This window comes from Equus quagga, chromosome 12 (genome assembly GCF_021613505.1).
Source record: "Equus quagga isolate Etosha38 chromosome 12, UCLA_HA_Equagga_1.0, whole genome shotgun sequence".
In the NCBI taxonomy this organism is placed as follows: domain Eukaryota; kingdom Metazoa; phylum Chordata; class Mammalia; order Perissodactyla; family Equidae; genus Equus; species Equus quagga.
The window spans coordinates 90,335,689-90,398,453 of record NC_060278.1 but is presented as its reverse complement, the minus strand read 5'-3'; the positions used below and the strand labels follow the sequence as shown (position 1 = coordinate 90,398,453).

The following is a 62,765-nucleotide window of genomic DNA, read 5'->3' as shown; positions in this document are numbered from 1 at the left end:
TGTATGGAGAGCACTGTGGATGGAGAGCACTGTATGGAGAGCACTGTGGATGGAGAGCACTGTATGGAGAGCACTGTGGATGGAGGGCTCAGCTTGAGCAAAGGCCTGGAGGGGGATAAAATTGCAGGGTGCATTCGGGGGCTAGGAGAGTGCCCGGTGAGACTGGAGGGTACAAATGTGGGAGATTCCACTGCAGGGTGAGTTGGGTCAGACCTGCGGGGCCTCAAATGCCAGGTGGAAGAGCTCAAACTTCCCCCTGGCGCTCTCAGCGGTGGGGCGAGCTCGGAGCGCCTCTCGGAAGGTCCCTCCAGCCCTGGCTCCTCTGCTTTCAGTCCAGTGAGGGCTGGGATGTGAGTTCTGCTTTTACAGAAATGGAAACTGAAGGCACAGAGAGGTGGACCGTGCGCCCACGGCTACACAGCTTCAGGGCCGCAGCTGAGGCCCAGGCCCTCTGCCGGGCAGGGCAGTGGGGACCGGCGTGCTGTGAAGGCGGGGCTGAACACCAGATGACCGGGTCCGTTCTTCCATCTGCAAAATGGACACATTGGGAGGGCCTCCCCCGGGACAGGCCACCCGCCACACTCCCTCTCTAAGGGCCTGAAGGGTCACGCCTGCCCTTTGACATTTTCTCGTCCCCTGTCCTAACACGCCGACCTCGCCCCCTCCCACCTCCAGGGAGTCTGATCTCTGCTCCCGGGGCTTCCACATGCCAGACGCTGCTCATCTGCCATGAGTCACCCGTTGGTAGGAAAGCCCTTCACATGTCCCCTCAGGGTCCCACCCACTACTGCCCTGCCCTCCCTCCCAGCTCAGTCATCCAGGGCCGTCTCTGGTGTGGCGGTCCCTTGTCCCTGGGAAATGGCTGAGCCCAGCCAGGGCCTTGGAGCCCAGTTGTGACCTCAGGCGGCTTCCCCAACTTCTCTGAACCTTAGTCCTTCCCTTTTCTTCCTTTCCTTCCTTCCTTCTCTCCTTCCTTCAACTCTCTCTGACTCATCCCTCCCTCTCTCATGCTGCAAACATTTATTGACCATCTACTGTATACCAGACACCATGGGTCAGAAGCACACACCACCTGCCCATCTCTTGCTAAGGGCTATAGGACTGGACATGACACAGGCCCCTGAGGCCTCACCCCTGCGGGGCAGGGAGTGAATAGGACTGACCTCTGAACTGTGTTAAGCCAGCACAGGTCTTTGAACCAACCCCACGTTCCATGTCCCCACTTCCTGACTGGGTGACCCCAGGCAAGTCGCTTCACCTCTCTGAGCCCCAGTTTCTGATGTAACAAATGACAGGAATCCTACTGTGAGACTGAAATGGGGCACCTGGCTGGTAACGGGCTATTCAAAAGTTCTGAAAATTCACCTTTGTCTCCACCCTGAGGCCCGGAAGTCCTTACAGAAGTCAGGGACTGGTCTCCCTAATGGTGGGGTTCAGGCCACAGTCTGTGACCTTGGGTACAAGGCTTATCTGGGAGGTGGGCCTCCTTCTGAGCACTCCCCCCAAATATTCTAGGTTGTCGGCAGCCTGCTTCACCTACACACAGGAACCTCCCTTTGAGGAGGAAAGGGGGTCCTGACTCTTGATGACATCAACAGAAAACGTTTTAGGAGACATTTATTGAGCGCTTACTGTGTGCCCAGCACTGAACAGACATTATCTCTAATTCCCAGAGGTGGTGACTCTTATACCCATTTTATAGAGAAGGAAAAAGGCTCAGAGAGGTTTAGTAACTTGCCCAGTGTCACACAGCCAAGAGTGACTGCAGATGCACCCTGATCTAACCATTGCATGGCACTTCCCCTGCATGGGATAATGAAAGACCCCTGCCTACACTGTCTGGGGATGTCAAATCCATAACCACTCTCTCTAGGCATCAGTTTCCCCCTCAGTAAATGGAGTTTGGAATCCTTAGTTGCCCAATGAGGTGAGACAAAGCAGGGTTTCCCAGCCCCTCTGAAGAGATGGGAAAACTGAGGCCCAGACTGGGGCAAGGGCTTCTTCCTGGTCACCGGGCTGGGAGTCCAGGTCTCTGGGCCCAGCCTGGGCTCTGGCCTCTGCCTGCCACTTCTCGAGCTGGGCCTGTCAGGGATTGCTCAAGGACTGTCACTCAGGTGGCCACAGTTCTCTGGAACAGGGGGAGGAAGGACGAGGAGGCAGCTGACGGTGAGGGGAGGCCCGGGGCTGGGCCGAGCCTCACGCGGGGCACCAGGAACATCTTGATCGTGTCCTAAAAATACTCTGGGTGGATTCCTGCCCCCTGGGGAGCCCCAGGCAGGGGCCAATGAGGGGAGAAGAGTGCGGCGCTTTCACGTGGGAAAGGGTAGACAAAGGCCAGAGGCAGCCTTCCGTTCCGGGCAGGGCTGACTCTCACAGGAACACGCCGCCTGCAGCCTTCCTGCCGCACAGCCTGACTGTCCCCGGGCCTCCTGTTTCCCTTTGAGGTCCCCGTCTCTCGGGCCAGGTTCTGGGACACTGGCACGTTTATTCCAAAGCTCAGGGACCCTAGTTACCCACTGCTCCCTGCATACCGGGAACTTGACCTGAGTCATTTGGGTTGAGTCTTACTCCATGCCTGTGAGGGAGGAATTCTTGCCCCCATTTGATAGAGGGGGAAACTGAGGCCTGGAGAGCCAAAATACCTGTCCACGGCCAGGACCCGATGGCTGGTCCAGGTCAGAGTGGGAACTCCACCCCTGGCTTCTCCAGCCACGTTCACTCACCCTGCTCCTTCCCCTGGGCTCTCGCCAGCCGCCGGGAGCAGTTTCTGCAGAATAACTGCAAAATGGGGCACTTACAGGCTCACCCACGGGGCTACCTGGCAGGTCAGTGGGGTCCAAGACCACGACATGAGTTCGTTCCCTAAGACCCCAGGCGGGGCCCGCTGACCCAGGGACAAACGTCCATTCCCTGTGCTGTATCACACAGGAATGGAAACAGGGCCAGTCTTGCAGCTCAACTCCGTCAATAGACGTGGAATTTATTTTGGAAAAAGGGCTGGGGGGGGCCCACGGGCACCTGTCTCTCCAGGGACCTGCCCTACTTGGGCCTCATGGTGGGTAAGAAGCATAGGAGGCCGGGAGACCAGAGGGACCAGGATGGCAGTGGGCCCCCCAGGGTGCTGGGTTTGAGGGGCCAGAGGCTGAGTCCCTGGAAGGTTGGCTTTGTTCCCTTCTGGCACACAGTGGGCCTGCAAGGATCATCAGGGAAGGGGGCGGGTGGTCCGTGGATAGATGGATGGGTAGGTGTGTGGGGTGGTGAGTGGACGGATGGACGGACGGATGGACGGACGGATGATTCGATGGACGGAGGGACAGAAGCGATAGGCAGATTATCTTGGTTTTGCTATAGGAAGAGGTCTTGCTGTGTCTTTGGAGGTATGTCTGTATGTCTGTACCTGGGTCATATCTGTGTGTGTGCCCATCTCAGAGAAGCTGCAGTTTCGTGTGTCCATAGGTGCCCCAGTCTGATTTTGTGTCCACGTCCGATGACGTGTTGGTGTCTGCGAGGTCCTTCTGTGTGTGTCTGTGATCTGGGTACATCTGGACACCCGCTTATTTGTATGTGGTTCTTGGGGGGTACCTGTCTGTGTGTGTCTGGCTGTGTCTCTGTCCTGGAATGTCTCTGTGATTTAATCTGATTTTGTGTCCACGTCACTGTGCCTGTGCATCCCAGTTTATCTGCTGTATCTGTCAGAGTGCATCTGTGTCTCTGTGTGTCCACATTCCTGTCTCTGATTGTGTGTCTGTGTCTGCTCTGTGTGTAGCTGTATCTGAGTGTGTATGCGTCTTCTTGACCCCGGGTCTGACCTGACTATGGGTCCGTGTCTTTGTATCCAGGTGTGCTGTGTGTCCTGGTGCACCTGTGTGTCTGTCTCTGCGTGTGTGTATTTCTGTGTCCAGGTTTCTCTGTTCCCCAAGGTCTGATCTGTGTGTCCAGGTGTGTCTGTGTGTCCTGTTCTAATTGTGTGTCCCAGTCCTGCGCTCTGCCCATTCCCCCAGGGGGCGCCCTCGCCCGGCTGCGGCTCCCTCCCTCCCCCGGGCTCCTGCCCCCGGGTGCGCCCCAGTGGGCTGGCTGAGCGCTAACGCGTGGGCCCGACTGGGCAGTGGTGGCCTCACCAGGTCCCCGCCTCCCCGCACGGCCCCGCCCCCGCCCTCCCAAAGCGGGCTATAAGTTCACACTGCTCTCGGCCTCCGCAGTGCCTGCCGCTGGGGGTCTGCACTTGGAGGGTCCTGCCAACAGTCAGAGGAGCCACTGCCACCTCCCACCATGGCCGAGGGTAAGTCTCAGGATGGGCACAGCCGCCACTCAGGGCCCCACACCTGGCCATCCCTCCCTGGTCTCAGTGGTCCCACGGGTGCAATGGAGGGTCAGGACCCCACTGGGGCTCAGTCCCCAAGTCCCGGATTTCGAGAGCAACAGGAGGGCTGGGCTGGATGAGAGGGGCCTGGCCCCGGGTCCTGGCTCAGCCTGGGGCCTCAGTTTCCCCATGCCCAGGGCATAGTATTAACCCTTGCCTCCCTGGACCAGATGAGGCAATGGAAGGAGTGCTGTAAATTACGGTGCCAGTGGGCCATTGTCACCTGCCCTCAGCTAGCGGGGGCTGGGTCCCTGCTGTGTGCCAGGTGGCACGAGGCTGTGCAGAGGGCGCTGGCCCAGCCTCAGAACACTCCGCTTTAGTTATTCCCTGCCAGCCGGGAGGAGGTGTGCGTGCTGTCCCTGGTCGTGGGCCAGCCAAGCCTGGCTGACTCGTTGCCCCGGGGGCCAGAGAGGAAGTTCCAGCATCCTCTGGGGAAGCGGGCTGAGAGCAGGCGTGTTCTCGCAGGTCCTTTCCAGCCCTCGACTTCTGCAACCCTAGTCCTTGGCCACCTGCTGAGTCTCAGTTTCCTTTCCTGTAAAACATGGACAATAATGCCAGCCCCTGGTATAGCTGTGAGGGCTGCGAGGAGTGGCGAAGGGGCTCAATTAATTGCCTACCTGTCCTCCTAGATACACGGACACACAGACACACACACACCGACACACACACAGAGGCAGCGCTCCTGTCCCAGGGGAGGGAGTCCTCCAATGGAGCAGGTCCTGCACTAATGCTGCTGGACCCAGTGTCCTTGCCGACTCCCAGGTCGAGTCCATCTGGAGATGGCCTCTGCACCACTGCACCCCCAGGAAGGAGACGTGGGGCCAGGGATGTGGGGCAGGACACGGGACAAGTGGAGCAGGGACAAGCAGGGGGACCAGAACCCGCCTGACCTGCTGTGTGATCTCGGGCCACCTTTGTCCCTCTCTGGGACCCAGCTCCCCACACATGGGATCGAAAACCAGCTCAGGACTGGCTGTGATGGTCACCTTGGTGGCCACTTGTCCCCAGTGCAGTTTCCCACTCCTGTCCCCATGAGTGGGGTTCAGTGGGGCTGGGGGACCCTGGAGATGCCAGTTATGATGAGCCCCCTGCCCCAGTGTCATGGCGACCACTTCCTCCAGGGGTCCTGCTGGCCTGGAAGGCCCCCGGCCGTTTCTCAGTGCAGGGAAATCCCATGAGTCTAGACCCCAAGTTCCTGCACCTTTGGAGTCGGGCGTGGTTTCTGGAAGTGCTTCTTCAGACAACAGCCTGAGAAAGTGCCCCACCTGCCCCAGACCAGGCACTGACCGTCTCTCAAAGGTCTCCCAGCGGTCAGGGGTGGCCTCTGTCCTGCTTAAACATGCTGGAGTAGAAGTTTCCAAAAGCAATATTTTTTCACCCCAACAGGAAGTTCTTCCTCGTGGCCAGCGGAGGTCTCTCCTGCTGTGCTTGCAGCGGTCACCTCCCCCCTCTCTCCTCCCAGGCTGAGAACAACATGGACATGGGAGGGAGGGGGTGGGGGAGGATGGGGGAGGGGTGGAGATCAAACCCTGAGGGCCTGCCAGGCGGGTACCAGTATCTACAGCCCTGGGTCACATCCCAGGGCCGCACAGTGTCTCCTCTACAAAACGGAGACAGCGACAGTGCTCCATGAGTGGAGACGATCCACGCAGAAGCCTCTGCGGTCAGTGGGCATTTGCACCTCACTTTTGGGGTATTCCGTGGCGGGAGGCAGGAGACCTGGGGCCATGTCCCAGAGGAAGGGTCGACTTGCTGGGCGACTTTGGGCAAATCCCCCTCCCCGGGCCTCAGTTGGACCACATCCTCTCCAAGGGCCCCACAACCCTGAGTCTGTCTTGCCCCCTCCCCACACCCTACCATCTTCCTAACCTGGAGCTTGAGCTCGCCAAGGTTTGTGAGGTTTGTGCTTCCTTCAGACCCCCACCCGCCCATCACCCCACCCCTTCCCTGGTCTTCGGCTCCCTCTGAAGCTATGAGTAGAACTGTCACATATCAAGCTTTTGCCCTGGGCTAGGCCCTAGGGACAGGGTGTCCCCATAGCCTCTCCTAGACCTCACAGCAGCCCTGAGGCTTCAGAGAAGGAGGCACAGAGAGGGAGAGACACTAGTCCAGAATCACACAGCAGCACAGCAGAACTGAAAAGCAGGTCCAGAAGACTCCCAAACCCCTGTCATTTTTAGAACCTTTTATTATAGAGAATTTTGAACCTACGTAAAAATAGAGAGACCAGAATAATAAACGCCTATGTTCTCATCACTCGGTCCCAACGACCTCCAGGCTATAGATACTCCTGCCTCCTGTACACCCTGTCTCCCCCTCCCATTATTTGGAAGCAAATTCCAGACATCACATCGTTATTTCATCTGTAAATATTTCAATACATATCTCGAAAGGATAAGGACTCTTTTTTAGACATAAACAAATTAGCAAAAATCCCCTAATATCACCATTATTCCATCAGTGTTCAAATTTCCAGTTGTCTTATATGTGTAATAAATATTTTTAAATAGTTTTTTAAAATCGAGATCCAAATAAGGCCCACACAACACGATGGCTCGGAACATCTCTTCAGTTCCTCTTAATCTATGCATTCTCCCTCCAACTTTTTTTTTTTCGTTTTTTTCTTGTAACTTATTTGTTAGAGAAACCAGAGCCTTTGCTTATAGTTTCCCAGAGCATGAATTTTGCTGATTGCATCCTGATTCCGCCTTTAAGATGTTCTTCAGTCCTGTGTATTTCCTGTAAATTGAAAAGTGAACCCGAAAGGCAAAGCCTGTGTCACTAACCCATGCCGAATCCCGCCCCTGCTTTTGCCGAAAGATGTCTCCAGTAGCGATAGAAGATCTCGTGTTCTTGTCGTTGGTGCCATGGAGTTCACTGCGACTCCTGGGGCCCCGCGGACAGCAGAGCGGGGCCCCACCCGGGCTTTGTGGGCCGCCCTCTCACCTTCTGGTGCTCTATCAGATAACGCTCCGCTGCTGGTCTCAGGGTTTTCATGGCCAGTCTTTTCAGAAGTGGGTGCCAGGTCCTCCTTCTTAGTCTGGAAGCTCCGCTGAGACCTGTCCACCATGTGTGACCCTGCTGGTATTTGATATAGCGGTGGCAGAGCTTTCCGCATCACAGCAACACGCAGCCGCCACAGTGTGACAACCCACAGACGGGTGGTGTGGTTCCCTGACCAGAAACGAACCCGGGCTGTGGTGGTGAGAGCGCCGGATATTAACCTTAGGCCACCAGGGCTGGATAGCTTGTGTTTAGTAAGAATTTGTTACGCGCCGGGCACCATGCTAAGTGGCTCACAACAGCCCTGTGAGATGGGTCCTGCTGTCCCCAGCTGTGGGCAGATGGGGAAACTGAGGCCGGGGACAGCTGAGTTGCCTGAGGTCACACAGCTGGGAGGTGACAGAGGCTTCTCCCAACAAGCCACAGTGGGCACAACTTTCTGATTAAGAGTTAGGGAGATTCGGCCCCAGCCCACCTCTGGGGGATGGGGTGGGTGGGGGGTTGGGAGGGGACGGGCTGACAGCCATTGTCTAGAGAGGGCTGGCTCCCTGGAAGGGCCTGAGGGCCCCCACGTCCCGGGAGCGCAGGTGTGTGTCCGGGGGTCACAGCTGGCTGAGGGCCCCACGTCCCGGGAGCGCAGGTGTGTGTCCGGGGGTCACAGCTGGCTGAGGGCCCCACGTCCCGGGAGCGCAGGTGTGTGTCCGGGGGTCACAGCTGGCCGAGGGCCCCCACGTCCCGGGAGCGCAGGTGTGTGTCCGGGGGTCACAGCTGGCTGAGGAATGCCGCCACGTCCCGGGAGCGCAGGTGTGTGTCCGGGGGTCACGGCTGGCCGAGGAATGCCGCCACGGCTCATGCCCTCCTGTTCTCTCTGTAGATCTGATGCTGGGGAGATGTGACCTGGAGCTGGAGGCCAATGGCCGTGACCACTACACGGCCGACCTGTGCCGGGAGAGGCTGGTGGTGCGGCGCGGCCAGCCCTTCCGGGTGACGTTGCACTTCGAGGGCCGAAACTACGAGGCCAGTGTGGACAGCCTCACCTTCAGTGTTGTGACAGGTGAGTACCTCCCCCCGTCCACCCTGACCTGCCCTGTCCTGTGGTATCACTGTCTCCTGACGGACAACGGGACAGGCGACTCCGTTCCTCTTTGCTCCCTGTGAAATTCCCAGCAGTCACTAACCAAATTTTACAGATGAGGAAACTGAGGCCCCAGGTCATGCAGCCTTTAATCAAGTCTGTGCTCCTGGACGCCAGGGTTCCTGAAAACCTGCAATCACCAGGGTTGGGGGTCAGCGGGTCCATCAAGACCTCGCTTGCTGTTTCCCATATCAAAACAACTGTCCAACTCTTATCGACAGCCACTTCCCCAAATCCACACAATGTGACCAGGCCTCTGGGATCAGGCCCAAATCGTGTCTGGCGGTGGAGAGAACCCAGCTGGCTCCAGCCCTCTGGGTGGGCAGTTTTGTGTTCTGTTTGTTTCTTCTCCAAGCCTCGGGAGGCTATCTCAGGCTCAAGGGCTGGACAGACAGACCCGGATTCTGGTGCCGACTGGGTGGCTTACCTGCTGTGTGACCCGGTGCATGTTGCTTAGCCTTTCTGAGTCTGAGCTTCATCATGTGGAAAGCACTCACGGAGTGAAAAGGACTCTGGGAGGTTGTTAAATGAGAGGGGCCTGACATGGAGGAGTCCCCTGTAGACGTTAGCGACTGTTGCTGGTCTCTCTCCATGGGTGAAGGGATGTTGAGACCCCAGTCACCCACCCCCGGATGCCCAGCACCCAATCTTCTTTCTACACCATTCCTGGAAAAGTGGCCTTGAATGTCAAACTGGTTGGTTTGGCTTCTGGTGGGACCCAAGCCCTGGAGGTCGCCAGCAAGGAGCCGCCTGACTGGGACTGTGGCCCAGGGGTGGGAAAGGCCAGCTCTGTCTGAGATCTCCGGGGGCACAGAGAGTAGCAAGCGGGCTGCGGCCTGCATTTACCTGGGAGGCCGTTTGATAAGGCTTATCACAGCGCCTGCAGGCTGACCCAGACACCCCTCCATGCCTTTCTTCTCCTACCCTCCCCTTCTGGGACACCCACTGCCCAGAGACACCCACACACGTACCCAGCACCCTTGGGGCCCTTCCTAACAGACCAGAGTGGCCTCCAGCAAGTCTCTGATCTTTCTAGCCTCAGTTTCCCCCCTGTAAAGTGGAAGCTTGGGGTACATGACTGGTAAGGGCTGCGTATGGCGCCCTGAGAAGAGTCAGGCTTGGGGTGATGAAAATCTCAACACTTTGGAGCACCGACTGGATGCATGCTCATCCTCAGTCCTCCCATCTCGGAAGCATTGTGAACCCCCACTTGACGGATGGGAACACTGAGGCTCAGAAAGGGCAAGTTACTTGCCCAAGTCACACAGTGAGTTAGGGACAAAGCAAGGTTTAAACCATGACCCCAGAGTTGAGGCTTTTCGTTGCTGTGACCCCGCAGCAGACACATTTTGCTCTTCCCCGCAAGAGCCGGCCCAGCCTCACGTGATCCTCTGTGGCGTGGAGTGGTAGTGACCTACCCGCTCCGGCAGCCTGCGATTTCCCACCATCATGTTTGTCCTCCCGCTCTTTAGGTGTTTCCTTTCTCTCCTTCTCCATTTGTGGACGCAGCCTGTCGTTGGGTAATTAAGGGCCCCAAGTTCAGGGTTGGTGGGGCAACTGACCTTCCCACCCCAGCAGCTAATCTGTGTTTTCCAGTCTCCCACCGACTTATCTCAAACCAGCCCCGCCCTGCCCTCGTCACTTCCACTGCCCCCGGGCAGCCACAGAGGGCACTGTATCTCTGGGTGCACACGGCTTCCTCGGTGGAGCAGCCGAGACCCTCCCGGGGGCTAAGGAAGCCTGAGGGACAATACCAGGAAGCTCGGCCCCCACCTCAAGGCCAGCAGCCAGCCCCGGGCCTGGCCTGGGGACCGTGCTCTTGTGTCGGAACATTCTGGCTTGTGGTCAGCCTGTCCGACCTCTTCAGGGCAACTGATGTCGGGAGAGAGGAGGGGGCTGGCCGGGGTGGCGCAGTGAATGGAGTGCGTGGCCTGACCCCACGCGTGCCCAGATGCTGTGTCCTTCACCCAGACTGTGCGGGACCCGACGGCTAGGTCACGGGCATAGAGCACAGTAGACAAACACTGTCTTATTTCTGGGGATGAAGCTCTGCCTCCCTCCAAGGGGGGGTCCAGGGCTTGGAGGGTGAGGGGGTGGATGTGAAGTCAGCCTGAAGGAGTGAAAGGGACCCTTATGAAGCTAAGAGAAGGGTTTCCTCTGCCAGGCTCCCCTTATGCATCCTGCCCTGGCCCCTGCCACCGTGGTCTGGGGTAGTGGCCAGGCCCCCTCGGGTCTCCAGGGTCATTTAGGCCCAGAGGGGTCCCTGTGGTGTCTTTGGCCCCTCAAAGATTACTGTCTGGAACCATAGCCAAGGAAGTTTCAAAGCTTCCACAGCAGCAGTGGGGCCGGGGCAGCCCGTCTACCTCCCACCCGACAGAGCCCCTCACAAGAAAGGGGGGGCGTGCACGTGTGTGTGCGTGTGTGTCTGCACCGTTGCCCTGGGACAGAGAGAAAGGGAAACAGTGTTCCCTGTCCTGTCCCCAGGGTGGTATTTCAACAGTGACAGCAGCTACGGGACCTGGCCCAGGCCGTTACCATGGTGACCAGATCATTGATCGTCCAAAAAGGGACATTTCTGAGAATGAAAGGGGTGCCATTAAGAACTACGCTGGGACCACAGTTATAGCCTGGGACTGTCCCAGGCGAACAGGGACATGTGGACACCCCAACTTCACCCCCTCCACCTCAGTTCCCATACCTGAGAAGTGATTCAACTGAACTAGACAATCTCCACATTCCATTCCAGTCTTCAAAGTCTGTTATTTGGCCTGAGAATTCTGACTTGTAATGGTCCGTTTTGATGACAGGACGGCTCACATTGACTCCATAATTACTATGTGCTGGTCACCGTTTTCAGTGCTTTCTACGAACTCTCTTACTGACGCCTCTAACGGCCTCAGGAGCGGGTGGGGACACTGATAAACAATACTTACTGTTTACTAAGCATCTATTATGTGCCAGGCACCTTGCAACGTGCTTGATGCGCCCCATCTTCTTTAAGCCTCACAATGACCTCATGAGAAGGTACTGCAATTGGCCCCGTTTTACAGATGAGGAAACTGAGGCACAGAGAAGCTAAATAACCTGTCTAAGGTCACAGAGCCAGTTTGAGACCTTGAATCAGACCTTCTCAGGCATATGGTCTAAGCCTATTTTTTTCTTTGATGAGAAAATTGCAGATCAGAGAGGCCTGGTGACTTAGCCCAGGTCACACAGTGCTTGGGGTCTGAGCAGGGGACGCAGACCCAGGCTGGCTCTCGGGCCCCCGCACTGCCCGACCCCTCCCCCAGATGCCAAGTGTGGAAGACAGGGGTTGTTTAAAGGCTTACAGCTGGCTCCTGGCACCCAGACAGGGCCCGGAGGCCTGTGTCATGCCTGTTAGTTCATGGTTATATTTGGGCCTGGGTGTGGGTGGGGCCGGCCAGGGGAAGCAAGGGGCTGGGTGCTGGGAGGGAGCCCCTTGGTGAGCAGGCCCCCACACTGTCAGCAGGAGGTGGGCAGAGCTGCAGGGAGGGAGATGGAAGAATAAAAATAAACCCTCCTGGGCAGCTGCCCAAGCAGGCAAGGAAGGTTCTGTTTCTTCTCTCCGACACCCAAGTCCAGAAAGGGTGGCCAGCCCCCCGGTCCTCCCTGTGACTCAGCCCTGCCTGCCTGGGCCGGGCCCTCCCCTCCCCTCCCCTCCCCCTGCAAAAGCAGTCAGTCAAGGCGGGCCATCTGCCTCGCCGAGCCTGGAGACCCCTCCTCTCTGAGCCTCAGTTCTCCCTCCTGTACCAGGGGTCTCAGGGGAAGCGGGAAGTGACAGGCACTTCACCACATTGGGAGGTGATGGATGGTTATGACCAGCTCTTCGGAGCTGCGCGTGGAGACACAGAGGCCGAGATGTGGAGGGGGCCCTGGGGAGACAAACACGTAGAACTGTATCGGCCAGCACCCTCTGCTCTCAGACAGGCCCCTGAAGGGACATCAGAGGACCAAGGTCACATCCTACTCAGAGTCAAGCCTTCTTTTCCTGAAAGGGAAAGCAGGACGCTAGCAGGTAAAGGATCTAGTAGGTAAAAGACATTCCCTTGGGCAGCATCTTGCCTAATTCCTATCCATGCTACAGATGGGCAAACTGAGTCCAGAGAAAGGGATGGTCTTGTCCAAAGTCATGCCAGCCCAGAGCAGTGTAACGGAGACCCTGCCCCAGGCTGCACTGTCCCCTCTCCCAGGAGGAATCTCCCAGGAGGTTGAGGACCTGATGTGTGCCCGCAGCTTTTCGTGCATTCCCCAAAACTACCCTGCAGGGCTGGGGTCAGACCCCGCTTTACAGATGAGGAAACCAAGGCTCAGGGAGATGACACCTCTTGCTAGAGTTCCCTCAATGGTTTGTGGCAGAACTGGGCCTTGAACCTAGGTCCATGGGACCCTAGGCGTGTGCTCCGCCCTCCCACGCCCGTCACCACCCGTGGCTCATGGCCCTGCTTTCTCCCCCCGCAGGCCCAGCCCCCAGTGAGGAGGCAGGGACCAAGGCCCGCTTCCCGCTGTCCGACGCTGTGGACGAGGGTGCCTGGACGGCCTTGGTGGTGGACCAGCAGGACAGCGCCCTCTCGCTGCAGCTCAGCACCCCAGCCAACGCCCCCATCGGCCTGTACCGCCTCAGCCTGGAGGCCTCCACTGGCTATGAGGGCTCCAGCTTCGTGCTGGGCCATTTCACCCTGCTCTTCAACCCCTGGTGCCCAGGTGAGCCACACTCTGTCCATGGGCAGAGCAGGGAGATGGGCAGGGCTATAGACACATCATGGGGGCCACTGAGGGTGGGGAAGGGGGCAGAAGAGACGTCAAAGCGGATTGAGTGAGGCCCACTCCGTGCTCCAGCCTCCCAAAACCCTTGTGGTGTGAGCGTTCTTATTATTCTCATTTACAGCTGAGGAGACAGGCTCACCAGAGCAAAACGACCTGCCCAAGTGCACACAGCTGCCAAGGGCTCCCGCCCATGTCTGAGGCCCTGTGTTCCCGTGGCACTGTGGCTGGGCACAGCGGTGGCCCAGGTTCAGAAGCCCTGTTCAGGAACAGGATGCCAAGTGGATGCCCAGGGCCGCGGCTCCGTACCCGGCTCTGTTTCGTGGGGCTCTGTTTAAATCTCACCAGACTGACTTGGGAAGGGGAAACTGAGGGAGGTGAAGGCGGGGGCAGCCAGGAGAGGTAGGCAGGTGCAGTTTGGTGACTTAAGTGCCTCCTTACACGCTCTCTTTTATTCCTCTCAACAATCCCAAGGGGAGATGTCAGCATCCTTATTCACAGACAGGAAACTGAGGCTCAGAGAGCTTGAGTGTCTTTTAGCAGCTCCTTCAGTAAGTAAGTGGACAACCTGGACAAAACCGGAGTCAGAGAAGGAGCTGAGGCTGTCTAGAGCAGGAGGGAGGAGGCAGGGGCCTCAGTTTCCCCATCTGACTGTTTCCTTCCTGCTCCTACACAGCAAGGCAGAGAGAGAGGCCTCATGGGTGGGCCCCAGCCAGCGACTGGGCTGTCCCTCCTCAGAGCCTGGGCCCGGGGCAGAAATTCTGGCCTCTCCAGCGTCAGATGACCAGCTTCTTACTGGACCACTGCTTTATTTTTTCTTTTCCATTTTGGGGCATTTTATAACAAATTTGAGCAGAAAGATTTTTTATTTTCTGTTTTGCATACTTTGGTTTTTATTTCTAATTATAACAGTAAGACATGAGAACATCCTCTTTATAAAAGCTTCAGGCGCTACAGAGAAACAGCTCCCCTTGACTGCCCTCCTTGGGGAATGCCATTATCAGCCGTCTTGGGGGCTCGACCCCTTAGATTTGAGGGTATGTGCTGGAGACATCGCTGTATTAATGGGTCTCTCTGTCTCTTGAACACAAAAGGACCCCATAGTATAATACATCAGCCTACGACTTGGTTTTCTTTTTCCCTCTACGCTGAGTCTTGCGGATCTTTCCACCCCGGTCTGCATACATCTGCTCGTTCTTTTGAAGAGCTGGGAGTGCCCCATATCTTGCCCATGTGAATGATCCGTTTATCTGCCCCCTCCCCCCGCCCCCCCCTCCCCCCCGCCCACGGACCTGAGGTCGTCCCAGGGGCTCATCACAGGATGGGTGTCGCAATGAACACCCTTGATCACGTGCCCTGTGGCCACATGGAATCGTTTCTCGGGACAGAAGTGGCCTCGCTGGACCCCACTGGAAGGTCCTTTTGGTTTTCACAGAGCTACCAGCTAGTGGGCAGCACTGCCGGTGGAGCGGGATCACGCCAGTGTCCCCACCCCCACCAACACCGCGGGGGCCAAAGGCCAGGGAACAGGGAGCGAGGTTCTGGGGGAAGTCCCCCTTCCTCTGGCCCTGCCCCCGCCTAGCCCTGCGGGTTGAGGGGAAGTCAGCCAAGCAGCAGACTGACTACAGTGACCCACACCCCAGGCAGGGAGCTGGCTCAGTGGGGGTGGGGGCGCTGGCGAGAAACAAAACCACCGTCTGCCTGGGAAACGACCCTTCCTGCCCCTGAACTCCAGCATGGACGGGATCCAGCCCCCACCTTTACCAGACTGAGACCTGAGCTGGGAACATCACAGTCCTGGCTTCTCCGGCTGGGGTGGGGACAATTCCTCCACCTGTGCTGGCACTCTCATTCCGATGGCGAAACACCGTGGGTTCTCCTTTCTCTTTCACTTTCTCCACCTGCCAGATGGTTTCCAGGCACCCGGTTCGTTTCTCTTCAGGCTATTTTTATTGCTCCGTCTCCCGAGCCAAAGCGCAGGACACATCAGACACTCGGCCACTTCCCCATTTACTTTCCTCCTGGGATGGTAAAGGCCAGCCTGACCTTTGACCTCCTGCCATCTGGCCCCAACCGCCTCAGCCCATTTTCCGTTTTCCGTGGTCACTAGCCACAGGGAGCTAAATGCCCTGCACGTTCCTGCAGCCGCACCTTTGCTCTCTCTGCCACCCGCTCCAGGCAGCCCTCTCTGACCCCCAAGCTGGACTGGTCCCCCTGCCCTGAGCCACAGCGACCCTCTCTTTCTCTCCACCCTGATTCGTGCTCCCGCCTCCCACTGGCTCGTGCTTCAGCTTGCTCAGCGCCTTTCAGATCTGCCATTGCATCTGACTCCCGGGGAACACGGTGAGGCCGGTGGAGGAGCGACCTGGCCAGGGTCACACAGCAGGGGAGGATCGGAGCTCGGGGCTTGCTGACTGCTGATCCAGAGCCCTCTGTCTCCTGTTTTGGCATCAGTTTCCCCATCTTGAGCCTCAGTTTCCCCATCTGTAAAATGGGGCTTTCAAGGACCCCCTCCTCACAGGGCTCTTATGGAGATTAAATGAGTCAATACATGTCACACGCTTATCGCAGGTGGCGAGTGTTGGATAAATAGTGGCCGTTGTCACTAGCTGATAACGCCTTATCTTGTTGATATGGGGTTGTTAAATAATGAGTAGTTTTTCTGATTAAAAGATAGAAGGGCCTCGGGGGAATCGGCGTGGCCCTGGGAGTAGGCACCCTGGCTGCCATGTCTCCTGGGCCCCTGGGCCCCGCCAGACCGGGAGCTGAGCCCTTTCCTTCCTGCCCGCAGCCGACGCTGTATACCTGGACTCGGAGCAGGAGCGAGAGGAGTACGTCCTCACCCAGCAGGGCTTCATCTACCAGGGCTCGGCCAAGTTCATCAAGGGCATACCCTGGAACTTCGGGCAGGTAGGGCCACGGCCCGCCCCTCCCAACCCTCTCAGGCCCACGGTGTGCCAGGTCCTGGGTCTGAGGCAGCAAAGCTACAAAGGCGAGAGCAGGTCTCAGAGTCACCTACCCGAGGCTGTCAGGGATTCAAGGGCTCTGAAATGGCCGGAGGATCAGAGAGGGCCCAGGCCAGACCTGAGGTCACACAGCAAAGGGTTGCCCCGCCCAGCGTGGGAGCAGCAGCCCCAGATTCAAGACAGGAGGGAATTAGGAGAGCCTTTGGGCGCTGTGGGGCTGGCAGGTGCTCTGGGAGGGAGACGGGGAGCGTGCAAGGCCGTGTGTGAGAGTAACCGGCAGCACGGGGAGAACGCTGACTGTGTGCTGGCCATGAGCTGAGAGGGGTTTTAAACCATCATCTGGATCAGTGGTTCCCAAACCTGAAGATTCATCAGCATCACGGAAAAGTGTGTGAAAACACGGATCGCCGGCTCCCAGCCCTAGTTGCTGATTCAGTAGGTCAGTAGGCTGTGGGCTGAGAGTTGGCATTTTTAACAAGTTCCCAGGTGATACTGATGCTGCTGAACCAACGTCCACACTTAGAGCCACTGGTCTGGCCGCATCGGCTAGCTACTGCGAATAACGAGCAAGCCCCCAATTTACAGGCTTCAGACAACAACCATCCTGTGTTTCTCAGAATCGATGGGTTGCCAGGGCGTGGCTGGTCTCAGCCGGATGGCTCCCCTCGGTCCTCTGAGGGTCCTCGTCCTCCAGTAGGCCAGCCTGGACTGGTTCTCCACACCAGCGCTCTGCTGCGTCCGCCATCCAGCCTCCCATGCGCATTCTTGAGATGCTGCTGACAAAACTCGTGAAGCAAGAACCATCACCCCCTGGCCCCTCAACGTCCTGGCGTGTTAGGGGGGCTGGCCTCCTGGGGTAGGGGTCACCTTGAGACTTCTCCCAGCAGCCCCTGCGTCCGGGTCGGTGTTCAGCTCTAGAGAGTCTGGCCCTGGGATCACAGGAAAGTCCTCCCCACGGGAGTTGGGGCTCTAACCTCGGTTTTCTCATCTGGATATTGGGGATAATAATTGCAAAAATACCTGCCTGGGAACCCGGTAGCCTGCTGTGGGAGGTAAATGGAATGATGGTGTGACTCTGGTGCATAAAATACATCAGAAAACGAATGGCTCTATTTCCCAGGGCTCTGTATTCTCCCCTGAGAAACAGACCAAGCCCAGTCCTCACTTTCGTTTCCTGAGTTCCTGATCTGTGTCCAGGCCGTGGGACACGGCCCTCGCAAAGCTTGCGGAAGTCATCACGATCCCGGACAATAAGACCAAAAGGAAGGAAGGGGTGACTGCCCAGGAGGGTCAGGGCAGGTCCTGAAATAGCAGCATTTCAGCTGGGCTTTGAAGGAGGTCACGACAGGCAAAGGGACCTGGTGGACGACAGCTCGGAGTGGGAAGCTCACGTTGTGCCGGAGAGGAATTCTGTCGCTGGGGGAGCACATTCTGTGGGAAGGAGCCCCAAGAGATGCAGTGGGAGGAGTCAGCATGTCTGAGTTGTACACAGCTCTGAATGTCAGGCTGATGGCAATAGGGAGCCACAGAAGGGTTCAAGCCGTGGAGGGAGGCCTGTGACGAGAGAGGGAGGCCTTGGGACAAAACCACGGAGATGAGGAGCAGGGGCAGACGGGAGAGCCTTTGAACATGACAGATGGGTGGTCCAATGGAAGGTGACAAGGAGGGGTCCTACTTTTGAAAAAGATAACAGTTGAGTTGCAGGGATGAGAGGATGTGAGCCAAACAGAGGGCCGCAAGAAGAACATTCCAGGTAAAGGAAATAGCAAGTGCAAAGGCCCTGAGGCAGTGAGCCTGGGGCAGAGTGAGTGTGGGTGAGATTGGTGAGAGACGAGGCCAAAGAGGGGTGGGGCACAGGTCAGGAAGGGCCTCACAGGCCACAGGGAAAAGTCGCGATGTTCCTCCGGGTGCAGTGGAAACAGGAGGGATGAGGTTAGATTTCTGTCTTTATAATCTACCTCGGTTCCAATCAGAGTGTGTTGGGGTGGGGCGGGAGGCAGGGATGCTCATCAGCTCTGGGAGGTGAGCCAGGCTTTAGCGGAAGTGGGACATTTGGCTGAGTAGAGAGGGGAAAGGGCCAGTGGCAGTGCCCGAGGTGACTGAGGGGAGGGAAGCCCCGGCAACACAGGGCTCCCTCCTCTGGTCTCTACTCCAAATTGCCAGGACCCCCCCAGCCAGGCCCTGGACACAGACACACTCCCTCTCCTTTCATTGTCCCACCCCAGCCCCTCCTGGATCAGGTGAAGCTGGCGCCACAGAGATGTGGCAGATCCAACCCCAGCCTCCTGGGGTATGAGGCAGAGCAGAGAGGTCCTGCAGCTGCTGGGCTTCAAGGTGGGCTTCCCGGAGGAGGTGACTTCTCATCTTCCTCATCCTCCCCTTGTTTCCTCTGACACAGTTTGAAGATGGGATCCTGGACATCTGCCTGATGCTCCTGGACATCAACCCCAAGTTCCTGAGGGACGCCAGCCGCGACTGCTCGCGCCGCAGCAGCCCCGTCTACGTGGGCCGGGTGGTGAGCGGCATGGTGAGTGAGAGGCAGGGCTCATCTCGGGGTCGGGGCTATGATGGGCCCCAGTTGGCTCCTCTCTTCCTGTGATGATGGAGGCCAGGCCTGTGCTGGGCACAGCAGGGGGGACCCAGAAGGTGGGTAAGTCTCAGCCAAGAGAGCTTGTGTTTGGAAAAACAAGATTTACACACTTAAGGGTAATGTCATGTGGTTCCTCAAAGCAATTCATTTATTCATTCCTTCACTCATTCAGCAAATAGTTATCAAGTGCTGCCTACATCCTAGACACTGGGGAAAAAGCCAGGGATCAGACACAGATGGTCTCCAGCTTCACAGAGCTGACATTCTAGCGGGTGGGTGGGGAGAGACAGGCGTTAACTGAAATACCACGTGGACAAGCACTCAGTCATAAATTACGATGCACGTGCTGGACGGACCCAGCTGTGTGAGTGTCGACCACAGGGCCCATCCCTACATGAGGATCCTGAGCTGACATAGTCACTAGGAGGAGAAGAGAGTTCCAGGCGGAGGGTAGAGCTTGTGCAAAGGCCCTGAGCGGGGACTGACTTTGGCAGGTGTGAGGAGCGGAAAAGAGGCTGGAGTGGAGGGAGGAAGGGGGAGCTGCGTGCAAGCCAGGCTGCAGAGGTGGCAGATTTTTTCTCCAAGTAAGGGGGGTTTGAGGGGAATGACAATCTGAGCAGGGGCCAGAGCCAGTCTCTGTAAAACTCCGTGTCACTCCCCTGTCACCTGTGGACAAATTCGCATCTCCAGCATCACCTTCATGACCTTGACCCCACTCCACCTCCACCCTTCCCCTTCTCCGTCCTGCACCCTGGGCTCCAGCCCAACCATCTCCGACACACCTGTCTGTCACAGCTTGGGACCTGTGCACCTGCTGTTCCCTCATCCTGAACTCCCTTCCCTGCCTCTCTCCGTGTGCTGAACTCGCGCTCACCCTGGTGCAGCCACCACCTGCTCCCCGGGCTCAGTCCCCCTGATGCCCTGCTGGTTTCAGGTCAATTGCAACGATGACCAGGGCGTGCTGCTGGGACGCTGGGACAACAACTACGGGGACGGCATCAGCCCCATGTTCTGGATCGGCAGTGTGGACATCCTGCGGCGCTGGAAGAGCTGCGGCTGCCAGCGTGTCAAGTATGGCCAGTGCTGGGTCTTCGCAGCTGTGGCCTGCACAGGTGAGCTGCATGCTGGCCTGTGGGGAGGGCCTGGAGCCCGTCCTCAGCCTCCGGGAGCCCTGGGAGGGGGCAGAGAGAGCACTAGGGTGGGAATCAGGAGACGCCAGTTCTGGTCCGCCCTCTGCTTCTACTGCCACCAGTACACTGTGTGGTGTGGAGTCGGTGGCTGCCCCTCTCTGGTCCTTTTTCCAGCTACCCCTCAGGTGGTTGTTAGGATTAAGGGGTGTCATTTGGGAGGTGGCATGAGCTCAGAGTCGAGAAGATGGGCTTTGGAGCCAAGCACAAGTGAGTTAAAAGTCCCCAGTTACACTCATTTGCTGTGTGACTTTGACAAATGACTTCTTCCTCAACCTCAGTTTCCTCACCTGTAAAAGGGGGGCAGCAGGACCTGCCTCCCAGCGTGGGTGGACATAAGGCTGCTCAGCACAGAACTTGGCCCAGAGAAGCTCTCAGTAAATGTGAGCTATTAATAACTTGATAATAAGAGTAATAGCAATATCAAGAAAGAGCACTTTCTAAAATGCAGAAGAGGAAAGATGAAGCAATTTAGAACCAAAAAGGTAAAATAAATCTTTTTAAAAATCTTGAAAATTTGAGCCCAGAAAATGTTGAAGATTGTTCCCAGGTTGATGACGGTGCTTACGAGAATGGCACCTGATGCCAGTTAAGAATGCAGACTCTGGAGTCAAGGGTTGAATTCAAATCCCAGCTCTGCTTCTTACCAGCTGTGCGTCCTTGGGTAAATCACTTAACTCCTCTGAGCCTCAGTTCCATTATATGTAATTTACATATAATTTCCGTTATATGTAAAATGGGCATAATAGTAGTGACTTTGCCCTGGGATGGTAGTGAGGATTAAACGAGTTAATGTGTGTGAAGTGCTTAAAATGATTTCAGGTGCATAACAGCAAATATTTATGCAGTGCTGCTGCTTATTATTGTTGCTATTATTACCATTTCTATTATTATTATTATTATGGGGATCAGGAAACCTAAGAGGCTGATCTCAGGTTCCCAGCTTCGCTGACTCTGAGACCAGTGTTCAGGCCCAGAGAAGGGCCCCCAGGATCCCCACACTGTCCTCCACACTAGCAGGCTGGGTGGGGGCAGCCTGGCTGGAGCCCCAGCTAGGCTGACTCTGCTCCCCCTCCCCCGCTGCCTCTCCACCCATGACCGCCTGCCCCCTGTGACCCCGGAGTTCCCCCTCCTGTGGAAATTCCGCCATCCCAGACCCTTCCCTCGGAGGGGCCTGGAACACGCCTTCTCAGAGGACCCCGGGGGTTTCCTGGAGAAGCCCCGCCCTCCGAGGCCTGGTCCCCGAGCCCACCGGCGGTGCCTTTCTCACCCCAGGCTGTGACCGCCTGATGGCCTGATGGTTTACTTGCAGATCTTGCCCTCGCTGTCCTCTCCCCAAGGCCAGGGCTGAGCCGGGGGCCCTGCAGCCTCCTCCCGGAACTGGGTAATGCAGCCGGGGAAAAACTTACTCAGACGAGGCGCCGTCTGAGCCCCTTGGCCCCCCCAGGAGCCATATGGTGGACCAGCCCACGGGCTCTGGAGCCGCACCGCCTGGTTTGAATGCCAGCTCTGCCTCCAACCCCTGGGTGGTCTTGAGCAAAAGAATTGATGTCTCTAAGCCTCAGTTTCCCCACCCGTAAAATGGAGACAATGGTGACTGACCTAATGCATAGGGAACTCTTAGGACCCAGGAGATGCCACATAGAACAGTCTCTGGTTCTAGTTGCATTTATGTTTGGGGGTTTCCGAAGGAAGCTGGGATTCCTCAGCAGGACCCTAGAGCCTGTTCTCAGTGTCCGAGAGCCGACCAACACTGACTGGACAGGCGTTTGCAGTGACAGGCACCATGACACTCTCTGCTGTTCCACCCGGGCAGCGGACAGACAGGGCTTCCCATGCCCACCTCCTCTGAGTCATCACTACATCCCGACAAGCTGCTATTCTTAGCTCCTCTTAGAGGAGGAAGCGGAGGCTCAGAGAGGGGAGTGGCTTGCCCAAGGTCACACAGCTGGCAAGCAATACAGCTGGGCTTGGAACCAGGTGTGCCCAGTTCTGGGGCAGCCTCCGGGGGTGGTGACGGGGCCTCCCGGACACCATCCCTGGGGCGCCTTGTTCCTTGGGCAGAGGGGACAGGCCTCGTGGCGGGGTCTGGGGATGGCACCAGCCTTTGCCGAGGGCAGCAGCCAGTCTGACCCCTGCCCAGGCTCAGGGCACGGGAACCAGGCGAGAGGCGGAGGGTCATTGCCGCTCCCCACGCTGTGCCTGCTCGCCTCCCAGCCAGACTCCAGGGCCCTCTGGGAAGCTCTTGTCCTGCGATGGCGGTGCCCTGCGGATGGCGGGCACAGGGCAAAGGTCACACCCCTGCCCCTCCCCTACCCCAGAGACTCCATGGAAACTAAGAATGAAACGGAGTCCCACCAGTTCCATTTAGTAGGCTTTTTGTTTCGTTTCTCTTTTTAGATCCTTACTTTCTTTATCGCACTCTGCGAATATGTCAGTGTTACAATATACCTAAAAAGCACTTTGAAAAGTGAGGGGGTGAGAGTGCCTGTAAATGCCTCCGTCCAGAGCACCCAGCACCACCGGCCACTGGGGGGATTTAGTCCGGACGGTCCTCCCCCTCCGCGGGCTGCAGCTGCCGCAGCCGCCACTCAACGTCCTGCCTCTTTGGTGCAGGGCCCTCTGTCAGACACCGCAGCCCCTCTGAAAACCGCGCTTTGGCATGAATGCAGGGCCCTCTTCGTCACGATGGTGTCCCAACACATCTGAGGCCCTTGCCCCCGTCCCATGACTCTGTTTTACAGAGGAGGAAACAAGGCCCAGAGAGGTGAAGGGCCTGGCCCCAGGTCACACAGCCCCAAGCAACTGGGCCTTGAATGGAGGCCTCCTGATCTCTGCTCCCTCTTCCGCCTGCTCCTCGCTCTGAATCTCTAGCGTTCCTTCACTCCTTCTCTTCCTCCCTTCCTCCTCCTTCTCTCTCTACGTCACCTGCTCCTTCACGCCCCTTGACGAAATAGTCTGTGCTCGGCCGGTGCCAGGCTCTGGGGATAGAAAATAAGACACAGGTCCCTTACCACCCTCAGAGGACTAATGAAAGAGTCCCTCACATGCCCATACATTGAGAATGGTGAGGAATCCCCAGTCTTGCTGTGAATGTAAATGATGGGTGATCTAAACCTGGTGGGCCTTTGTGGAGGAGGGAACAGCATATGCCAATGCCCTGTGGCTGGTAGCGTGTGGAGTGCTGGAGGGACTGTGAGGAGGCCAGTGTGGCTGGAGCAGATGCAGGAGGTGGTCAGGGGCCAGATTCTGCAAGGCCAAGTGCCACAGCCAGGGTCTGGCCTTGACCTCAAGGGCCATGGGGAGGCATTGAAGGTTTAACAGAGCAGTGTTAACGTCAGATTTGTATTTTAGAGTCTTCTTTTGTTAGCTGTGATGTGAGGGGGACAGAGTGGACGTGGGGTGACCAGCAAGGTCCCTTACTGTCCGGGTAAGGGAATGGCGCACACCCTCACCACCTGGACAATGGGTACAGTGCTCCCTGGGCGACAGATGGGCATGCCGAGGCCCAGAGCGGGGCGGGTGTCTCCAGGGCCTCAGCCCATCCTCTGAGCCCTCTCCATCACGTCCCCCGCCCCCCCCCCAGTGCTGCGCTGCCTCGGCATCCCCACCCGCGTCGTGACCAACTATAACTCTGCCCACGACCAGAACAGCAACCTGCTCATCGAGTACTTCCGCAACGAGTTTGGGGAGATCCAGAAGGACAAGAGCGAGATGATCTGGTGAGATGGGGCCCAGGGTCGGGGACAGGCCCGTGGGGAGGGTCCCCTGAAGAGGATTTCTCAGAGGAGGTCACATTTGAATTGGGTGTAAAAGTGAACAGTATCTGGACAGGAGGAAACGGGGGGACGGCCCCGCAGGTAGGGGAACAGCAGGAGCGGAGGCTCAGAGGAGGAGAGTCGATGCGCAGGGTGCGGACGGGCCTCAGGGAGAATGGGTCACCGGGATCTGGATGCCAGGCGAGGGGTCTGGGCTTGATCCCAATGGCAACGAGTTGTCACTAAAGGCATCCTACTGGGAGAGGGACATGCTGACAACCCCGGAGCAGGAGGTCTCAGAGGAGAGACTGGGAGCGGGGGCCGGGGTGTGGTCCAGGCAGGTGGCGATAAAGCCTGAACCAGGGCAGAGCGTGTGGCCCCGAAAGGAAGGGACAGCCGAGAAATTAGGTCACCTCAGTGGACTCACGGGGCCGCTGAAGGGGAGGGGGTGGGGAGAGGCATTGGGAAGGTCTCCTGGGTGGGAGTGACACCTGGCTGGGGCCCACAGGAAGAAGAGCAAAGAGGAGTCCAGGGACACACAGCGCTCAGTTTAGGACAAGGGGAGGGCGGACTGCCCGTGAGGGGGACAGGGGAAGTCTGCGTCCTGGCCGACGTGTGGCTTTGTGTCCCACAGGAACTTCCACTGCTGGGTGGAGTCCTGGATGACCAGGCCGGACCTGCAGCCAGGGTACGAGGGGTGGCAGGCCCTCGACCCCACGCCCCAGGAGAAGAGCGAAGGTGGGTCGGCGTGGCCCCATTGCCAAGATGGGGAAGCGGAGGCTCGAGAGGGCTCTCCCAGAGCCCCCCGGCTGGAGAGTGGCAGGGCTGGCTGCCTCCAGAGGCCATTCACTAATTCCACTGAAATATAGTCATCAAAACTTTTTTTTTTTTTTAAAGATTTTATTTTTTCCTTTTTCTCCCCAAAGCCCCCCGGTACATAGTTGTATATTATTCGTTGTGTGTCCATCTAGTTGTGGCATGTGGGACGCTGCCTCAGCGTGGTTTGACGAGCAGTGTCATGTCCACGCCCAGGATTCGAACCAACGAAACACTGGGCCGCCTGCAGCGGAGCGCACGAACTTAACCGCTCAGCCACGGGGCCAGCCCCTAGTCATCAAAACTTTTAAAAATAAACTTGTGCTATGATAACATATGCTTTATGTGACAAGACCTAGTGGCAGAGTTAGTAAGTTCCATCACTTAGCGGGAGAGACGAGCATAAAAGCTGTTTCCGGTTATCTTTGACAACTGTAAAGGGATGTGGAAATCTCTGTGGTTGTCATGAGTGACAGGTCATAAGTGCACCTCACTGCGGTTTGTTGTCTGCTTTCACAACCAAAGGCAGCGCTGCCAGAGTATAGCGAAAATAGAGAGGTGACGTTCTCCCATCCAAGTTCCCGGACCCCTGACTGTATCTGCTGCACCGTCGGGGTCCTGAACCCCGGGGTTAAGAACTCTGGCCGCACGTGGCCCTTTATCCTCGTCTGTCACTTCTCCATGCATCATTGGCATTTCCCTATCTGATAATGTTCCGCGATTTGAGTTTGAATTTAACATTGCTGTGTTCCTTCAAATGGACGCGCTCTAAGACAGCTGCCCAGCCTCTAGTCCTCAACACGCGAATTTGTGACCAGTTTGAGGCAGCCGTAAACCACGCCGAGATAAATACCCGACACTCACGTTCATTCAGTCGACACACGCTCCCTGAGTATGTGTCAGGCACTGACGTACTCAGTATGGGTGGGAAACAAGACAGACGCTGCCTTCTACAGTACTGCCTGCTGCCCGGCTCCTTCATTCCTTAGGGTGCCTTGGGTACATTTTAATTTTATTTATCAAACACACAGCATTTAGCATATGGGCATCCTCACTGGGTAGGCACAAATATCCCCACGTGAAACTGAAGCTTAGAGAGGTTAAGTGACTTACCCAAAGCCACACAGCGAATAAGAGGCTGAACTGAGATTTGAACTTGGCTGGGCTTAGATCTCCCTTCTTGATTTGTACCCTCTGCTGCCTGCCCAGAAATGGAGTCCCTGAGTCAAAGCACTGTGTGGTCCCGAGACTTTTTGCTACATGGGGTTAAATTGTGCGAGGGTTTGGGGGGGGTGCCGCCTCCCCTCAGCCCAGACCCATCTCTCCTTCCTCCTTCCCCCGACCAGGGACATACTGCTGCGGCCCAGTTCCGGTCCGTGCCATCAAGGAGGGCGACCTGAGCACCAAGTACGACGCCCCTTTTGTCTTCGCTGAGGTCAATGCCGACGTGGTGGACTGGATCCGGCAGGAGGATGGGTCCCTGCACAAGTCCGTCAACCGCTCGCTGGTGGTGGGGCTGAAGATCAGCACGAAGAGCGTGGGCCGCGACGAGCGGGAAGACATCACCCACAACTACAAATACCCCGAGGGTAGGCGCCCGGCTCCGCGGAGCCTTAACCCCGCCTCGCAGAAAAGCAGCCCGTTGTACCAGCCCAGCGGGCCTGTGTGTGGGGGGTGTGTGTGTGTGTTTTATTTGGCAGCCTGCATACAGCAATGATCTGCAGAGTACTTTCCATTTTAAGAAATTCCTTAGAAACGAGCACAAACTCAGCAAACATTGAGAGGCCGTGGTAGAGGACTATTCATTTAGGAAAAAAATTCTAAAGTCTACAAAAGGATTCCATTTGGTTTTTAAGCCTCACTTTTTTGGTTGGTCTGACTCTTAATAAAACTGAAGGGGGGGCTGGCCCGGTGGCACAGCAGTGAAGTTCGCCTGTTCCACTTCGGTGGCCGGGGGTTCGCGGGTTCGGATCCCAGGTGCGGACATGGCACCGCCTGGCAAAAGCCATGCTGTGGCATGCGTCCCACATATAAAGTGGAGGAAGATGGGCACGGATGTTAGCTCAGGGCCAGTCTTCCTCAGCAAAAACAGGAGGATTGGCAGCAGATGTTAGCTCAGGGCTAATCTTCCTCAAAAAAAAAAAAAAACTGAAGGGGATGACAGTCATATAGGAGAGGCATGCGTCTTAACAGAAAAATGAATGCTGTCCGTGTTGTTTATTAACAGCATTTATCAGTAGTGGGACCTACAACTGTAGATGGGCAATTCCACTCCTGTTTTATTGCAACGTATTTGTGCTAGAGAGGAAGGAAAGTCCAGAGGGGCCCCAGAGGAGAGGTTCCTGGAGCTCTGTACGGTTTATTTTTGCAATATTTCACATACCGCTGGAGAAGGGAGCATGAGGGTGGATGGGGAACGGTTAAATTAAAGAGAAATGGGCCAAGAGAAACTTAATAAGATGGGACCGATCAGACACAAAGACGAAGCTTCTTTCTGTTGCTAACATTAAATCGGTAGGGGGAAAAAAGGACGAGGTTTATTTTAAAAGTTGGGCTGAGCACCTCCGACAGCCAATTCAATACGACAGATAATTTCTAAGCACTTACTGTGTGCCAAGCACCTCGGGGCTCCCAGAGGTGGCTGAGAACCCATAGCCCGTGCCCTCCTCTGACCCCCACTGACTCTCCAGGGCTGTCTGGGGGTTGGGTTAAGTCCCTGCTGTGGCTGGAAGGGATAAAACAGAAGGCAAAGGTGCTTTCCCTGGCCTCTGAAAGGTTGAGAGCCCACGGTTGCATAGAAGAAATGAGAGCTCGGAGGGTCGGGGAGAGAGGGAAAGGATTTGGGGTAGGAGTAACCCCTGTGCACATGCTTGGAGGTGAGAAAGTTTGCCTTGCAGTAGTGCCTACTGTGTGCCAAGCATACAGACAAGTACGATACAGTCCTTGTCCCTGAAAGGCTCAAGAGCATAGGCACATGAACAGAAAACGACCTGGTGGGCTAAAAACCCATGGTGGGCAATAGGCAGCTTTGAAACTCCAGAAGACATCATGACTCATTCATCCCGGGAAGGAGTAGTCAGAGAAGGCTTCCCGGAGGAGGGGTCATTTGGGGCTGGGTCTTGAGGGATGTATAGGGGTTCACTTGTGGAAAGTAAGTAAGATACTTTTTCCTCCCGGCACAGAAATGTACACATGAGAAGGGGCTCCTTCAGGGCCGCTCAGAGTCCCCGGGGCTCTGAGAGGCCGGCTTGCCCTCCCCAGCGTGCTGTGCACTGATTGCTGTTCCGGTGGCCAGGAAGCTCTCTTCCCCATCCCCACAGGGTCCCCGGAGGAGAGGGAAGCCTTCACGAGGGCCAACCATCTGAACAAGCTGGCTGACAAAGAGGAGACCGGCATCGCCATGCGCATCCGCGTGAGCCAGAGCATGAGCATGGGCAATGACTTCGACGTCTTTGCCTACATCACCAACAACACGGCCGAAGACCACGCCTGCCGCCTCCTGCTCTGCGCCCGCACCGTCAGCTACAACGGGGTCCTGGGGCCCGAGTGTGGCGCCAAGGACCTCCTCAACCTTTCCCTGGAGCCCTTCTCTGGTAAGGCCCCGCGCTCCCAGAGCGGTTATTGACCACCGGCTGACGAGGTGTGTGCAGGGTAGCGCCCTGAGCACCTGGTGTGTGCAGTTTACCTCTCAAACACTTACGTGGACTTACTCTGGGTCAGGCCCTGCCCTAAGCACTGTATAGATAGCAACCCACTGAATTCTTATAACAAAAGTAGGAGATGGATTCTTTCACGGCCCCCATTTTCCAGATGAGAAGACTGAGCACAGAGAGGTTAAGTAACTTTCCCAAGGCCACACAGTTAGGAAGCGACAGGACTGAGCCCTGAACCTGTACTTCGCAACTATTTTGCTCCATCTCGTCTTCACCTGACCCCCGACTGCTTTCCAGACTCTCTACTGCCCTCTCCCAGCTAAGTCCTTTCCTCCGTCTCCAGCCACTCTCACACCGCAGAAGCCTCTGCCGCGGCCCCTGCGAGAACCTCTCCCCCTCCTCCAGGGGTCCTCAGCCTCAGAGAGAAGAGGTTCTAGACCGGCGCCGCCCACAGAACTTTCTGCGATGACGGGCATGGTCTGTAGGTGCGCTGTCCAGTGCAGTGGCCGCTAGCACTGAAACGTGGCCGGTGCAACGGCAGAGCTGAAGTCCAACAACCGCGTGTGGCGGAAGCTGCCGTGCTGGACAGCGTAGCTCCAAGAGTGGTGGAGGACGTCCAGCCCTCTGTGGGGAGAGGCGTGGGCCTCCCAGCCCCGATCTTCTCCTCTCCACAGCTCCAGCGCCTGGCAGGGCCTCCCTGGGAGGCACATCCCCTTCCCTTCGCTCCTTGGCTCTGAGTCTCCCGTTTTGGGGTAAAATAATGTCCATGGGTGACCGAGCCCTCAGCCCTGGACAGGGCCTCTGTTGTTTTGTCTCTTTGGTCCCTTTCACTGCCCAGCTTTGTTACTACACCTCGTTATCTTCCTAAAAATAAGCTTCAGGCTCTGAGAGGGGTCACGGCCACTGAGGTCACTTTGTGAGGCAGCACAGAGGCGGGTCTCCCGCCCTCAGCAGCCAATCTGTTTCTGCGTTTGGAGCCGGCAGACATGAGGAAGGCAGAGGGGTCTTGGAGCCGGGGGAAGACGGGGAGCGGTGGAGGGACACCCTGGCCGTCCCCCGCCCGAGGGGTGGCGTGGTCCAGCAGAGCGTCGATCGTCCCTGGGGCCTCAGAGAGGAGGGTTCCGCTCACTGTGCCACCTGGGCAGACGGCCACCTCCCTGAACTTTGGGGTCCCAGTCAGGCACGTGGGAGTCAGACCAACAGTGTAGGACGGTCCTAGGCATTCAGTCCCCAGCAGCCTGTGTACTGAGGCCCGGAGCTGGTGAGGAGCCCACGGTGGGAGGGCTCCGTTTGACCTCTCTGTCCCCCTCCTCTTGCCTGTCAAACCATTTTCCTCTCCTTTATTTCCTCTGCCTCCCCTTTTGACCCCCATGGCCTGGCGTGTGGGGCACAGCCTTCTAGGTCCTAAGAAAGCCTGTCTGTATTTTGGGCCGTGAGTCTGCAGTGTAGACAGTGCCACCTCCTGGCTTTTCTACCTCGGGCCCACCCTGGGCCGTCCTGGAGCCGCATGCCCAGAGCTGACCCTCTGTCAGGCCCTCTAAGCAGGGGCCCAGCCCTCGGGGGCCGAACCGTGTGGCACCAGGGCTGGGGGCCCACACTCACGCTGTTGAAAAGTGAGTTCTGAGGCCAGTGGGCCTGGCCTTGAATCCGGCCTCCACCACCAGTCCCCAGTCACTCTCATGCATGAAGTAGGGCCTTGGCACGCCCCTAGAGGGGCCACTGAGAGGACTGAAGGAGAAGGTTTGTGCTCAGGGAAGATCTGGAAAGCCTGACACGGTGCCTGGACCTGATGTGGTCCTTCACTCCTCACCCAGCAGAAGTGCAGACAGGTGTGGGGCAGCCGAGAAGGCCCCGGCCCGCCCTGAGCGACCCCTGTGCCAGACGATGGTCTCAGCACTGGGCTGGGAGGTACCTGGGTCCCTGCCAACCTTGGTGGCAGGCGAAGGACCCAGCTCTCGCTTCTGCGTCCAGGCTCCGAGTGTCGGGGCAGGGTCCGTCCCTACAGGGGCATGGGGTTGTCAGGACGCCCAGGTTGTAGTGGCTGCAGCTGTGCCGCTGGGCTGCGGGCTCCTGAGCATCTCCCGTCTCCATCCTAGACCTCGGAGTCTCTATCCATGCAAAGGCTGGCTCACCTTCGAAGGGCCCTCCCAGCCCCCTTGTGCGAATGCACACGTTGTCCGTTCCTTCTTGCGCTCAGAACCGCTTCAAAGGGAGGGAGTGTCTTTCCTGGAATGTGTGGCATGAGGTGAACTCCAGCCTGGCCAGCGATGCCAGAATGACTTCCTCCTGGGCCTCCTGGACACCGGCAGGCTCCTCCGGGCATTGTTGTGCTGAGCTTCAGCGCGTCGCTGTTTCTCATCATCCTGGGGATATGTTCACAGTAGAGAGCTCCTTCCTGCCACAGAGCCCCACGAGAGGCCAGCCTTCGGGAGAGGGCAGAGGAGGGCAGACGTCCTGTGGCCGCCCTCAGGCTGCAGGGCGGGGCCCATCCGGGATGCCCTCCTGGGGCCTACAACGCCAAGCTCAACCCGAGATAGATTGTCCCACCCCGGAGGCCCCCAGTTTGCCTAGGATGCTTGCTATTCTTTGATGATAAGACCTGGGGGATTTCCATGTGCTATTGGACGGGAAGCCAGGCCTTGGACAGCAGAACAGAATCCAGTGCCCCCAGCCCTGCCTCCTTGCTCCGCTGCCTCTCTCCCTTCCCCTTCCTGCCCCCGCCCTTTCTCGCTCTCTCCTCCATCCCTCCAGGTGGGTCACTGGGAATGCAGCCAATGTGGTGAGCACGCCCAAGGCACCTTCCAGAATGGGGCAAATCATCTAAGCCCTGAGACCCATCCCACGCGCTTCCTCCTCTCAGTCAGCGTCTGGCCCCTGACCAAGGTCGTGATCCCTGGCCTGTGGACAGCAGTCCTCAAAGGTCCAGCCCCACCCTGGCCTCAGCCTCCTGGAAAAGTCAACAGCTGGGGCCTCGTGCTCCAAGCTCCTGGAGGATGGTGTTTTCCTTCTTTCCTGTGGAGCTGGTCCGAGTTTCCAGTCTGTTCCACCAGGTCCTGCCCCAGGAATTGTCACTCCTTCTTGTCCCTTTTGGAAGAAGGTTTGGTTTTCTTCCTCCCGTGTCATCTGGCCAGAGGTTAGGGCAGATCCAGCCTTGGAGTGAGTGGCTAGAGGGTTGGGCGCGCCTGAGTGCCACATTTTCCAGAGAGTGGACGTGAGCAACGTGTGCATGGCCAGGCATGGACCTTGACTCACTCAGTGAGAAAATTACTGTCCCTCGGGTCTCCAGCGTCCTCCAGATGACCTCAGGGGGCATGTCTCAGCAGGTGCAATCTGCTCAGCCTCCCTAACCTCTGCTCATCTCTCTCTTTACCCGTAAGGTCAGGTCGCAAACCCAGAGCCTTCAGCAGACAAGAATACCTAGCCGGAGTTGCACATGCGTGACTCAGTTTGCTTGTGTTTATTTTTACCAGTTACCTCCTATTTGTGGTAAATGAGACTGGTTTGCTGCAAATAATGACAAAACGTTTCCCTAGGCAAAAAAGGTTTAAAAGCCCAAAGTGAGTGGACTGAAAGGAAAATAATGAGGATATACTCCGACGTATGAAAAATCATGTGCATGGGTGGAGATAGGAAACCCTGCTCTAGTGGGAGGAGGGGACAGGACAGAAAAAGAAGCAAGAGCATCTCCGGTGATGGCACTGGGACGTGGTCCTGGGAGGACGAGGGGAGGTTGGCTGGGCTCCAGGGAGCCCTGAGACCGTCCTCCTGGCACTCCTCTCTGACGGGGCAGGCCGGAGGAGCAGAACGGTTTGCACAAGGCTCTCCGTGACCGACTGGACAAGCAGGGCCTGACACGGGCCTGTGGATTCTCAGGCCCATGGTCTCTTCACTGCTTCTTCTGGCCTTTAACAGACAGACCCTGGTGGCTTCAGACCTCAGTGTTCTTGCCAGAAAAATGGAGCTAAAACCACACTTCGTTCCTCTGCAGTGGGTGGGGCGGCCCTGCCAGCTTCTTTCTCACCACCTCATCTCGATGTGGCTTTTGCCCCGAAATGACCTCTGGTCTTATCTCTGCCCAGCAGGTGCTGGATGTCTGGGGGAACAGAGGAGAAACAGAGAGGGGAGGTCATCTTCCCAGGCTCACACAGCCAGTCAGTGGCCAAAGCCAGGCCAGGTCTCCAGATCTGAGCACTTACTGGCAGACGTGTTTCTTCATCTGTAAAATGGGTACCATCCCTCGTGGGGGAAAATGAGCTCACGTCCAGTGAGTGCAGGTTACCTGGGTTGTCAGTTCAAATGCCTGCGGCACGTCACAGGCGTGACCTGGGGCAATGTTGTTTCACCGGCTCCAGCCTCAGTTTCCTCATCTGTAAATTGGGCTGTAATAAAAGTACAACCCTTCCAGGTTGTTGTGAAGGTGAAGTAGGAAGCCTGGTGCTGGCACAGCAGCGGACGTCAGCTCCATCCCCCAACAATGTGGCAGCAGCTGACATGCCCATGCCCGGGGCACTGAGTGTGTGCCAGGCACCGCGCCGCACGCCCTGACCCCCACTCCTCCCGTAGCCGTATGGGTGCCCTTACTATACAGACCCTAGAATTGAGGTCCTGAGAGGTGGCGTGGCTTGCCCAGCATCTCCAGTTGGCAAAGGGCTGAGGCAGGATTAGACCCCGGGCCTGTCGGAGCTCCAGCGCTTCCCCTACCAGGTATCTGCCCTCTGCTCCCCGGCTCCTTCCCGGGAACCCTGGAGCCGGGGCAGGTGACCTAAAGGCCTGGATCTGCCCAGCCTTTCACCAGCTGTGTGCCCTTGAGCGCATTCGTTTCCCTCTCTGTGCTTCGGGCGTTGCAGGAGGAGGGGCGGGGCGATGACTCAGCTCTCCTGGTGCCCCTCTTCCCTCCCGCAGAGAAGAGCATCCCTCTTCGAATCCTCTATGAGAAATACTGCGACTGCCTGACCGAATCGAACCTCATCAAGGTGCGCGGCCTCCTCATCGAGCCGGCTGCCAACAACTACCTTCTGGCCGAGAGGGACATCTATTTGGAGAACCCAGAAATCAAGATCCGGGTAAGGGGCAGGCGGAGCAGGGCGGGGGCAGGGGCGGGGGCCCCGGGACAGGCCCCCACGCATGCGCACACCTGCCTCCCTGCCACCTCAACGTCTGCTGCCTCAGGGATCCTCAAATCAAAGAAAAGCACCGAGAAGCCAATAGAATTTGGGACTCGGGGCCTCTGGGAACAAATCTCAGCATCGGAGGAGGGAGGGTCATGGAACTGAGGGATATTGGAATCAAAGCTAAACTCCTAAGGCTGGATCCCCAGGCCTTGGTGGCCCTGGTGGGGCAGCAGGGGCGGAAGAATGAAGGGCACAGAGTCTGGAGTCTGACTCCTGGGTTTGTGCCTGGATGGCCTTGAGCATGTTTCTTGGCCCCTGTGCCTCAGTTTATTGAACTGCGAGATGGGTTAACGCTAGCGCCTGGGGAGGTGCAAGGATTGAGTGGGCACCCACGGGAAGTGCATTATAAGGGCTCAGTAAAGGCGGACTGTTCTTGTCACCGTCACCCTCATCTTCATCCCCATTCACCTGGAGGGGCCACAACCCCCAAACTCCAAAGGCAGCAGCCACCAGCAAATGGGAAAGAGCAGGGCGGGAGGGGCCTTGGGCGCCAGACTCCACTGGGAGCTTGCACACTAGTTCAGTCAATCCTCAGGAGCACCCTGTGATCAGGAGTGTCTCTCCCATGAAGAAACCAAGGCCCAGAGAGGGGAGTAACTTCCCCAGGGCCACACAGTGAGGAAGGGGCCGAGATTGGTCTGCCCCAAAGCCTGTGATCGTTCCACTCCAGACCCTAGAACAAGGGAGGCACTTACACACGCCCCGGGGCACGTGGCACCTCAGCGCAGCTCCACGAAGGAGACCTAAGCAGCTATCATCATCCTCTTTTCCAGATGGGGAAACTGAGGCACAGGGATGAGGAGTGATAGTGGCAGAGGTGGGCAAACAGTGGGCTCAACTGCAGCCAATACAGAGGTGGCCCAGCGGGACCCTGCCTGCTCTCGAGGGGCACTGGGCCCTGTCCCTCAGTGCCACCCTGACATCTGCCCCATGCCCTCTCCCAGATCCTGGGGGAGCCCAAGCAGAACCGCAAGCTGGTGGCTGAGGTGTCCCTGCGGAACCCGCTGGCTGTGCCCCTGTCGGGCTGCACCTTCACCGTGGAGGGGGCGGGCCTGACCGAGGAGCAGAAGACCATGGAGATGTAAGTTCTGGTCCCTCCAGCTTGGGGGCCCGGGAGTGGGGGCAGGTGCTCACGGGGCAGGGGGCAGCCCTCAGGCACCGAACCCTGGCGCAGAACCCCTCCTCTCCACTCCCACATGCCTGCCTCGTACACCCCGCGTCCACTTGCACACACCCGCCTCATATACCCCTGTGTCCACTCCCACGCACCCTTGGGGCAGAGTTCCCACCCTTGAATCCTCTCCACATGCACACCTGGTTAGCTGCATTCCATGCACGCGTCCTCACAAACCTCAACAGTTACACGTTGGGCCACTGAGCATCCATCTCTGGACACGCAGGTGCTCACGTAAACACGGGTGTCAGCATCCTGAATGTCCCCACGCGTGCGTGGGGGGCGTATCCTCACAGATACATGCTTACATACATACATACATACATACGAGCATTCACACTTCTTATTTACATTTTTATTGTAATGTGACACATACAGTAGAGAATATAAATCATGCATGTACAGCTCAATGCATTTTCATGCATGTAGCCACCTGAGCGTACCCACACCATCCACTTCCATGCACGCACACACACACATACTGGCCTCTCTATACGTAGGAGGGCAGATGGCCCAGGCCCTCAGAGAGCGGGGAGCGGGGCCCGTGTTGTTCTTGTCGGCATTGGGCGTACATCCGGGGAGACTCTGTGCTGAGTTCTCTGTAGTCACACCTCGTCCTCCGGGCTTGGCTCCATCATGGGTGAGCAGGCCTGGGCCCCTCTCCTCACCCCGCTCCTCTCTCTCTCCTCAGCCCGGACCCAGTGGAGGCCGGGCAGGAAGTGAAGGTGAGGGTGGACCTGCTGCCGCTGCACGTGGGCCGCCACAAGCTGGTGGTGAACTTCGAGAGCGACAAGCTGAAGGCTGTGAAGGGTTTCAGGAACGTCATCATCGGCCCCTCTTAAGGGGTCCTCAGCCCCACGTCAGCCGACCGAGAGCCCCCGACTTGACCCCAACTTTTATCCTAAGCTAATGAGCAAAATTTGCCCCTTCCTGGGCCCCAGAGTAGGAGTGGGCTGCCTGTGTGGGGGCTCTCTGGGATGGCATGTACTTCTGACCCGTCTTGTCCCCCTGAACCTGGTTCCGCACCCCCTTTCCTGCGAGCAACGTTCTGTGCCTCCACAGTGGGGGTCCTGACCTTGGCTGACTGGGCCTGTGGGGGGAGGAGGGATCCACACCTCCCTTTCCAGCCCAGTTGCCACTTGGAAAGCCACTGACCACCCACCATATCTGATCTGCTCCAGAGCCCCTTGGAGCAGGCAAAAAAGAGGCAATGTACCCATTGGCTGGATGGAGGGACCTGGCCCCCTAGAATGTCCTGTATCCCTTCCCCAGACTGTGCCCCGGGGCCCCAGGCACCCTTGGGAGAGCCAGAGCAGATGGGGACAAGGAGGGTCCCAGGAATAGGCCAGGCCCAAGCTCCCCCCACATCCCAGCAGCCCTAGCCCAACCGCCCCCCACCCACCTCACCATTATGGGGCACTGCCAGGTGCCAGGTGCTTCCTGTACTCGCTGGTGCTCATGTGGCCACCAGCCCAGTGAATGGCCACAGGAAGCTGAAGAGTGGGAACTGCTTTCTCTGCGAGGAGACTGAAGCTTGGTGATGGGAGGCGGCCCCCTCTGCACCAGCAGGCTGGCGGCTATTTGCAAGGCTGGGTAACGTGAAGGTGCAGGAACAGAGCCTGGACCGACCTTCTGAGTCCGAGTCCAGTGCTCTGCTCGTGACACCAGCCCTGACCTGAGAATGTCAGAGAGGCCATTTGGGACCTGATCCAAAAGGACCAGTTGGGGCAAAAAGGTAGGGAGGAGACTGGAGAGATCAGAGCCCTGGGTTCAAGCCCCAAGTCCGGCTGGCCACTGCCTTCCCCTGTCTGGGCCCAGTGTCCCCACTGGTCAAAGGAGTGGTTGAACCAGCTCATCTCCAAGGCGCCCCCATTTTGAACTTCTGATGCATTGTGTGACCCAGTCTTGCAAATGACAGCGAGTCTGGCTCCCTGGCTGCACAGAGCCTTAGCCTACAGGCCTAGGATGTTTCTGAGCGTGCAGCCATGACGACGACCACTCTCCTGCCCCCGGCCATGTCCAGGTCCCCTACCTGTGCCCAGGCACCTTCCTTCAGACCCCAGTTGTGTAGTAAACGAGCCCCGGAGGCCCCCGTCCTACCCGTGAGCCTGCCCGCCACAACACCTCGACTTCACCAGGGCCTTAGCTGCTGTGCTGGTCACTAACCAACAAGGTCGGCACCTCAGCACCCACTCTTTGCAGGGCCCGGGCCCTGGACCCGGGCCCTGGAACACAGCCGGCCTTTGCCCGTGACTAAGCCTGGGGAGCCCACGAGATGTCATCTCTGACTTAACCCCCGCCCCCTCCACGTGGCTGGGCCTCCCTCACGCCAGCAGAGGGAAGGAGGGGAAATTCTCTACCTGGGGTGAGGTCGCAGCCTCCAGGGCCCCCAAATCCCAGAGAGGGAAGTGGGGAAGCCACGCCGATGCACTTAGAGCTTTCTGCTTCGCAGGGGAAAGAATCACAAAGTGAGCCAACGTGGATACGTTCTGTATAAATACAGCTCTATTTCTCTGGTTTCATAAACGCTTTTGGGTTCCAAGTAGGCAGTAGGTGTGCCTTTGAGCCACAAGGAGCGAGCACTGAAATAAAAAAATTTATTTTTCACATTCAAACAAGGTCTGGTCTTCTTCATGCTTTTGAGGAGGGTGAGTAGGCAAGCTCATTCACCTTGGGACCAGCCACCTCCTGCCTGAGAGCCTTTCCCCAGCCTCAGCCCCTCCCCCACATCTAAATTTTACTGGCATTCAGGGCTCTACACAGTCCAGCTCCATCCTTAGCGTCTTCCTCAAACAAATCATGTTCGGACCACAATGAACTTCCTGTTTCCCTCTAAACACGCTGTGCGCTTGTCAACCTCCCGGCTTTTGCATGTGTAGTTCCCTGAGCCTAGAGTGCCCTTACCCATCTTGCAAACTCCTACTCATCCTATAATGCTTAACACCAAAGTCATCTCTTCTGAGAAGCCTTCCAGATTTCTTCTCAGGCCCCCAGGGCCCTGGAACATAGACCAACTCAAACACTTACCACAGCAAACTTTAACTCCATGTTGGTATGTCTGTCCTCCTCCCCATCCTATCTGCAGTCCTCAAAGGAAGGGATAAGAATGCTAATAAGTGCTGAACTGGTAAATCAATGTGTTTCCACTCAGCTCCCAGAAGACCGGTGCTGTCCAGTAGAAATATAATGTGACTCACAAATGCAAGCCACATATGTAATTTAAATTTTTCTAGCTGCCACGTTAAAAAGTGTAAAAAGAACCAGGTGAAATATATTTTAATAATGTATTTTATTTAACCTAATGTGTCTGAAATATTGTTATTTCAACACAAAATCAATCTAAAAATTGTTAGTGAGATATTTTACATTCTTATTTTCACACTCGGCCTCTGAATTGCGGTGTCTGTTTTGTAGCGACAACCCGTCTCGATTCGGACTAGCTGCATTTCAGGGGGCTGCTGGCTATGGTACCGGATGGCGCCAGGTCTGGACTATGATCCCAGGAGTGTGGGGACTTCGTCATTCATCTCATTCCCCACCAATGAGGCACTAATAAACGTTTGTTGATTGAATAGGTGATGGAGGACCTCAGTCTAAACCCTCAGGGAACTCATGGTGGAAGACATGACATGAGCCTAAAAAATAAATAAAAATGAAAACACTGGATCACATTTTCTGAGTGTGGAATCCTTCTGTTCCTTGAAAAACATACCTGGTTCTGAGCTAGACGGCCTGAACATCTTGTCAGTTAGTGACCAGCTGGAAAACAGAAACCGCATGGCTTTTTCAGGCGGAGAGGGAGTGCATTAGGGAACTCGATCCCAAAGGCATGTGACGTGCAGGAGAGCAGGAGGGAGAGGGGCATTACCCAGAATCCAGGGAGCAGCTGCGCCCTGGACGGGCTGTCAGGAGCCCACGAGCCAGGCCCGTGCTCACCGCCCAGCTGCTGGAGCCCTGGACCCAACATTGTTGCCGGAATCTGCGAAGCCTGCCGGGGTTGGCCGTACCAGGAACCAGGGGCAGGCTGGCATCTCTCGTCCTCTTGCCTTCTCCCCGCTGGCAGATCCTAACCAGAAACCAGCTGGCAGGGTGTTCTGGAAAACACCATTTTCAGGCTTCCAGCCCCGTGAAAACAGAGCTGGTAGGAAGGGTCAGAGGGAACGAAGTGCAGTACTATATCTATTGCTGTTCCCTCTGCTAAGAACTGCCTCCCATCATCTCCACCTGAGGAACTCTTTCTCAGCTTTCAAAACCCTGCTCCAAGGAGGCCTCCTCTGTGAAGCCTTCCTGGACTGCAGCCAACTGCTTCACCCTCTGGTTCCCCTCAGCATGTCATGGAGAGCCTGGATTAGGAACAGCTGTTTGTGTGACTGCCCCAAGCCCTGAGCGCCCCAAGAGCAGGGTCAGGGCACACCCACCCCCCCCAAGGGGGCCACCAAGCGGACTCAGGACTGCCAACCCTGGCTCCCGAGCCTGACTGCCTCCACCGAAGAGCAGGGGTGGAGCTGCCCCAGCCAGCTCTGCCAAGGCTCAACAGACTCAGAGGCCCCTCCTGAGCAGCCGCCAAGCCTGTCCCACCCCGGGAGCCCACCAGCTAGGAGCCCAGGAAGGAGAAAGGCCCTGCTGGTCACAGAGGCCCATTTTACAGACAGACAGTGAGCCTGAGGGCCTGCTCCCCACTCCAGAGGTGAGGGCTGAGTCTGGGTCCCGCAGTACAGAGCCAGGCACTGCCCCGTGGCAGCTTGGAGCTCTGGTGTCAGGCACCCAGATTCTGGAGTCGAAGAGATCCAGGATCAAAGCCTGGCTCTGCCCCAGATTTGCAGTGTGGCTTCAGGCACGCTCTCAACCTCTCTGTGCCTCCACTTCCTTATCTGTCTAATGGGGATGATGCGGTGTCTACTTTCATGACCAGTGTGTAGGTGCAAGAAAATGATGCATGTGAAACACTTCGCTGGCCACTGGCATCTTAGGATCCTAGTAGCCCACTTTACTCCAGGTCGGGAACCTTTACATGCATTGAGTTATTTACTCCTCAAAACACCCTATCAGGTTGTTCCCCCTCATTTCATAGATTTTAGAGTCACACAGCTGGTAAGTTGCTGAGCTGGGACTCACACCCAGGCAGCCTGCCCTCCCTGGTGCACGGCCAGCCAGAGGAGGCCCCAATTTCTACGGAAACTTCCCTTCCCACCGTGTTCCAGGGCTCCTGGGGCAGAGGCCTCCACACAGGCCCTGACAGCCCTCGTGGAGTGGGGGTCTGATCTTCCCACCCTGAAAGCCCCTCTCCTCTCCAGCTGCTCTTGTTTACCTAGGAGGCCTGCCAGCTCGCCCCTGGCCTCAAGCCAAGCCCAGCATAACAGAATGTTGAGCAAGTCCGGGGTGGGGGAGCACGGGCTAGGGTGCAGGGCCAGGCTGGGGCCCCCTAGAAGCACGTGTGCCTTGGGGCCAGGACCAGGTCAGCACATACAGTCTCCCAGCCTCCCCGCCTCCCTCACCGCCGGGCCTGGGCAGATACATAGAGACATGCGCCCGGGAGACCGGGAAGCTCTGTGTTCTGTTTCAACAGGCAAAGCCCAAAGGGACTCATTAAAAGCAGAAGCAGTGAAAAGAATGATGGTGCACACAGCCTCGAAAACGCAGGATCTATAACGACCACAACACAGTGAGCCCTGCAGACCTAAAGTTGAGCGCAAGAAGCAGACACAAAAGACCGTGGACTCCACGGTTCCGCTTGTTTCAAGTGCATGGCCAGGTAGAACTAGCCTGCGGTGTAGAAGCCGGGATGGTGTTTTCCCCGGCTGGGGAGAGAGAGCAGCACGAGGGCGCTTCCGGGACCTGGCATGGTTTTGATTTTATTCACAGGGGTGCTGGGGAAACAGGTAAGTTCAGCCTGTGAAAATGTGTCAGCTCTACACGTAGGATGCTGCTCTTTTTGTATGTAGGGTTTACTTCAAGAAAAGTTAAAAAAATACACTACTCGAAGGTTCTAGAATTAAGTCCAAAGGGGGAGGGAGGAAAGGGACTCAGTTCCAGGGTTCTCTCCATTTCTTCTTCCCGGAGATGGGGTACCGGCAGGGGATACCGCCCAGGGACATTGTGAGGCTTAACCAGGAAGCTCGGTATGTGAGGCATCTGTAAAGGCTGGGATTTTGTGTGTCTCGTTTGTGTGAACATCGCCTGGCACACTGGCCACAGATGTTGAAGGAATGAGTATAAACCTATGTTTTTATGGTCTCAGCAAATCCTCAGAACAGGCCACAGAGATGATCATGCCATTTCTCAGATGGGGAAACTAAGGTTCAGAGACGTGAAACAGCTCACTGAAGTCACCCAGCAAGTTGATGGCAGAGCAGGAGTTAGAATCCAGGTGGCTTTCCCACGGCATTCTGGAAGGTGGACGGGGGACTTGACCCCAGGACCCTGAACACTGGAAGCAGCAAATCTGCCCCCATCAGCACCCCCAGGGTCTGAGAAAGCCAGAGCTAGAAGGCTGGGCTCACAAACATAGTTAGCCTGGGGCCCAGCAACTCTACTCCTAGATTGATACCCAAGAGAAATGAGAACATACAACCACACAAAAAGTCACACACAGCAGTGTTATTCATGGTGGTCAAAAAGTGGAAACAACCCAAATGTCCATCAACTCACGAATGGATAAATAAAATGTGGTATATCCATATAATGGAATATTATTCAGCAATGAAAAGGAATGAAGTACTGACACATGCCATAACGTGGATGAAACCTGAAAACATTATGCTAAGAAGCCAGACACAAAAGACCACATACTGTATGATTTCATTTCTAAGAAATATCCAGATGGGCAAATATATGGAGACAGAAAGTAGATTTGTGTTGGGGCCGGCCCAGTGGTGCAGTGGTTAAGTTCGCATGTTCCACTTCGGCAGCCCAGGGTTCGCTGGTTTGGCTCCCAGGTGCGGACATGGCACCGCTTGGCACGCCATGCTGTGGTAGGCGTCCCACATATAAAATGGAGGAAGACGGACATGGATGTTAGCTCAGGGCCAGTCTTCCTCAGCAAAAAGAGGAGGATTGGCAGCAGTTAGCTCAGGGCTAATCTTCCTCAAAAAAAAAAAAGAAAAGAAAAGAAAGTAGACTTGTGGTTGCCGAGGGCTGCGGGGAGGGAGGGATTTCTCCGTGGAGGGGTTTGACAGCTAAAGGGTACGGAGTTTCTTTTGGGAGTAAGACAAATGTTCTAAAATTGATCGTGGTGATGATGCACAACTCTGTACTAAAAACCATTGAATTGTACTAAAAATTATTTAAAAGAGTGGATTGCAAGGTATGTGAATTATACCTTAATAAAGGTGTTTTAAAAAATATTTAATAATGAGCAAGGGGAAAAAAGAAGGCTCAGCCACCGAATCTAGACTTGATTCCAATTCAGGAGGCCTGCTTGGGTGTGCTGGTGACCTTGGGTAACTCTCTTGCCTTCTCTGGGCCTGTTGTGCCTGCTGTCAAATGGAAGAGGAGAGAGCTGGAGCGGAGAAGCTCAGCAGCACCCCTGCCTTGGGCACGTTGTCGCACTTTTCCCAACAGTCATGCGTGATCACGTCTGCTCCTTGTCCGCCCTGTGAAGTCAGGGGGCCTCCGGGGGTTAATAAACCCCGAATTGTTCATCGAGATCTTTGCAGTTACCTCCCGCTCACCAGTCGCAGGCCACGTTTCATCAACATCCTTTAAAACTGGCGGAAGAGGTGCTTCTCCAAAGCTTGCTCTTAGCCACTGCTCCATGTCAAGGATGACAGAGAAACAGGTGGAACCCCGGTCTGTCTCCTCGCCCTTAGTCTGTTCCCAACTCCACGTCAGCTCATTCCACGGTCATCTGGAATAGACAGACAGACAGACAGAGAGGCCGAGGAGAAATGTCCACCAGGCCAGGTGAGACAGGGATCTGCCTTCACTTGGTAAGTTAACCTCCTTTAAAGATGGGGAAACTGAGGCACTGGTGGGTCAGGGACACACCCAGGGTCCCAGAGCCAGGGACTGACCCCAAGGACTGTCCTCTTCCCATCGTCTTGAACAAGCCTAAGTGCCTACCGTGCTCAGCCTTTGGTGCTCACTGGAAGGGGTGAGAGAGGCCCCGGGACCAAGGGTGGGCAGCCCATCCTGGGGAGTCCTGACTTGTGTCCCATCTCCCCACTCTCTCTTGCTGTGTGACTTTGAGGAAGTCACTCTCCCTCTCCAGGCCGCTGTCACACTGGAAGTCCCACTGCTGCCTGTTACCCAACCCAGGGATGTGATTATGGAAGGGAACCGAACTTGTAAACTGTAAAGTGCTGTGCACATGGAGGCCAAAAGGAACTCTGGCCACAAGTCCAAGAAAGGCGAGATCAGGGTGGGCGGCTGAGGCTCATCCATTTAGTCAGCGCCTGCTACAGGGTGAGTGGGGAGGGGGCTTCTGCCCGCAGGGAGGGAATGGTCCAGGGTGGCCTCGCTCAGGGTGTGGCTGTGGCTTGGAGATGCCTGGCCGGATGTGAGATATACAGATGAGATTTATTCATTCATCCTTTTCTGTCTCTAATATGGGCCAGGTGGTGCCTTAGGCCCCAAGGCTACAGCGGTCAGCACGGCAGGCCTGTGCTGCGGAGCGTTCAAGCAGCGGGCCAGTGAGAAGGGAGATGTGCCAGAGGAGAGACTAAGGCTGTGGATGACAGGGCCTCATGTCAATCCTAAGAGCGAGGGTGCCAAGCACCCTTTCTAGTGCATTACACACATTAACTTGCTGGGTCCTTATAACACCCTATAAGGCAGGAGCTAGCATGACTTTCCCCACACTACAGGTGAAGAAACTGAGGCCCTGAGAGGTTACACTGAGTCTCTAAGGTCACATGGCTAGAAAATGCTGGAGCCGGGACACCAACCAGGCGGGCTGGGTCCACAGCAATTGCTCCTAACCTCCTGCTCTGTTGCCATCTGTCTCATGATGTGGACTTACAAAATGAGGTCAGAGCAGGCCTCCCTGAGAAGCTAATGGGAGAGACGAGACCCTAAGGAGGAGGAGGAGTCAGGCCAGGGAAGGTTTGGGGTGAGCAGGGGTGCTGAGGGCCGGGCAGAGGCCACTTCCCAGGAAGCCGACGATGCCTGAGCTCTGGGACCCTCACTCGCATGGGGCCTTGTTCACACAGGGATGGGCGGCAGCTGTGGAGTGTTCAGGGCGGGGAGGGAGCCAGGTTGCTATCAAGAAGCATTTCAATGTAAGCATTTCTGGGAAAGCCTCAAAAACTCTCGGAAGAAAGGAATCTGAAGCCTGAAATTCCCCAGCAATTTGTCGTGATTTCTTTTCACATTCTTAACAAATATTCTCTTTTGTGCCCAACTTTATATTCCTAGTTTTCTTTTATATTCTTTTTCTTAAAGATGGTCCCCTCAAATTAAAATTAAAACCATGATGGGATAACACAGCTTACTCACCAGAACGGCTAAAACGAAACAGCCTATATCTATAAATATGCGCACAGAGGGTCAGTAAGGAAGTGGAATGATGGCAACTTTCCGAGCAGCTGAGCGAGGACTCTAAAGCGGGACAACCACTTTGGAAAACTCTTCGCAGGATCTTCCAAAGCTGAACGTTCATTTACCCTTATAAGGCAGCAGTTCCTCTCATGGGGGTTTACCCAACAGAAAGGAGTCCATATGTCCTCCAAAGGACACGTGCAAGGACGTTTCTAGGAGCTTTGTTTTGTAATATCCCGAAGCTGGAAACAACCTAAAAGCCCAATGCTAGTCAAATGGCTATGTGAAGGGTGGTACGGGTGTCAGAGGAATAGTGGAGGAACGAGACGGAACGCACTGCAGCTGCGCGATCAGCTTACTGGACCCTCACAAACGCGGTGAGCAGAAGATGCCAGACCCGAGGCGCACACTGAGCGATCTCATTCAGACGAAGTTCAGCATCGGGCAGAAGTCATCTACGGTATTAGAAGTCATGATGGCGGCCACTTTGAGGGCATGTGTAGTAACTGGAAGGGGCACGAGGGGGCATCTGGGATGCCGGTAAGGGTCTGATTCTTGAGCTGGGTGCCGGTTTACACGGGTGTGTTCGGTCTGGGGGATTCGTCGAGCTGCACACTTACGATGTGTGCTTTCTCTGTAAGCATGTTACACTTTAATGAAAACCCCTCCAAGGCCCTCAAAACCTCGACCTGACCTTGAGACCAGAGAAGGATCTGGATTTCATGCAGCAGTCCCCATTAGAGGGTTGTGAGCAGTGGGTGAGGTGATCTCCTTGATTCTTTAGGAAGCTCCCTCCAGCCCCCCCAGGGAGGGCGTGATAGGGTCGGGGTGGAAGTGGGGAGACTTGAGAGGGGCTGTGGAGTGGCCCAGTGAGGGGCGAAAGGCAGAGGCGTCTTCCTCGATGGGACTTCAAGGGCCAGACTGACATGGAAGAGGTGGAGGTCGATGGAGAGGATTGTTTGGGTGAAGACGGGAAGACTGGAATAGAATGGGGCAACCAGTGCAGGGGGCTGTGGGGTACAAGGAGGTCTGGTCTCTGATTATCCCACAAGGAGCCAGGCGCTTTGGCACCACCAGGCCCTGCTCCAACTGGAAACCAACTTTCTTTCAGCCAACTCCCCCCTCATTCCCTCCCAGGCCTGGCCAGCCCTGCTCATGGAGACTCTGAGGGGCCCACAGCCAGCTCTTGGCAGCCACCCAGACCTTCACGGCACTGACTCTCTTCACTCATGACTCTGGTTTTCTTTTTCCTCATTCCTGTTTTATTGACCCAAGCCTTCATCAGGGCCTCCTGGGACCAGACTTCAAGCTTGACAATGTTGTATCTGGTGTCATTGAGGCCCCTGGTGGTCCTAGCGAAGTGGCTGATACTAACCCATTTTACAGATGAGGAAAGTGAGGCTTAATGAGGGGCCAAGATCCCCCACCCAATAAGGAGCAGAGCTAGATTTTAACAATAAGAACAATGGCCGCTATCATGCATCAGCGATAATGGTGCCAGCTGCTGGCTAAGCGCTGTGTGTGCATTCACCCGCTCAGCCCTCACAGAGACCCAGCGGAGGAAGCTGCGATTATCAGCACCTCCTTAAAAACCTGTTTATCTAAGTCTTACATACATGTGCAGAAAAATGCACAAATCAGAACAGCCTGATGAGTTTCCACGAGCTGAACCAGGAGACCAGCACCAGGGTTAAAAAACAGAACAACTGATACAACACCGAAAGCACCGCGATGAAAGAGAAGATTGATAGACTAGACTTCACAAACATTTAAAACTTTTGTGTTTCAAAGGGCACCAGCAAGAACGTGAAAAGACAACCCAGAGGATGGGGAAAATATTTAAAATCATATCTCTGATGAGTCTAGCATCCAGAATATATAAAAAACCTCTTACAACTCAACAATAAAAAGGCAAATAACCCAACTTAAAGATAGGCAAAGGATTTGAATGGACATTTCTCCAAAAAAGATATACAAATAGCTAATAAACACATGAAAAGATGCTCAACATCATTAGTCATTGGGAAATAAAAACAAAAACCACAAAGAGATGCCACTTCACACCAACCAGATGGCTATGATCACTAAGACAGGTAATAACAAGTGTGGGTGAGGATGTGGAGAAATTGGAATCTTCATACTCTGCTGCTAGAAACATAAAATGGTACAGTTGCTTTGGGAAACAGTTTGGCTCTTCCTCAAAAGGTTAAACATAGAGTTACCATTTGACTCATCAATTCTACTCCTAGTGGAATTATAGAATAAAACCATGCCCATACAAAAAGTTGAACACAAATGTTCATAGCACCATTATTCATGGTAGCTAAAAGTAGGAACAACTTAAATATCCATCAGCTCATGAATGGATAAATAAAATGTGGTATATCCATACAGTGGAATATTATTCAGCAGTGAAAAGGAATAAAGTAACTGATCCATACTACAACAGGGATGAAACCTGAAAACATCACACTAAATGGAAGAAGCCAGTCACAAAAGACCACATATTGTATGATTCCACTTAAGTAATGCCCAGAATAGACAGATAGACAGAAAGTAGATTAGTGGTTGCCCAGAGTCGAGAGGATAGGGAATGACTGCTAAGGAGTGCTTTCCTTTTGCTGTGATACAAGTGTTCTAAAATCATGTTATGGTGACGTCGCACAACTCTTAAATATGCTTAAAACCATTGATCCGCACACTTTAAATGGATGAACTTTATGGTATGTAAATTATATCTCAGTAAAGTTGTTTAAAAAGAAAAAGATACCCCATGCCTTTTTTCATGCTGTTGCCATATCTGGATTTCCCCTTACCCTCTCCAATTTCTCAGAATGTCCAAAAAACAACTGCTTTCTAAGGCCCAACTCAAATGCCACTACAAAGATTTCCTTGATCCGTTCCCATCAGAAGTAATTTCCCTCTCTCCTCTGAACTCCCACAGACATTCACCTCATGCACTCAGAGATGATTTATAAGGCACCTATCATGTGTCTGGCACTTAGCTGGTTTCACACAGTTATTCGAGTACCCACCTCCCTCTGCTACTACACTGGAAACTGTTGGAGATTGTATCTTACTCCCTTCTGTGCACTCAGAACCCGACAACGTGACTAGCACACAGAAAGCATTCAAGGAGGTATCTGTAATTCGTTCTAAACTTCCTTTTTCTCATATCAGCCCCCTCCTAGGAAATAGCTCTTCAATGGCAGGTTCCAGGCCCAGTTCATCGTTGTATCCCCCATAGAAACAGCCTAGCACTTAGTGGGTTTCTTTGTTGAGTAAACACAAAATGAGTAAATGATGAGGATGGCTTGAGTTTCCACCATAACTGTCCAGTCAGAGTTTTGAAAGGAGGTGTGACTTACCTCCAGGTTTGGAGGATGGAGAAGGGAGAAGCAAGGACTTGCAATCCAGATGGGGAACAGCAGAATGGAAGAAGTGTGATCTGCACATATCTGCAGGAAACCATAAAAGGTACCTAGAAAAATTCTAGAAATGAAAAATACAATAACTGGAACTTAAAACTCAATTATTGAGGTGACGGCAGATTAGACAGAGCTGGAAAGAGAATTAATGAAACAGAAGATACATGATACAGAGCACAGCGCAGAGAAATAGATAGATGTAAAACAGAAATGAGAAGCTGGGAGGCATGGAAGACAGGGTGAGGAAGTCTAAAATTCTTTTATTAGGATTTTCAGAGGGATACAAGAGAAAAAAAGGCAATAATGGAAGAGATAATGGCTGAGAACTTTTCAAATGTGATGAGAGCTAATAATCTACAAATTCAAGAATCCCCACAAACTCCAAGCAAAATAATAAAAATAAATCTACATCTAGACACATAACAGTAAAGCTGAAGAACATCAAAGGTAAAGAGAAAAATCTAACAAGCACCCAAAGAATAAGAGAAATCACCTTCAGAAGAATGGCAGGGTGACAGTGACTTCTAAACAGCAGCAATGGAAGCCAGGTGACATAAAACAATATCTTTATTGTGCTGAAAGGAAATAACCATCCAACTAAGACTCTACACCCACCAAAATGTACTTCAAAAATAAGGGTTAAATAAAGACATTTCAGACAGAAACAGAGCTTTCTGCTAGTGGAACCTCATTAAAGAAAATTTAAAGGATATACTTCATGTAGACGGACTATGAATCCTGATGGAAGGCTTGAGATGAAAGAAATGAAGAGCAAAGAAACTGATAAATATATCTGAAGTCTACTTGAACATTGGCTATACAAATAATAATATTAACGTCTTGTAGAGTTTCTCTCTTTTTTTCATTTCATAGCATTATAATACTATTACAAAAACTACGGCATATGTGTCAAAGTATAATTGCAGTGTTCTAAAGCCTGGGGAAAAGATCAAAGGTACTGCGTATGTTTAGACTTTGGCAAGTTAAATATTCATGTTGTAATTTCAAAGATAACACTAAACATACACAAACATACATAAAACAATGAATAATGTCTAAATGAGTGGAGAGGGAAATAGAATTTAAAAAATGATCCATCTATAACAGCTCAAAAAAGAAAAATAACATAGAAAGTGTGAGATAAAGAGAAAGCACAAAATAAGCTAGTGGGTTTACACTCATATTTATTTATATTAAAGGTCAAAAGCCTAAATGCTCCAGTTGAAAGATGAAGATTGACAGCTTGGATTTGAAAAATCCAGCTATATTTGGTTTATAAGAGGCATACAGGAAACACAAGGATATATTTTATTCCATCCTCTTACTCTCAATCTTTTTATATCCTTGTGTTTCCTGTAACAAAAAAACCCGAAGTCTTGGTGGCTTAACACAACGAAGGTTTATTTCTCACTCACATAAAGTCCAGCGGAGTCAGGCAGTTCTCAGGGCCATTCTCCTCCACGCAGCGACTCAGGGACACAGCCTTCTCTCATCACATGCCTCTGCCATCTTCATGTGTGGTTTCCACAGATGCTTCTACAGAAGAGGATGTGTGAAGGTAGCACACTGGCTCTTAAATGCCTTGGGCCAGAAGTTACATGTATCACTTCCATTCACATCTCTTTAGCAAGAACTGGTGCGTGGTCTCTCTTCTCTCTGAGGGTACTGAGAAGTGTAGTCTGCCTACACATCCAGAAAAAAGAGGAGAACCAGGGAGGAGTGAGCATTTACAGTCTCTACTTAGAGGATCTAAACAAAAGATGAATAAACTTGACCTAATGAACATATATAGACAACTCTGTATCCAAAACCTAATTTTCAAACACAGAAGACAATTTACAAAATTTGACTATAACCTGAACCATAAAGCCAATCTCACCACATTTCAAAGAACCAAAATCCTATAGAGCATAGCATCTAAACGGCTACTCCTTTTAACCAAGGTATAAACCAACGATAAGAGATACCAGAGGGGCCAGCCTGGTGGCGCAGTGGTTAAGTGCACACATTCCGCTTCGGTGGCCTGGGGTTCATCAGTTCGGATCCCAGGTGCGGACATGGCACCGCTTGGCAAGCCATGCTGTGGCAGGCGTCCCACATGTAGGGTAGAAGAAGATTCGCACGGATGTTAGCTCAGGGCCAGTCTTCCTCAGCAAAAAGAGGAGGATTGGCAGATGTTAGATCAGGGCTAATCTTCCTCGGAAAAAAAAAAAATAGAAAACCTGATTAATCCTGTAACAATTAAGGACATTGAATCAGTTGTTAAAATCCTTTCTAGAAAGAAAACTTCAACTCTAGATGGCTTCACTGGCAAATTCTATTCAATATTCAAAGATGAAAGAATTTTAGCCTTTTTTTTTTTTTTTTGATGTGTCAGCCACATTTATTCAGAGGACTTTTCTGCCTGACCAGCTTATCAGCTTGATCTAGTATTCTGTCTAGCTGAGTTCTTTTCCTATTTTTCTTACCCGGCAGGGCCACAGTGCTCATAGATATTCAAATGACATCTGATTAGAGTCTGCACATCTCTTGTCTGGCTTTATGGTCAGACTTTTAAAAATTATTTTGTGGAGGTCATATTGGCTTAGAACATAGTGTAAACGTCAGGTGTACGTTACTCTATTTCAGTTTCTGTATAGACTGCATCACGTTCGCTGCCAATAGTCTAGTTTCTATCCATCACCACACACATGTGCCCCTTTATCCCTTTCCCCCTTCCCCCACCTCCTCCTTCTGTGGTAACAACTGATCTGTTCTCCTTATCCATGTGTTTGTTTATCTTCCACATGAGTGAAACCATACGGTATTTGTCTTTGACTAATTTCACTTAGCGTAATACTCTCAAGGTCCATCCCTGTTGCCAATGGCACCATTTTGTCTTTTTACAGCTGAGTAGTATTCCATTATATATATACCACATCTTCTTTATACCTTCATCTATTGATGGGCACTTGGGTTGCTTCCACTTCTTGGCTGTTGTGAATAGTGCTGCGCTGAACACAGGGGTGAGATTCAAAGAACTTCAGGAACCAAAGAGATTCTTTGAATCGTTGATTTCATGTTCTTTGGATAAATACTCAGTAATGGGATAGCTGGGTTGTATGGTAGTTCTATTTTTAATTTTTTGAAAAATCTCCGTACTGTTTTCCATAGTGGCTGTACCAGTTTGCATTTCCACCAGCAGTGTCTGAGGGTTCCCTTTTCTCCACTCATTTCTCTCCAACACTTATTTCTTGTTTTGTTAATTACAGCTATTCTGATGGGTGTGAGGTGATACCTCATTGTAGTTTTGATTTGCATTTCCCTAATAATTAGTGATGTTGAGCATCTTTTCATGTGCCCAATGGCCGACTGTATGTCTTCTTTGGGAAAATGTCTGTTCACACCCTCTGCCCAGTTTTTGATCCTGTTGTTCATTTTTTTTTATTGTTGAGTTGTACGAGCTCTTTATATATTCTGGAAATTAACCCCTTGTTGGATATATGGTTTGCAAATATTTTATCCCAGTTGATGGGTTATCTTTTCATTTTGGTGAAGGTTTCCCTTGCTCTGCAGAAGCTTTTTAGTCTGATGTAGTCCCATTTGTTTATTTTTTCTTTTGTTTCCCTTGCCTGAGTAGACATGCTGTTTGAAAAGTCACTGCTAAGACTCATGTCGAAGACTGTACTGCCTATATTTTCTTTTAAGAGTTTTATGGTTTCAGGTCTTACACTCAAGTCTTTAACCCATTTTGAGTTAATTTTTGTGTACGGTGTAAGATATTGGTCTACTTTTATTCTTTTGCATATGGATGTCCAGTTTTCCCAACACCATTTCTTGAAGAGATTTTCCCTTCTCTATTGCATGTTCTTGGCTCCTTTGTCAAGGATTAACCATCCACAGATGGGTGGGTTTATTTCTACACTCTCAGTTCTCTTCCATTGATCTGTGTGTCTGTTTTTCTGCCAGTACCATGCTGTTTTGGCTACTATAGCTTTGTAGTATAATGTGAATTCAGGGAGTGTGATACCTCCAACATTGTTCTTTTTCTCAGGATTGTTTTGGCTATTTGGGGTCTTTAGTTGCTCCATATAAATTTTAGGATTCTTTGTTCTATTTTGTGAAGAAATGTCATTGGGATTCTGATTGGGATTTCACCAAATCTGTAGATTGTTTCAGGAGATGTTGACATTTTGACTACGTTTATTCTTCCAATCTATGAGCATGGAATATCTTTCCATTTCTTTATGTTTTCTTTGGTTTCTTTGAATAACGTCTTATAGTTTTCAGTGTATAGGTCTTTCACCTCCTTCATTAAGTTTATTCCCAGGTATTTTATTCTTTTTGTTGCAATTGTAAACGGGATTGAATTCTTGACTTGTCTTTCTGCTAGTTCATTATTAGTGATAGAAATGCAACTGATATTTGTATGTTAATTTTGTATCCTGCAACTTTACTGTATTTGTTGATTATTTCTAATAGTTTTTTAGTAGATTCTTTAGGGTTTTCTGTATATAGAACCATGTCATCTGCAAATAGTGAGAGTTTTACTTCTTCCTTTCCAATTTGTATCCCTTTTCTTTCTTTTTCTTGCCTAATTGCTATAGCTAAAACTTCCAGTACTATGTTGAATAAGAGTGGTGAGAGTGGGCATTCTTGTCTTGTTTCTGTTCTCAGAGGAACGGCTTTCAGTTTTTCCCTGTTGAGTATGATGTTGGCTGTGGGTTTGTCATATATGGCCTTTATTATGTTGAGGTGCTTTCCTTCTATACTCATTTTACTGAGAATTTTTATCATAAATTGATGTTGGATCTTGTCAAATGCTTTCTCTGCATCTATTGAGATGATCACGTGATTTTTATTCCTCATTTTGTTAATGTGGTGTATCACACTGATTGATTTGTGGATGTTGAACCAACCCTGCATCCCTGGAATAAATCCCACTTGATCATGGTGTGTGATCCTTTTAATGTATTGTTGTATTCGATTTGATAGTATTTTGTTGAGGACTTTTGTATCAATGTTCATCAGCGATATCGGCCTGTAATTTTCCTTTTTTGTGTTGTCCTTGTTTGGTTTTCGGATCAGGGTAATGTTGGCCTTGGGCAATTTTATTCTTTGACAATCTCTTCCAGAGAATAGAAAAAGAGTGAATAATCTCCAATTCATTTTATGAGGCTAACATAATCTGCATACCAAAACACAATAAAGATATGGCAAGAAAGCAAAATCACAGGCCAATTTTACTGATAAATATAAATGAAAAATTCTTAATAAAGTGTGAGCCACAAAAATCCCTCAGTAAATAAAAGGATACCACAACCAAAATAGGCTAATCTCAGGAACACAAGTTTGATTTAACATTAGAAAATCCAGTAATGTAACTCAGCACATAAACTGATTAAAGGACAAAAACTACATGCAGAAAACCACTTGATAAAAATGTAATCTTTGGGGCCGGCCCGTTGGCGTGGCGGTTAAGTGTGCACATTCTGCTTCAGCGGCCCAGCCTGGGGTTTGCCGGTTGGGATCCCAGGCGTGGACATGGCACCACTTGGCACGCCATGCTGTGGCAGGCATCCCACATATAAAGTAGAGGAAGATGGGCACGGATGTTAGCTCAGGGCCAGCCTTCCCCAGCAAAAAGAGGAGGATTGGCAGCAGATGTTAGCTCAGGGCTAATCTTCCTCCAAAAAAAAAAAAAAATCTAGGAAATTATGAACAGAAGAGAATTTCCATAATTTGATAAAGATTATGTCGGCAGCGAACACAATTAACGGCAAAACATTGCAAACTTTTCCTTTTGTGATCAGAGACAAGTCGAGGATGCCAACTACAGCCATTTTATTTAACATTTTATTGGAGGTCTTATCCAGTGCAGTAAGGCGAGAAAAAGAAACAAAAGATGCAAGATTTGGAGAAGAAACAAAACAGTTATCTTTCCAAGGTGATATAATTATGTATAGAGAAAACTCCAAGTAATCTTAAACGATGTTATTAAAACTAAGAAGAAAATTTAGCATTTTTATTGAATGCAAAGAAACATATTAAAAATATCTTTCTATATAACAACCGACTGAATTATTAGATGAGGCTGCTGGGGGAAGATTTGCACTTGAGGAGAAAGATGCTCTTCTGAGCACTCACAGATGAACCTGTGGGAAGAGGCGACTCCATATGTGAGTGAGCTCCCTGTTACCGGAAGGCTACGTCCACGGGTGCTGGGGATAGAACTTGGGCTCAGAGGGAGAGGCTGGTCCCTCCCGAGGGGCCTCTTTTCTTTCTTTTGGCTCCTCCTAAAGTCAATTTAATCTCTCTGGTAAAACTGGTAACATGAGCTGGGATTTACCTATCCGGGAAATGTTTGTAACAATCCTTAATCTTATTGCTGGCCACTCCTCCCTCCTAGGCTGTTTTCAAAGAAAATCCACAATGGTGGGTGGTTTCTCTTCCATTGCCTCCTGCCCCCGCCCCACCAGGCTTATCTTCCTTGTTCAAGTTTTCTGGCCCAGCACATGTCTCCCCCAAATGTGGGGGCTGTTGGGCTGGGGTCTTCTTGACAAGCACAAAGGAGGGAGGTCGCTCTGTTCAAAGCCTTCAGACTCCCTGTGGTCTGGAGTCACGTTTTTCTCCAACATCACAGATCTCTTTTATGAAGGCAATCCTTTCTTGCAAACACCACCACGCCGAGCACTGACTCTGTGCCCAGCATCGTGCTGAGGGCTTTGTGTGTTTGACTTCACTGAATCCTCCATCCATCACCACGAGGGAGGGCCTAGGAGGAGCTCCCCACACCACACAGTAAGTGGGAATTTGGGACTGGAACATTCTCAGTTCAGACCACACATTCTGAAATACCACACTACCTGGTTTGGTTTTTGGAACTGTTTTTTTCAAATGAAACTTTACCTGTCCCTGAATGGCACAACACGGATCAGTGGAGCTGCCTTTGCCAGAGCAGGAACAGAGGGCCTGGAGCCCTGCCTCCTCAACTCTCCCACCTTGTCCCCCGCAACAGTTCCCCAAACCAATAAGGCACCGAGCCCATAGCCCTCACCACGGAGGGGCCAAGGGGGCAGAGCGGGTCAGCATGCAGACTTTGGAGTCCAACAGCCCTGCCCTTGCCAGCTACATGACCTTGGGCCTCAGTGTTCTCACCTGCAAAATGGGGCTAACAGGCATTCCTACTTTCGCAGAGCTATTGTGAGGATTAAATGAGATGGTGAACGTGACAGCTCGTCACATCAGAGGTCTCCATACCTGGTGGCTGTGGTCATGGGGCAGTCTCTGGGGTTTGGGGGAGCCCCTCCACACCCCTCTCTGGACTCTCGACACAGCAGAGCTGGGGCGTGAGCTCTGGAAGGTGCTGCAGCTCAGGATCTGAGGCAGTCCTGACCCCTAGCGGGGACATGGCCGTAGAGTCTCGCGGGCTCTACTCGCCGCTCGTGCGTCACGGGCAGATGCAGGCAGGCGAGGCTGTTAATAAATCTGTCTGTTTCCAGGACGCCCCCCCCCTCCAGGGCTCCTGCTGTGACAGGCACAACAGGAGGGCTGAGGCCCAGCTGGCAGCAGACCCAAATGTTGGCTGAGCTGCTAGATAACCCTGTAATGAACTGTCGCTCAAGCTGGAGGCATTAACCTTGCTGCCTGCCCAGAGCCCTGGGCTCTGGCGTTAACCCTTCCCTTCCCAGTCCCAGGGAAGCGGGGAGCACAGCTTGTGTGAGGGAGGGCTGTATCCATGATCTATGGCTGCCTAACAAATTATCCCCAAATTTAGTAGCTGGAAATAACAAATAATTATTAACTCTCAGGTTCTGTGGGTCAGGAATCTGAAAGTGGCTTAACTGGCTGGTTCTGACGCTAGGTTTTTCCCAAGGCTGCAGTCAAGGTGTCAGCCTTGGTGACAGTCATCCTAAGGCTTGACTGGGGAAGCAAAGGATTCCAAATCCATTCACGTGCCTGTTGGCAGGCCTCCAAAGATCCATTTCTAAGCTCACTCACATGGGCCCATCTGCAAGGCTGCTTCATGTCAAGGCAGCTGGCTTCCCCCAGTGCAAGCAATGAAGAGACAGCAAGAGAAAGCTCCCAAGATGGAAGTCACAGTCCTTTTATAACCCCACCCCTTCACCCATCACTTCTGACATATTCTATTTGTTAGCTGCAAGTCACTAAGTCGAGCCTACACTCAGGAGGAAATTACACAAGGGTGTGAAACTCAGAAAACAACAGATCACTGGGGGCCACCCAAGTGGCTTCCCACCTCAGGGGGCTGCTGCTGGAACACACAGATAGATCTGAGGCCGGCTCACCCTCAAGTGCACCTGCCCAGAGAGCCAGGAGTGGGCCTCAACTTCTCATTCCATCTATTGCCGAGCCCTGTTGGTTCAAAATCCCAAACAGCTCTCAAGTCTGACCACTTGCTCTCTCTCGACTGCCATGGCTCTGGCCAGGCCCCTATCTTGTCTCACCAGGACGCTGTCCCCCTGTCATCACCTCCTCACTGGTCCCTTTGCATCTGTTCTGCTCCCCTCAATCCCCGCCCATCCCTTCCACCATCACCTGTCTCTTCCTAATAGTATTCAGAGGAGTTTTTTCAAAACGCAGATCTGAACCTGTCTTTCCTTGCTGAAAATCCTTGAGAGGCTTCCCACCTTCTCAGCATGAAGACCCAAGTCTTCTCCATGGACGGTGAGACTCTGTGGGGCCTGGCTCACCCCAAACCCCAACAGCCTCACCTCACAACAATGCTGGCTCCGCTCAGTGCCTTGACCGTGCCTTGTGCCCTCCCGACACAGGCTTTGCACATGCTGTTCCTCTTCCAGGAACGCTTTTCCTGTCCCCTTCACCTAGTTAACCTCACATCACCGTTTGGATCTCAGCTCAAGAGTCACTTTCTTGAAGAAGCTGGCCCCGTCCAGCCCTGACTAGGTTCCAGCCTCCTGCTGGAAACCCACCCTCTCGTCACAGCACTTTACTAGGCACGCCATTTCTTTATCTGATTAACCACTGTCTGAGTCCCCCCAGGACTGCAAGTGCCATAGGTCAGGGATTGTATCTGCGTTTTTTCCCACTTCGGATATATATTTTTCAAGAAACACAACAACCTTATCCAGGATCAAAACTAAGCTGCCTCTACTTAAAAACTGAGCAGTTATTACAACTGAAAGCCAGAAATTTAAGTAGTTTGTTTACAAAGTTAGGGTTCTAGCAGTAAACATGCTTAATCATCAAAAGAAGTATCTTCTTCATGAGGGAATTTCAGCAATAAGTTAACGTTATTTTAGGAACAGCAGAACCTCCCTCTCCCCTCCAAAAAAGGAGAAACTAGAAAATAGCATTAGAAAACAATTTTTCCATGGGTTGTGTCAACTTAAAAGGTAAATCGGCCAGTTGTTTCACTTGCAAGATGAGTTTATTTGGGAACAACCAAAAGACTTGCAATTTGAGACCCGGGCTGGGATGGACCACAGGCAAATCCAGAGAAACAAAGGCAGGGACTTGCTTTTAGGGAGGAAAAGAGGGAGTTGGGAGGGGCTGTAATAAACAGAGTCTGTTGGAGGACACGGGGAGTCCCAAGCGCAGAGGCTTTTCACTGGCTGGGTTGCTACAGTCTCTCATTGGCTGGGCTGTTGCCAGGCGGGAGAGAAATCTTCCTTCCTCCTGCTGGGTGGTAAAGCGAAGACATCTTCCTGTTGGAGATGGTTTGGAGGTATTGACCATGTGTGTTGGGGCGTGAGGGCTCCCCCTGCAGGCCTTCCTGACTCCAATTTAGTTGAGGTTTCTTTTATTAGTTTCATGGTTCCTGTTAGACCTAAAACTCTCAATATTCTGAAAAGTCAAAGACTTCCATAACCAGGTACTAAAGGAATTTCCTTTTTTTTCGATCCACAGTACACAGACACACACACACACACACACACACATCTACATCCTGAAAAGCTGTTTTTATGCAAACAGACAATAATTTATATGGGTTTCAGCAAACGCTTTTGGGCTAGGGAGAAAATTCCCCTTTGACCTCATGCCAGGAGGCCACCTTCTCCCTCTCTTCAGAGTCCCGGCGCAGAGCAAGGCACACAGTGGGCATCTGAGCGGAGTCGGAGGCATCGCACTGCCCCAGAGGGAGCCCTTGTAGGCTCACCTGTCCCACCACCGCCCCTGAGGCCCAGCCTGGCTACCTGCTGGTGCCCCCTCTGCTACCTTTCCACTGGAAGAAGGACAGGGAGGGCCCGGGTTGGGTGGAGGGAGCAGGGGGACTTCGCAGGCTGGGTTCCTTCATTCAGCAACTGGCCCGGACTTGCCGGTCCACAGTGGCTGCTACACTAGCCCAACAAGAGATCCTTCTTCTGGGTGTGGCCTCCCCGCATCCTTGAGATGCCCAGGCAGCTCTTGCCACCATATTGTCAACAAGCCACCTGCCCAGAGTTCTGGTCCTTTCCCGTGCCTGTATCTGGTTTTGCTAGCTGCATCCATAGTGCCTGTCACCAGTGGGTGCTTAAGAAACATCTGTTGAATAAAAAAAAATTAAAGTCCTTGTGTAGATGATAAAACTACAACTTTGAAACAAAATTCAGGGGCTGGCCCCGTGGCCGAGTGGTTAAGTTCGCGTGCTCCGCTGCAGGCGGCCCAGTGTTTCGTTGGTTCGAATCCTGGGCACGGACATGGCACTGCTCATCAAACAACGCTGAGGCAGCGTCCCACATGCCACAACTAGAAGGACCCACAACGAAGAATATACACCTATGTACTGGGGGGCTTTGGGGAGAAAAAGGAAAAAAATAAAATCTTTAAAAAAAAAAAAAAAGAAACATAATTCATGGGAATCACGGAACTCCAGAGCTCCAAGGGGGCTCGGAAACTAGCCAGCCAACCTCCTTGCTTCAGAAGAGGAAACTGAGGCCCAGAGACAGGGAGGGACTTCCTGGGCTGCAGAGAGAGTGAGAACAGGGACAAGAAGCCAGGCCACTGGTGTGACCTCTCACTGGCCATTTTCCTCCTGTCATAAGCCCCACCTGCTTTCTCTCACCAGCTAAACTTCACCATTGGCACTTGACGAATGCTTTCAGATCACCTCCCTCAGCCCTGAGACCTTGGCACAAAGACTCTGGAAGCCACTGGCAAAGCCTCCTTTCTGGTAAGTTCTTTTCTTAGTTTTGGAACTACCTGAAGATGCACAACCAGTCCTGAAAACTGTTTCAACCCCAAATCAAGAACAAGTGCTGCTTTTGAAAATTCTCCATTTTGGGTTAACTCTCAAGTGGAGCCCTACACCATGTGATCTGGCAAGGACCTGAGATGTTCTGGGCCAATTCCAGAAGGGGAAGCTGAGGCCAGAGAAGGACAGAGACTTTCCCAAGGTCACACAGGGAATCAGTGACAGGGCTGGGACCAGAACCCGGGTCTCTCTACTCTCAGGCCCATGCTCCTCTCTCTACAGCAGGCTGCAAGTAGCCGGACTGGATTAACTTGAAGGTCCCTGCAGACTCTGATCCGAGGCTAACAGATCCTTCTTAGAACAGGATTCTTCTTCAGACTGTGGTCAGCTATGTAGACACCTGTTGCAGGTCCTCAGCAGAGAGTAACTCTTCTTTCATTCCAAGTCATTCCAAGAACAAACAAACTGGTATTCAAAAAAAAAATCCAAACTGGTATTCAAATTAGTGGCCAGCATTTAAAAACTAAGATATTTTTACATACAAATCCAGATTTCCACCTTATCTTAGAGAAATCAGACAGTGTGGCAATAATGGTCCTGCCCTCCAGCATGCCAACCGCTGGCTGAACTGCCCAGCAGTTGTCACACACTCGCTGTCCCCAGCTGGCCAAATTGCCTCCTTTCTATTGCCTTCCCAGGCCTTGAAGGCATTTGGGTTTGCAGCCCCTGTCCTACTGCACTTGAGAATTCCCCAGAGAAGTGGTCACGTAGGCACTGTTTGCTGCCTCCAGGGACAAGGAATTGATACCAGTCTGTACTGTGGCTGGTCAGTGGATCATGGTGGGGAGGCAGAGCGTGATTTGAACCACAGCTTATCTGAATCCATGTACAACAGGTCATGCTATAATGTAACTCCAGAGCCTAATAAACTTTAATTGCCTCTCCAGGCTTGTTTTGGCTGAGGCAGATAAGAAAGCCACTCTTGGGAATGACTTCACAGACTTGCAGGCCATAGAAATGAAGTCCAGATGCCACTGCATTCCAGGCAAACTAGAGGCCTGGTCCTGACGGCTCTTTTGAAGTCTCAAAGGCAGACACTGCTGATATCAAAAGATATTTTGGATGGTTTGGAGGTTGACCTGTGGGTTCTTGAGCAATGACAGCTCTCAGACAAATTAACTTTCTACGACCTTGCCAGGAATTGTCACCACCACCCATGTTTCATAATCCATGGGAGGAACGGGGGTTCTTATAGCAACGTCAGGCCGCTGAGTACTTCATCAGGAGGTGGCCCGGGGAATCTGGGCAGACACTCTTTATAGAGTTCTTGGCAAGCTTCAAATTTTGAAACTTTAAAATAGCAATGACTTTGTTCCTACCACACTTATCAGTGGTCAAATCTCAAAGTCAACAGAAATATTAGAGTCCAGCACTGTTAGATCTGGGAGGGGCCTTGTGTGTTTCACCTCGTTCAACTCTCTACCTTAACTGAGAAGCTCCCTATAGCAACCCAGAGAAGAAGGGTCAGCTAGCCTTGGTTTGGGCAACAAGTCTTCCTAATAATGGGTCAGAAGCTCTCCCCACTGAAACTTCCATCTCCTGCCCCCAGTTTTATGCTCAAAGTAGGAACGATTTTTATGCCTGTCTTCACCTACAGCCACTGAGCACCACCATACTTGCTTCCCCTCTGCAGGCTTAGTCTGCAGGCTAAGCCACACTAGGTCATCCATTCTTCCCTGGGAGGCCTTCATTTTGAGGCCTGGCCACCTCCTGCAATTGGCCAGTGTTCCTCTTCAGCATCTCTTCACAACAGCTGTAACTTTAAGAGGACAGAGTTCTTGCTCCAGGACCTCCAGAGAAGAAGGGCTAACTCCAGCTGTGCCACATTCCAGGTTCACGTGTGCAGAGTTTGCACAGATAGTTCCCTATCATCAAACAGCTTTTATTTATTTAACAAATATTCCTGTAGCAGTATTGCTATACTGGTATTTATTTAACAAATACGTTAGCAGTATTGATTTATTAGGTCCCCATAACCCTATGAGATAAAGTTTATTATCATCATCCCCAGTGTACAGATGATGAAGCCAAGACACAGGGAAGCGAAGCCACTTGACCAAAGTGCCAATTAAGCGAGGAGACTGGAACTCAGACTCAGATCGTTGGAGTCTGGAGCTGGTGCTTGTAACCTGGGCTGCCTCTCCATGCAGTTGTTAACATTAAACATGGGGATGAAGGCCTCCAGAGAGATCTGGAAACACTGTCTTCCTGATAAGTCAGCCCTATGCTGAGAGGACAGGTGACTCATCTAAAGTCACTCATTCTGCAGTGATGGAGTTGGGACTTCAATTGGGTTCCAAATTCAGGGCTCTTTGCTCTAGCCAGAGCGTGCTGAGTGGACTAGTCAGATTTAATTAGTGGAATCCTCCAACGTAGCGATTTCACAAAGATCCTATCCAGGAAAGTGAGATGCATTCTAGTCTGGCTTGAAGCCCATATGCATGTCTGACAGGCCACAATTATCCAGTGTGTCTCTGGGCCACGGAGAGAACTACCCAACCTAGACATCTGATATTTTGAAAGTGCACATATTAGAAAATACATGGAGGCCTCATTAATTCATAGCCCAATAATTCAGAAGTCATCATGGTCTCTGCTGGGCTGACGCACACATTATATTGATCAGAGATGGACAAACGCTTTCTTGTACAGGGCCAGTTAGTAAATTTGTTGGGAAAGGCAGTCATGCACAGCCTGGTGACCCCTGCACATTTGCGTAAGAGTGTGGGCCCCAAACACTTCCTTCCAGGAAGATAAGGAGCTCTCAGAGCCTGTGCAGAGAATATCAGCTTGTTTGGAAATATGTCTCCCCTGCTGACAGACTTGATGTGTACTTTTCTGTTCTGCTTTAGTGTGTGCATCAGAGGGAACTCGCCACGCCACTGGTTTATCTGCTCCTGGCGGGAGGGAACAGAGTTCTCCACCAGCAGCATAACGGGGGCACAGGCAGACCGTCTCCCTGCATCAGCTGCAAGACAAGACCTCCCGGCCATGGGGGCCTGATGCTCACCGTTGAAGCCGATCCAGCTCTGTCTCTTCTCTGTGAGTAAAGTGTGATTCCATCCAGGGCCTGTGTGAGTCGTGTCTTTCTTGGTGACCCCAGCACCTGAAACCATGCACTTTAGATATCTTACTACCTCTGCCTTGTAACTGAGGTATTGACCTATTTTCATGTAATGTGATTGCTGATATGATCAGGTTTTAGCATGTCATCTTCCTATTTATTTTCTATTTGTGTCATCTGGTCTTTGCTGCATTTTTCCTTTTTGTTGCCTTCTTTTGGAATGATTGAATACTTTTTATGATTTCATTGCATCTCCTTTGTTAGCTTATTAGCTACAACTCTTTGTTTTGTTATTTTAGTGGTTGTTTTAGACTTTTTAATGTACATCTTTACCTTATCACATTCTACCTTCAAGTGACATTATAATATTTCACAAATACTATAAAATCTTTATAATAGTATACACTTCCATTTCTCCCCCTTCTGACCTTTTATGTTATTGTTGTCCTATATTTTGCTTTTTCGTATGTTGTAAACCCCAAATACATTATTCTTTTTGTTTAAACAGTCAATCATCTTTTAAAGAGATTTAAAAAATATGAAAAAGTTCTATACTTCCCCATGTAGTTATCATTTTCAGGGCTTTTCATTCAGATCCAGATTTCCACCTGGTGTCATTTTTCTTTTGTCTGAAGAGTTCCTTTGACATTTCTTATTGTTCAGGGCTAGTGGTAATGAATTCTTTCAGCTTTGAAAAAGTTTCACTTTCATTTTTGAGAGACATTTTTGCTAAATACAGAATTCTAGATTGATAGGGTCTTTGTCCCTTTAACACTTTAAAGATGCCATGCCATTCTCTTCTGGCTTGCATAGTTTCTGAGGAGAAGTCTGCTGCCGCTCTGATCTGTGCTCCTCTAAGATGCTTCCTTTTACTCTTCACTTTTTACTTCTTACTATTCTTTTTACTTTTTACTTATCACTGGTTCAGCAATTGACTGTAATGTTTCTCAGCATGTCAAGTTTTTTCTTGTTTACTCTTCTTGAGGTTCACTGAGCTTCTTGGATCT

General features: G+C 52.9%; 1 protein-coding gene across 1 annotated transcript; it reads left to right on the top strand.

Annotated features, from left to right (window-relative positions):
- The first annotated feature begins 4,147 nt into the window (after nt 1–4,147).
- Nucleotides 4,148–38,230, top strand: TGM2 (transglutaminase 2). Its single transcript, XM_046680000.1, has 13 exons — nt 4,148–4,279; nt 8,238–8,417; nt 12,978–13,220; nt 16,072–16,190; nt 18,645–18,773; nt 19,771–19,948; nt 23,610–23,745; nt 24,416–24,519; nt 25,944–26,186; nt 27,918–28,190; nt 33,153–33,313; nt 34,366–34,502; nt 35,287–38,230. Exons 1-13 carry the CDS (start codon nt 4,270–4,272, stop codon nt 35,435–35,437), a joined length of 2,064 nt encoding a protein of 687 aa, XP_046535956.1. The 5' UTR covers nt 4,148–4,269; the 3' UTR covers nt 35,438–38,230.
- The last annotated feature ends 24,535 nt before the right edge of the window (nt 38,231–62,765 follow it).

Bases quoted from the DNA above. Each gene is read 5' to 3' on its own strand.
- TGM2 (XM_046680000.1), top strand. The intron at 23,746-24,415 runs GTGAGATGGGGC...TGTGTCCCACAG, and splicing joins GACAAGAGCGAGATGATCTG to GAACTTCCACTGCTGGGTGG. The intron at 24,520-25,943 runs GTGGGTCGGCGT...TCCCCCGACCAG, and splicing joins GCCCCAGGAGAAGAGCGAAG to GGACATACTGCTGCGGCCCA.